Genomic DNA, 53,961 nt, shown 5'->3' with positions numbered 1-53,961 from the left:
GCTCTCTTAGGCGGTGGCGGTGAAGTTATAGCTGGGGCATAAAGCTGTCGCACTTGCATGTGCGATGAGGCGTCTTCGTGTCCAACACAAAAGTTGTGGGCTCTAAAAGTTGGGGCCATAACGTGGCACCAAGGTTTGCAGTTGGGTCACTCCTCCTGTTAACTGTTCGAAGATACAAAACGTGTGATATTGTGAAAAAAATGCGCTGTATGCTGGGAAAATTTCTGGAAGTTTGTGTTCAGATTGCCTGGGACTATCAAAAGTTGGTAAACGGGGATACAATATTTCTGTGAAGGCATGCCCATGAAACGTGGTTCCGGAACTTAGGTAGGCCACCCGACATTCAAGTGGGGAGCAATGTTACAAGTAAGTAACGCATGTTAGCAACACAGCTTGCAGGGTGCCTTAATGTGCCTACAGGGGCGTAGCAAGGCGGGGGGGGGGGGGGGGGAGAGGATGGTGCTCCGGTGCCAGAACACCCCCCCCCCCCCCCCAAAAATTTTGCCGCGACCATATTTCAATAACTCCTTTTTTCCTCACCCGAGACAGTGACCCTTATTTCTGCGTTTAAGTAGTTGTTCAGAGATGTTCTACTATATTTGCGTTCTTTTTCGTGCGTACGAGTGTTTTTGTGAAAAAATAAATGTTTTTTTTTTACGAATCCATTATGGGAGTGGTGCGTAAACACGTGTTTTTATGTGTACGTTGCAATGAACGAAAGAACTAACCGTTCGGTTTAATTACAACCAAAGAATGACTATGATAATGTTTGGGCGGAGGCTCTCTTCCTTCTCTTGTGTGTTTTACCGGTGGCGTACAAAATTCTTTTGTGTTTACATATTAGGTTGTAACATCTAATTTCTAGTGTCCTGCCATTTTGCGCTGTTTCTACAAACAAGTGTCCCCCTTAGTACTTATTCTGAACCATTGTTCCGGATAAGAATTGTTTGTGAACAGCATTGTTTCTAAGCAGGATTCTGAAGCATCGTTCATAACTATTGTTCCTACGGGACTGTCTCTTGGAGGCTCACAAAAACGGTTCAACTTAAATTGAGGGCGCCTCTGCCGGCAATGGAACGGAAGATAAAAAGGTGTAACATTAAGGGACAAGAAGAGAGCGGAGTAAGTCAGGAAAAAAACGCGTGTAAGAACATATTAGTAAAAATTAAGAAGAAACGGGCTTGGGCAGGGCATGTAATGCAAAGGCAAGATAACCGCTTGTCATTAAGGGTAACAGAGTGGATCCCTAGAGGAGGATACGTGGCAGGGGTGGCAGAAAGGTAGATGGGCAGATGAGGTCAAGAAGTTTGAGGGAATAAATTGGTCTCAGCTAGCACAGGAACAAGGTAATTGGAGATCAATCGGAGATGCCTTTGGCCTGCACTGGGCGTAGACAGGCTGGTGATGATGATGATTAGGTTATATATAACGCGAGGGAACCGGGTTCGATTCCGGCCACGAAAAGCGTTTCTTTTCTTCCACTTCACCCACGATCATTCATCATCATCGTCGGAGAAAGCTGGCTTTCCTGCGGGGGGTATTGGCGTACAGCGGCATCTGTGAGGACACTAAAGCTACGATTGGATAATTTTCAATCAAATAATTATTTTAAAGAACAACTTCAGCAGCTAGTGAGCTCTGCAGCAGCGCTGTGTCGTCGTCTCTACCGCGCTCAAAGATCAGACACGCAGGATGTGACCGCTGCTGTGTAAGCGCAAGGCGACGCTGAGGAAAACCGTCGCGATTAGCGCATATAATCTTGTACAGAGGGAAACCCGAATCCACTTGTGATTAAAGAAACGGACCGCTCTGTTAGCAGTATCCCTGATTTCTCCTTTAAACTCGGTGGTAGAGTCGGAGAGGCCTCGTTGGATGTAAACTCTGAGGGCGCCGCCTATGTCGCCGAACGAGCGCCACATTACAGACCGGGAAGCCCTGTGTACAAGGGCAACGCTAAAATACCGGAGGTGACTTCGCGGTCAGTGTGCGTATGGAGGCGCTACGGGCGTCGCATAGCACCACGGAGCAAGAAAGCTTGCATAACCCACAGGAAAGAGGGATTCGGTGTCTACGTTCTGAAGTGGCTCTCTCCGCTGACGGAGCTGCTGTTGCCGCGTTATCACGGGCCGTCCTCCTCCTCCCGTACCCTCCACTCAACCTGATGCCAGAGAGCTTGCCTCGCGGCCTTCGTTGTCTCGTGTTATTAAATCTATTTGCAGTCTTGTGCGGTGTGTTTGCTTCCTTATTTAGGCGGGCGTGCTCGCGAGTTGAAAACGAGCGAGCCTTTAGCGTGCCTCCATCTCTGAAGTGAGTCTCCGTGCGGACTACGAATTTGCACGCCGATGTCAGCGACCATTTGAACTAATTGCACGCGGGGGATCTCGAAAACAGCTGAGTTCGGTAGGCAGTGAGCCGTCGCTTGCTCGTACGTTTGTGTCCATCGTCCCGCGTAGTCAGCTCGGTGTGTGCGTGAGCCAGGGTCTGCAGCAAGGAGCGCTAATTGCTTGTGCATCCAGGAGCTACACAGGACAACTTTCCGCGATCTCTTGAAAAGGTGAGCGCGCGCGCGTGGCCATCTATTTGCATTTGCCATCCTTTCGCGGTCCATGTGTAGCGTGGTCCCCTTTGGTTCTCTTATGCCTTGGGTTGAAAGAACCGGGATGAGGCAAGTATTATGCTGGTGTCTGCGATTCACTAATGAACGTGCATGAGTATCAAACGAAGTGTGAATTTGAAGTGGAGGTGGAGTCGAACTTAGTGACGTCTTTGGTTCCTGGCGGAAGCATGATGACGCAGCGCAGAGACAAAAGCTCTGTTGACTTTTCTGGAGGTGTCAGGGCTGCATGAGTCTTGTAAACCCTCCACCCTGCTATTTAAATAGCAGGCTGGAGCGAGCAAATTCGCTCTATTTCTTTAGTAAATATCTGTACATCTCGGACGGGCCTTGATTTCCATTGAGGTCATGTTTTGTGTAGCGATCTCGATGTTCAGTTTGTACCTCCAACGTGGTTATGACGACGTCGCGATATATATATATATATATATATATATATATATATATATATATATATATATATATATATATATATATATATATATATATATATATATATATATATATATATATATATATATATATATATATATATATATACGGTGCCTGACACTCGCTTCCCTCTACTTTTTGCTCCAACTCTTCTTAAGTAGCAATCTACTTATGTGAAAAACAGAGCAGGTGATCGGAGGAAGCATGAAAACGGAAGCCACAGAGCACAGGCTCGGACGAACTGCACGCTTCATTGCGACCGGGATATGCTGGAAAAATGCGAGGAACGAATAAGCAAAACGCATTTTAGGAAAAGTTATGGGTCGACAGCGAAAACACACCATCCGCCACAGGCCGTCAGCTAGTTCTGGCAAAAATTCAATCTCTTTTTTAAGAAGCGAAGCTGATAGCTCGCTAGATCACCCATCTCGTTTCTCCATTTTAAATGTTTTAAAATTTCACCCTTTGTCTGTCCAGGCAACCGCATGAGGATTTGACATGCAAGAGTGGAGCGCAGCCGCAGGAAGCGCAATGCGTTGAAAAAATGCTACCTGCCGACTACCCGACATTGACCACGTGTTCCGTAAGGCTACCGACGATAAAGCCGTGTCATGGTCTATGTACGTAAAAAAAAAAAAAAAAAAAAAAAAAAAAAAACGGCGTGTCACGCAGTTCGGTTGGCTGAGACGAGAAATGACGTCAATCTTTAAAGTTGCGGCAACAGCTGCGGAAACAGCCTGAACCTGACCTAAGGTGGTCATTTAGGCAGTGACCGGTCTATCTGAAGCGGGAGCGGCCGCACAAGAACGGGATTTCATAGACGACATTTTCAACACAGTCAACATAGCATGTATCAAGCCCTTTGGCGCATGCGGGTGCCTTCATATTTTAGGAGTTTACAAGCTTGCATATCCGACTCAGTTTTCTGGGTGACAAAAACACAAGTTACCCACGCCCGCATTACAAAGAATGTTCCCGTGCTTTCTTCTTTCCTTCAAATTCTGATGTGACGCTTAAGCAGCAACGTTCTCTAGTCGTTTCGGTATTCCCTCACTAGAATATATTTCATTGAGAAGCAGAAAGATTCTTTCTTCGAGCGGCGACGGCCGGTAATCATGGGCGTTTGAGTGGTAGGCCCAAAAATACCCGCCTGATACCGGTGGCTACACAGACTCCGAGTATTCGCAGCAGCGACGGAGAGCGGAGACGATATTTCACCTGAGAAGGAAGCTGATAAAAAATAAGAAAAGGGCCGCCGAGATAAACAACATTTTCTGAAGTAGTACGACCGCTGGCGCTCTGCCATGCGAGTCCCCACATGATTTGAGGGCGGCGAAAAGTGATCGTCGCGGCCTCCGGAGTCTGCATGAAGGGCACTAATATGATCCTCAATGTAAATAGGAAACCAGTAATTAAAAAAATATGCGCGCCGATCCACCATGGGAAGGTGGTTGGCAAGCGAAGCTGTAAACGATGCCCACAACGATTATCCATGCCACGTCACTTGAATTCCCACACGTGGCTCTACAAAGAGTGAAACGAGAGACAAGTGAAATTCATTTAACAGCGCTCTTTATTAATTCATAGAGATATTCTTTGCTAAGGTTGAATCAATGCATGATCCTTGAATGGTGATTGGTTGAGTTGTATTGGTGAAGCACACCAGTGAACACTTTTTTTAAAATAAAAGTAAAGGAAGCTCAAACGCGGTGTTAGACGATCTCACTTCTCCCCCGTCTCTGCCACCGCCCACGGAGGCGACGAGATCGGCGGCAGAGACGCAGGACATCTGAGATGCCATGCATTGGTGTGATCTTCCTTTTTTTTTACAAACTCCTAGCGATTGCGCAACTCGCGCCCACAGCCGTTACACGTGCGGTGGGCGGAGCGCACAGCGGTGCGAGAGCTCGCGTGACGCTATAACGTGGCAATCAGCGAGAACGCAGTGGGAAAACCCGCAGATGCGCTCGGTAAGTGCACTGTGAGTAGCGGGAAATATAAACAGGGTGAGCAGGGATTAAAACGGAATATCAACCAGTACTGATCACTCAGGAGGGCACAATAATAGTTGTGCACCTAATTGTCTGTTTTAGTGCTCTTTCAACAAAAAAGAGAATACCATTTAAAAAGCTGTGCACAGGAAATTAGGAAGCTTGGGGATGGGAAAACACTATTGTAAAATGGTAGAACGATATATGTACAGTAAGGTTTAAGGAACAGAGGAAGAGGTTAGAGTGGTGCACTCGCTTGTAAATATCTGAGGTTAGTTGGCAGATATAATCGCGAAACGGGGTGCACGAGATCACGTATTACTGATAATGAGCGATAAACACGACATAAGAGCAATAGTGTAAAAGTACGTTAAAGTAGGACGTACAAATTATAAAGGGAGTATAAGTGGAGGAGTGGGAAGTTGCGGAAGTCCAACAAATTTCCGTAAAAAGCGACTTGCAACCACAATCAAGATAGCTCAGGTAGGGATATCAGTAACACAAACAAGGTGAAACCGCAATCAAGATAGTTCAGGTTGCAATATCAGTAACAGCAAGGACTAATATAAAGTAAAGGGGGGGAAAACACGGGGAAGGGGTGTTGGGAGAAGTAATCAGTTTCTGAGTTTTACAGAAGGTCTACCAGGGCACAAGGGTCAGCAGGACAGGAGAAGATGACGATCGGATTACGGCAGAGAACGAAGACGGAAGATGAAGACGGAAGATCAAGAGGAGTCAATATTGAGCATGAGATTTTACTATCGTGGAAGCACTTAAACTACATATATGTTTGTATCAAGATCACATTTATGAAGAACGACATGCTGAGTCATAGCTGAGCTTTCACATATTCGTTAAAAAGATACCGCTGATTGACTCCCCTCCCTTGGCTTGGTTTCGCGTGATTGATGTCTTCTTTCTTCTTTCTTTCTTCTTTTCCTGTCTCTTAAAAAAATTACGCCATCTTCCCACGTGGGAACAGTGGGGAGATGCAAAGCATCTCGATTTTGCACGGCTTTGCGTCTCCTCAGGGTTCCCACGTGGGAAGATGGTGTAATTTTTTTTTTGCTTTTCGCCTCCATGAGAAAAGCGGCCGCCGCGGCGGGGAATTGAACCCGCGACCTCGTGCTCAGCAGCGCAACGCCTTACCCATTGAGCCACCGCGGCGGGTCACTGCCAGAATCGTTGGCGTCCATTGTCAGCTCATCGGAGGGCGCAGACCGAAGCAGCAACTGAAGGGAGCGGCGGCGCGGACCTGGTTTATCTGAAGTGGCGAGGAGGAGGGGGGAGGAGGAACAGCGCGCACAGCTGCTGGGGAGAGGAGAGAGTGACGTTATCACAGCTGGCATGGAGAGGAGGAGAGGTGCGGACGGACGCCGGAAGGACAACGGACATAGCCCCGAGCAAGAGATTGATTGATTGATTGTAGGGTTTAACGCGCCGACGCAACCAGGCGATGAGGCGCGCCGTAGTGGAGGGCTCCGGATTAATTTTGACCTCCTGGGGATCTTTAAAGTGCGCCGAAATCTCGTACACACGGGCGTTTTTGCTTTTCGCCTCCATCAGAACCGAGCAAGAGATGCTTTGCATCTAAAACTCTCTTTGACTTCGGTGCAGTTTGTTTATTGTTAATTGGTGTCACCCGTGATACGTATGTGGTACGAGTTGGGCTTTTATTTTACTTTACGGCCCTTTAGTTTGTCTGTCTGTCAGTCTCCCCCGTGTCCGCGTGTGCTCGTAGCTCAATCGGTAAGACAACGAGCTCGGGCGCTCCGCTCGTTCCAGGTTTGATTCCTGGCGGTGTCAGTAACATCACTTTATTGTTCGCGGGAATTTTCTGTTGACACCAAAGGTCGCGACAGAACCCTTGGGGTAGAGTAAGCTTCGCTTTAAAACACATTTCATTTCGTGTGGGTTTGGAACGCGCATCTTCAGAGCAGGAGTCAAGTGCCCATTCATTGCGCTAACCCGGCACCCCGCTATAGGGGGATGGCGAATCACCCTGGTGCATACGGCGGGACAGGCGAACGCAACAGGTGCGCGCCAGCGAGGGAGAGCTCTGATTTTAAAGGAGCTGTCGCCTGAACTGCTATCAGTACGCCGGTCGAAGTATTTCGCGTCATAAGATAGAAAAAACGAAAATAGAAAGAGACTCGAAAGCTATGAAGCTGTAAAATCTGTTTATCCTTCGCCTAGGAACGGAGGAGGAGAAAAGCGAAAGGAAAGGCCGAGAGGTTATCCAGGCTTAGAGCCCGGATTGCTACTCGGCACTGGGGAAGGGGTGTTCAGGGGATAAAAGAGATGTCAGGCGAAAAAGGGGGGATAGGAGCGGGGTCGCGCACACACTTTAGTCCCTTCGTGGGCACTAGAGTCTCTCAGCTAAACCTGTGTCCTTCATAAAACGCAGAAGGGCTTTTGTTGCCTTCTGCGAAGTCGATTGTAGGGGTCTTTGTCCTAGAATAGTCTCTAGCTTGAACTGTTGATTGTCCAATCTTCTGAGCTCGGCTGCCAAAACGCGTCTTTCCGATGAATACTCGGGGCAACAACAAAGCACATGGTCGATTGTCTCTTCAACCTCGCAGGCGTAGCAGTGAGCACTACTGGCCATCCCGATGAGGAAGGAGTAGGCTTTCGTGAAGGCCACTCCCAACCACAGCCTACAAAGTAAAGTAGACTCTGATCGAGTCAGCCCACACGGAAGACGACGCTGGAGTAGAGGGTCCTGGTTGTGGAGGCGCGGGTGCACAAAGTCCGGTGTATTCCATTGAGTAATGGAGGTCCTCCGCGCGAACTGACGAAGCAGCCTAGCGGCATCAGTCCTTGCAAGCGGAAGCAAGATGGTCCTTTCACTGTCATGGCCTGTCCGGGCAGCTGCATCAGCCGAGACATTGCCGGTGATTCCACAGTGACTTGGCAGCCACTGAAATACAATATTATGGCCCTTTATGACAGCCTGGTGAAATAATTCCCGAATTTCCGTCACAAGTTGGTGCAAAGGACCGTAGCGCAGGGCTGCTCGGAAGCTTTGCAGGGCGCCTTTGGAGTCGGTAAAAATGGACCATTTTTGGGGAGAAGCTTCCATGATGTATTGAAGAGCTTCACGGATGGCTGCAAGTTCAGTAGCCGTCGAGCTCGTCACATGGGCGACACGGAATCGAATCTTGGTTGATTCTGATGGTATAACCACCGCACCTGCCGAACTCGAGGACGTCACAGAACCGTCTGTGTATACATGCTTCCGGTCATGGTGTTGTTCGTACAGTAACTGCATGGAAAACTGTCTGAGAGCCAGTGGTGGTAAGTCGGCCTTTTTTCCAATGCCCGGAACATGCAGACGAATGTCCGGTGTTGCCAGGCACCACAACGGGGAGGACGGTGTGACCGCAGTCGTGTAGTCTGACGGTACCTCAGCCCTGTGCGCTGCGACAATGGCTGCAAAGGAAGAGCGTGGTCGACTCTGAGGAAGCTGCGCAAGGTGGTGACTTGGTAGCCTCGTGAGGAGCCTGATGTGTAGGCGTAGCGTCTCAGTGGTCACATAAGTTGCTGCAGGATCGTCTTGGGCAATGTATAATGTGCCCACTGTTGAAGCGCATCGCGGCAAACCAAGACACGTGCGGAGAGCCTGCGCTTGGATGCTTTGGATCACCCGAAGGTTAGAGGAGCATGTACCGGATATCGCTGGCAAGCTGTAGCGCAAAACTCCCAAGAAGAGTGCCTGGTACAGTTGCAGCATTCCTCTGACCGATGTGCCCCACGTCTTTCCAGCGAGAAATTTGAAAATGTGGGCGATAGCGGTGAGTTTCTTTTTTAAGAAGGACACATGTGCGCTCCATGACAGGTCCCTGTCGATGATCACGCCAAGAAATTTGTGATTTCTGGAGTACGGTATCGACATTCCATTGATGGTTATGGGATATCGGGACATGGGTTTGCGGGTGAACGCAACGACCGCGCACTTTTCACTAGAAATACTGAGTCCTTGTTTTCGGAGGTATGCCGTCGTCACATTGGCCGCTTTTTGAAGCCGTGCTCGCAGCTGAGGTCGATTAACAGCCGAAGCCCAGAGGCAGATGTCATCGGCGTAAATGGATATACGGACAGTCTTCGGTAAAGCGTGGACAAGCCCGATTATCGCTAGGTTGAAGAGGGTTGGGCTTAGCACCCCACCTTGAGGAACACCACGTTTGATGATGTGCTGCGATGTTGGGCCGTCTTCTGTCATTACAAAAAACGATCTTTCGGACAAGAAGCTGTGTATCCATTTGTAAATTCTGCCACCGAGTCCAAAGTGCTGAAGGGCGTCTAGTACTGATTCGTGAAGCACGTTATCATAGGCCCCCTTGACGTCGAGAAAGAGGGCTGCTGAGAGCCGTTTGCGGCTTTTTTCTTGCTGTACAAACGTGACTAGATGTACCACACAGTCAATAGAAGAACGCCCTCGTCGAAAACCGGCCATAGCCTCCGGATATGCGTTGTGGTATTCGAGGAACCACTGTAGCCGCGTGAGGATCATTCTTTCCATGACTTTGCCAAGGCAGCTTGCCAGGGCAATAGGACGGTACGATGCCAGATCAAGGGGAGTTTTGCCAGGCTTTAGCAATGGAACGAGACGGCTTGTTTTCCACTGTGGGGGTACGACACCATCTGTCCATGTCTGGTTAAATAGGTCCAGAAGCGCTTGTCGCGCTCCAGGGCCTAGGTGGCATAAGGTGGAGTACGTTACTCCATCATGACCCGGTGAAGAACGACGCCTGCAGGATGCCAGGGCTGCCTCTAATTCCTCCATTGAAAAGAGAACATTCATACGTTCTTCACGGGAACGAGGAGCTTGGCTGTTCCTCGCAGGTCCAACGTTATCGGTTGTTGCAGCAACCCTCACGCAGAAATCCTCCGCAACTTCCAACTCCCTACGGTTTTCACTGAGTGCCAATGCCTTGAACGGGCACCGCTGCTGCACAGGCATTGCCAGTCCACGCACTCTTCTCCATATAGAGGACAGAGGCTTCCGAGGGTCGAGAGACTCACAAAATGATTTCCACCTGTGTGCCTGGACCTGCGCGATGCGTCGCTGTATTTGCTTCTGTGTGCGTCTGGCAGCCCTTAAATCGTGCACGGATTTTGTACGCCTGTACCGTCGCTCGGCGCGCCGTCGAATTGCCCGCAGGCGTTCGAGATCGATATCAAAATCCGTGACTCTTGCAGATAACGAGGTATATCTCCTGGATGATTGGGTTGCATTACTGATAGCAACCTCGAGGCTTGTTGAAAGCCCATCTCGGCAGGCGTCCTCCATCGTGGATTGGAATTTAGGCCAGTCAATATAAGCGGTTACAGTGGGCGAGAAAGACTGATGGAATCCCATAATCTTGATGTATGTGGGAATATGGTCGCTGCCGTGAGTTTCAATATCAGTGAACCAGCGTAGACGGCCAGCCAAATGAGTTGAAGCCAAGGAAAGGTCTAGAGAGCTCCCGTATGATGTGCCACGGAGAAACGTAGGGCTGTCATCATTTAGCAAGCACAGTCCATATTGAGATGCCAACGATGCGAGTCTTCGGCCCCTGTGGTTCATCTTGGAGCTTCCCCAGAGTGGGTGGTGGGCATTGAAATCTCCGGTGATGATCCAAGGGCCGGGTGCTGTTCTGAAGACATACTTCAATCTCTGGACGTCAATATTAGCTGATGGAGAAATGTACGCACCGAGAAGGGTGAAGGAGAGCTTGTGATTCTTTACAGTGAGGCACACATAGTGGTTGCTGTCATGAGGCCGTAATGAATGCACTGTATAGATGAGTTCTCGGTGGATGAATACCACTACTTATGAAGATACCTTGGCCATGTTTTCACTCGAGGCTAGCAAGTAGTGGACCCAGGGCGTCCAGGACTTCCATAGCGCACGAGGCGGTTGGCGTCTTTAGAGTATAAAGAAGCTTGCGAGTGGCGTTGATGAGCGCCCTGAGAACTGCGATGACTTGCAGATCTTCTTTCTTTGAAGAGGCATTCGAAGGCTGGTGAGACTTAGCATCCTCCCGTCGGGGCTCCGTAGGTGACAGAGACGGCAGCCTGGGCCAATCCTCCGCCGATGGGGACGACTTCCCAGTTTTGTTGGATTTCTCAGTTGAAGCTGTAGCCAAGCAGATTGTTGGCTCCGCTGGGGGTGGCGTTGCAGGTGGAGGTAGCGACTGGGGCGGGGGCGGAGGCAGTGCCTGTGACGCTGGGGGATCCTCCCGTGACACGTCGTGGACGGCCTTTGTCACGAAAGCGCTCGATGACCTACGCCGTCGCGATCGTCGGCGTTTTCGCACTTTTGCAGATGCGTCTTTATGTGACGAGTGGTCTTTTACCATCTGCTTCAGAATCTTCTGTTCCTCTTTTAGGCGAGGGCAGGTCTTTGAAGAGGCATCGTGTGCGCCTTGGCAGTTAGCACATTTAAGGACACCTACTGTGCAAGCTTTGGCATCGTGAGATCCGGAACATTTCGAGCATACAGTGGCGCGTCCACAAACGCTGCTGACATGGCCTATCTTCAGGCATTTGTGGCACTGTAATGGTTTCGGCACGAAAGGTCGAACTGCGTGCCGAAAGTGGCCAACCTTCACGTGTGCCGGGATGCAGTCACCTTGAAACACAAGCTTAACGCAGCGTGATTTTCCCAGACGAGTGACCTGCTTGATGGTCGCACCTTCCGTCGCCGGTTTTATGAGAATGGGTAAGTCGGCATCTGGAATGGAGACGTCGACATCATAGACGACGCCCACGGAAGCGCCCTTGCCTGGAGATATGTAGGCACGAACTTTCATTTCCCCCAACGTGGTTAGTTGATGCAACGTTTCAATTGCAGCTGAATGCTCAACGTCTATGGCCAAAATATTCTTTCGTGTGTTGATCCTGACCTCCTTAATTTTCCCCGGCAGAATCACTTCCAAGGAGACAGAAATCACTTGCCGGTTGAGCATCCTGAGGTTGTCGTTCGGGGACTCCGGCACGAACAAGACGGGTGGTAGCAGGCTAAAAAAATGGCCGCCATCCTGCCCTGCGAAAGTGAATGCTCAGTGAAGCTGTTGTAAACCGTTAAACATGCTGATGGGGCAGAGCACGAAATGTTCTTCGTCGTCTCGGCGGGCCTGTCGCTTGCACTCGGCTTCTCTGGCGGCAAATGCTGGGTCCTGGCTAGCCTGACGCATGCGCTCGCCTTCGAATGTAGTCAACACCCATTTTCGACAGCAACTGAAAAGCTAATCTATATCGGGAACATATTAGGGAGGGGGGTCCCTACTGTTCTCCAGCACCCCTTATCATCCAACATGCGGTTTCGATGATTGTTTTGTGCGTTCTTTGCACGAATACTGAGCATTATGTTGCACACCCAATATGCCTGATGCATGGGCTCGGCGTTTTGGGCGAGAACTGGGGCGTCCTGGCTGGATTTGTTGTTTACGACACGAAATTTTCCCACCAACGAGAGGCTAACCGCTTCGCTGTGAAAGATTGAAAACAGTTGCAGGTATCACCTTAGTTATTGCATCTGGTTTCCAACTGGCAAGTCAGATGTACATTAAATTTTTTCATGCACCGTGCTCATCTAATGGCTCGACTGCGTGGTCGGTGTCGTTTCGCATTAACAGGTTCCCTTGCAAACCAAATCCTCAACTGCGACACCAGCTGTGGGCCGGAGTGTGCTGCTGCTGGCTTTAGCTGGTGGTTCTCCAAGCCCGTTGTTAAGTGGGCGATCGTTCTGCTGGTGCTGATCATGCTGTTGGTGGTCATGCTTGAGGCCATGTTGCTTGCCAACGGAAGGCCGAGTAACAGGACCAACAGACCCTCTGTGCTAGCCCTCTTCCCGAGGACCCAGCCAGGTCAGGACCTAATATGGTGAGTGGCATTTTGTGGTAGCGCAAAATCTGTGGCTTGCAACTCACTCAGACCTTCAGTCATTCGAGGTCTAAAAACATACTGAGTAACGCAAAAAAACTACATACCACAAAAAGATCACGAAAGGCTTGTCCTTGTCCTCTTTTTTGTGTTGTTTTTTTGCGGTACTCAGTATGGTCTTATACCGTAAACGAAACGTTCTGCAAGAAGTTCTCCTGAAGTCATTCCAGGACTCACTGGCATGACGGAAAGTTGGCAGCATGGACAATCATCCGGGTTGAACTGGATTTGTGTAGTCCCAAACTTCACCTCTTTCTCTTAGTCAACTGTGATGTTGATGACAATTCAGAAGTAGTTTATGCTGGCGGGTAAAACACAGCAGTCGAGAAAACCGACGTGTTCCTCAAGCTTTTGTAAACACGGTGAGCGTCACTGGTCGTAATAATGCACAGGTAATTATACGCCTATTCTCGTAAATGCGCTCTTCACAATGCAATGCGTGGCTGACGCACTGCCTCGCCTATAGGAGGGTCGGGTTATCATTGCACTGCTATTCTACTTGATGAAGTATTACTCACCCTTGTGAAGAGGGCATTCGAATACTGAAACACAGGTGGAACAACGGCGCGTCGTTCAACTGTATTCGCCACTGAACCGGCACGGTTTCTATTAAGGGTGCGTGAGCCTGAGTTAACGACGGACGCGAGTTAGTGTGGAATGTTTCAAGCACTGGAGATTTAGGGATGACATCGTTTTATAGTGCAATTGTGAAAAGGATAAGCTCAAGCAAATAATTATTCAAGAACTGCATTAGAAGAGGTTGGCTGTTAGTTTATAGATAAACTGGCGTGCACAAACGGGGGGCCGGAAAGGGGTGCGTGAACAGCTCGTGAAATGATGATACCAAACGTACTGCGCACCTTTGAAGTACACTTTATCTTGTGTAGATGTGTGTTTTTACAACAGTGATACTTCGTTTATGCTCCCTCACACTGGCTACACTTTTGGGGGTAAATGAGCTCAGCCCCTGCCCTACCCAACGTAACTACAACTCCAGCGTACCTGAGTTGCTAAAAAGAATAATAGTATTGAACCACGTGGTGGTGACGCAGCTCTGTACATGGGAAGGGAAATCCTAGAAGACCAGCTCAATATAATAATGTTGGATAAGCTGAGCGTGCTGTTCCTAAGACCAGTAGGTGAGCCACGCGCACAATATTGACTCGAGTGTTTTTGAATACGAACTCGAAGTGCTAAGAAGTGGGTTCACTCAGCCAAAAAAGAATGTTTTTCTTGGAGGATACGTTACGGCCTTAAAGGGGGGAGGTTTGACTAAGCAGAGCTTGATATGAAACCTTAGTTGAATGAAATATGCTTTGAATGGAGGATTATAGGGGTACAAGGCGAGAAAGACACCACCACACGTTAGCAGAGGAAATCACGTTGGATTTCGTTTAGCTCCAATCAAAAGATAACAATATAGGAATTTGGTAGGTCGTGCGATGCGAGCAAAACCACAGTTTGATATCCAACATAACAGTTATACGAAGGAGCGTAATAAAAAAGGTTACAAAAGGTAATAATGAGTGGTTAGAATGCAAAGGGAGATGACTTCGCCTTGCAGTTGACAATAGTCGCGGATAAGTAAAGACCGGGTTTTGTATTGTATACGAGTAGATTTTTGTAGGCCGCTGTTCGTAGCTATGACACTCTCATGTTATTTCATACTTCACCTTCAACCGCAGGTTTCGCAACGGTGCTTACCCAAAAGAGGCACCACGATGGGAAAATCTTACCGATCAGCTAAAACCACTCGTTGAGGGCTACCAGACTGGGCGAGTTCAAGGCAGCGAAGACATTATTGTATGTGGCGACCGACGACCCGAGCACGGAAGGGTGTGCTTCTTCGACGTCAGAGCGATCGCGCCCGAGTGCACGGCGGCTCAGGACTTCGGCTACCGAAGAAGCAGTCCGTGCGTCTTCATCCAGTTCGCCAACGTGACGGGTTGGGACCCTGAGCCGCTAACGGAGCAAGAGGCCTCCCAGGTGCTACCGGAAGGGTCGCAGCCACTGGTAAAACCCAGTCTGCTGCCCCTTCACTGCGACGGAGACACGCCAGCGGACCGCGAGAACATCGGCGACTTGGTGTACTCGCCGTACCAGGGGTTTCGCACCGAGTTCTTTCCTTACACCGGGCACCCAGACTACATGCCGCCGCTGGTCGCCGTCCAGTTCCGGAGACCTCAGAGAGGCGTCGTCATTGGCGTCCGCTGCCGTCTGTTGGCACGGAACCCGCCGCCAGGGAACGCGTCTACCGAAATCTCGTTCTTCTTGTTCGTAGAGTGAAAAGAGAGACAATACGGGTTCTAGATAGCGTGCTGCTGCATTTACGACTTCGTATTTTGAAACAAAATATGCGAAATCGCAACGCCATTAGTTTTCAAAGAAACCCTGGACTGTCGAGTAGTGAATGACCCGGAACCTTGAATATGAGTTACGGCCCACCTACGGGTCGTCGCTGTTATATCTAAAGCCATGAACATCATTTCAGAATGCAGTAGGCCCAAAGCTACCGAGATTTTCAGGCATATATATGTGAATGCGGGTTGTCGAATGTAAATAAAGCGGTGCGACCAACTAAACGATTTGGTCGGGATATCAGGCAAGGAAATAAAAAAGTGGCTGTGGGTTTGCTGGGCTAGGCCTGATTATGCGAGAAGCAGAAGCCGTCGTGTTCATTCAAATAACTTCGGCACAGAACGAGTTTCCTCGCTCTCTCCTTCCATCGCACAGCGGATGAACTAAAGCACCGTCCTGGCTATAACGAGAAACGGCAAGTCGGGAGAGAGGGTGGTGCCATCTCCCTTTCAAAATATTTCTGAGGCACGTGATTAGTCACGTGGGCACAGGTGGCGAGGCGGTGGTCGGTGCAACGGCGGTGGTGGCGCGCTGCTGTAGGGGCGGTGAGTCGCGTGGTATGGCTTCTTCACTTCAAGGTCAAACTGCCAGGACGGCGAAACTCACCCGACTAGGTCAGTAGTGCTTCCGCTTTAAAATCTTTGTGTACTGGTGGTAAAAATAAAGCATTATAAGTGCGTTCGCGTTTGGGTACGTCACCTGTACGTATTTGATAGAAACTTAGAATTCGTTTCAGATACCCCGCCAGCTTCTCTAATACTATCGGGGGGCTATGACTGGTTTTACCCGTTTAGACAGAGCTATGTTTGACTACAGTGACAGGTACCTTTGAAGGACACCGGCAATGGTGCGTATAACCATGTCATCGGTAACAGCAACGGGACGAGAAAAGTGGTATTGCTCGTCGCCTAGCCCATCATAGCCTGCATTAATATTACCCGAGTCGTATTCCCCGTCGTATTGTCCCTTCCAAATACACAGTCAAAGGTACTTTATTGGTCAATACTCAGCCAAAGATCCTTTGTTGGTGTAGGCGATGTTGACACCGGCTTCTCCCAGCATTGCATTGCCGTTGCTGGATCCACTTTGATGAGCCCCAATCAGTGGGGTCCGATGTGCATGTTCGATTCTGCCCAAGTCGCACATTCTTATTACGGACTCCAAAGGTGCAGTTCTTTATGCAAATTTCTTGTATCATGTGGTCGATTAGGTAAACCTGGCACCTTCCCTGGCCTTGCACTTCTTTAGGACAAAATGACTATTCTGTTTTTTTGTTTTTCCTCTTTGGTGTACGGGAGCTGCGGTGTGGGTTCATTGTGTTCGCGTGCACGTCCGCTCTGCTTTCACCTACGTTCTCAGAGAAAACAAGAAGACCCACGATGTACCCCGACCAACAAGAGGCTGACAGCTTTCTGCAAGTCATTTTCTGGATGCCAACATGAAACTGTCCTTCGTTTGTGTAAAGAAAGTTAGACAGAGGAAACATTGCAATGAGGTCGAAAGTATGAGTACAACCTTCGTCCGGGATTCCATGTGTTGCCCTAGCCGTCTACGCCCGGGTCACCAGAAGGGCCCTATCCTCCCGTCGACAGGTGGCCAGCGGTGTCTCCAACCCCTCCCCCATCCTTCGTTATCCCTGTAGAATCATCAATCTGGAGACAAATCCCAGTGCACTCCCTTCTCAGTCGATCCATCCTCACCCACGTATAGCCAGACCTCTTTCCCACCCACGCTTGCCCACACTGCGAGGACTACGAGGATACCCCCCCGCCATCTGGCACTGCCACGCCCAGCTTCCTCTTTCCCTACCAAACCCCTCGATTCCTGGCTGTCTGCTCTCGAGCATTCGCACGCCCAGTCCTAGTGCAACCTGGTCGTCTGGGTTTGGGCCCACCCACAGAGCGGCTCTTGCCTAGACCTAGCCAAGAATTAGACGTCCCCACCCCTCTCTCTCTTTGCTATAGCTCAGGGGAGAAATGGGGGCAACGGTGCGGTAGAGCTGAGTTGGGTGGGGTTTCCCGGAGTATATGTTGTAGGCGAGTTAACTGTTGGGAAATTTTGCACCGAGCAGTGTACTGTGCGGAAAAAAGTATATGCATTCTGACTGAATGTACGATCGTGCGAGTGGTGGCTAACTCCCCCCGAGCACACCAGGAGGTATGCCAAGTTGGTTCATTTAACTAGCCCTTCTGATAATACAGTCGCGACTCATTGAAAGTACATTTTTAGGGAAGCTCATCGGGCTTTCACCAGTCGAAAGTTTCTGATGTCCGTTTATCTAGACACTTGTTCGTTGAACTTTTATTTTCACGCCAACCGACAGCACGTGTATATGTCTGTTCTTTGGAATAAAGAACCATCTTAGAGTCAGCGCCCGTCCCGTGCACCTCTCCACTCGTCACCATTGTGCGCTGTTCAACGCCAAGATGAATCAATGAGAAGTCAGCAAACGCTGAAATCCGCACACGGCTGTGCGATGGTCCCAGATGCTTTGAAAGTTTTAAGTGATGTGACCACCTTAGCGCTACAAAACTAAAAAAAAAAACAGCCTTCTCCTCGAATACCGCTCTTACAGATGGCAGGTCACTTTGCCGGCAGTGTCCGGGTCACGCCGCGACGGACATTGCACAAAATGAAAGGCTGAAGAATCCGGTTTGTTTGTAACCCCCTCTACCCTCCAATTGAGCTGGCATAGCCCGCCAATATGAGCGGTCGTCATATGCCATTATTTTCCGCAAGCTCCTTATAATATCATGCTGGCTTAGAGGGAGGGGCGTGTCGTCGTGCTTCGTTGTCTGGTGTTTTTGTACTGATCAGAGATCTTGCTCGATGTCCTTGCGTGTTTCTTGAGTGGGATGAGCGCGCGTGTGACAGACGAGTTATCCTTACGCGCTTCGCTCTCCGAAATGAGTCTGTGTGTACTAGGGTTTGACGTACCCAAGTGCGGACTCAGTGCGATCCGAATGCGAGAAGGATGCACGGGGTAGCTGGGGAGAAAAGGCAGTCTTGCTCGAATGTTTTGTTCTGCGTCACGGAAGGCACCCGCGGGGTCCAGTAAAGGCTATGCGTCAAAGAATACTTATTGCTTGTGCGTCGAGAAAACAACAAGATAAGCTCTCAGTGATCTCTTCAAAAGGTGAGCGTTTTCACTTCGCACTATCTTCGCTTTCACCGCACCGTGAGACTCAGCTGTAATGAAGCCCTGGCTGGAACCTTGTAATGAATGGGCATAATGAGAGAACCACGGCGCGGAAAGGAAGTGTTGAACTAACACCAAATATCAAATCGCCGGGAAGAACCGCCTAGGTTTAAGGATAGACGGGTGGAACATCTGTAAAGGGCGCAATTTGAATATAGGCCGCGGGAACGAGCCCACTCGTCACAATACAACTTGTCATTGGAGAATCCGTCATAAGAAAACTTGTCACACTGGCCTTGTGGTTTCCGGCTTTTAATTTTACTCACTTTGTTGTTGAAAAATCGCGAATAGGATATTTTAATTAACGTTCGAGCTGCGTAAAAGTACCCGTGTAACTGCGATTGAACGATACGTTGTAGCAGAAGCGGAGTGCACTTTGCATGTGTTAAACGGCGATGGGTGGTCAGCACAAAACTGGCCCGCTTTTTAATCTTACTATGGTGGGTAAAACTCGATGCATAAAACTAAACGGTCTCATATAAGTCAGTAACATAACGATAATGATGCTTTACAGCGTTCGCGTTTTTTATTCACACACATTAACTGGCAATTCAAAGTGTTCGTAAATGCGGATGTCGTTCGGGAACAGCCAAAATGTCACTCTCATTCTCACAATGCAGCTCTCACCAATTTCCTTTTCCTCTGGAAACATCAGATGGTGGCATCGGACATAACTGTGAAATTTGAAAGAACGGTGCACAGAGTGCCGTGTTTGCTTATCTCATGGATCGCTTTAACGCAAACATGACTGCGCCGATGATTTCAGGGATACGTCTTAAATATCTGCTGTATTGCCCTCCGTATTTAATGCTGGACCCAGCATCTGGAAAACAAGAGACGTGAACTTTAACACAAGCTTCTATACTGGCGAAGCTTGCGGTACCTGCCGCAAGCCACTACTAATGACCCAGAGCATTAGTCTTAGCAATGGCTGCGTGTGAGATAACGGATCTGAATTCCTTTTCAGCCTGTTGCGAGGTAGGCCAGACTGCGAACCGGTGACAATAAAATAGACGTTTATTCTTGGCCACATCCTAATGAACGAGGCCCCAGGCCTTTTGTCGTCCGTACGAGCGTTCCGTGGACAGCCGTTCTCTACCGCTGCCCAAAGACGACTCCCTTTTCTCCCTCCTACGGAGGTCTTGAGTCGCGCGCACCGCCATGGCTGCGCGGTTCCGAGAAGCCGGCCTTCGGTCTCCGCTGAAGCCGCGACCCGCTGTCCCCTCCATTATGTCGGGGCGCACACGTGTTCCTATTTTACGGAGCGGACACACAGCGGGCGGTCTAAATCACTTGTCTCTGTTCGGCCTTGGCTCCCCTCCCAATGTCTTCCGAAGCGACAGGGACGCGCAGGCCCGTCAGAGTTACTAATGGCCGCAGAGGTCACCCACAGTCCCGCACGCAACAAGTCGCCCTTCCCTACGGATCGATAATTGATCCGATGGGTAACGGAAGCAATGCATTTTACAATGCCAGATGTGCATAAACGCAAGCAGCACCCAGCTGTTGTCTTTGATCTAGCATACCGTGTTTTCCGTACGTGCCGTATGTTCCGTTCGTACGGGGACCAGACTCGGCACTTGCGCATTAGTTCCTGTAGGGTGGCTTCCGCTAGCCGGCCGCCCCAGCCCCACCATGCACGCCCATTCGTTCTGGTGAGGCGCTCCTTTCCTCGTCATGCCCGATTGCCTAGGCCCAGTCGGGTCCCGGTACGCACCGAACACACGGAACGTGCGGAACACATAGTACGCTAAATGTCTAATATTCTGCAGTATATGCGGTATGCGAGTCATTCCCTCTCACAGTGTCGGGAATGCGTGGCAGCCCGTCGCCTCCCTGGAGGTGGTAAGAAACATTTACTCCCACATACGTTGTTATTGTTGTACTTAAATTGAGCCAATTACAGCTGTGTTACTATTATTTCGCGTCAGTTCAACTAATTTTTCGACTAATAGCTCTACTAAGTGTGCGAGTTCTAACGATAATTCTAGGCCCAGTGATTAGAAACAACATAGGCAAATTAGTTCATTTTGACAAGCCAGGTCTCAAGCTCTGAGAATTTGGATGTGAGCCGTTTGGTTATAGCTGTGCATGATTAGTTTACACATTTGCGAGGTTGAATTGATGCTTAGTTTAAAAAAATTGCCGCGTATCGGCTCCTTTCGTAGCAAATGTCGACAAAAGACAATACATTTGCCAAGTAACTGCCTCCCTTCGCTTTCCTGCTGACCTCTCATGCTGCTCCTCTCCTGCCACGCCTCTCCCTAGGTAAGCACGCTCGAGGTTTCCTCAACTCGAATTTAAATTTACCGCGTCCCACTGCTCCAGGCCGGGTGCTTCGATGACAGCGCTACCATCCGGCCCTACTTGAGTGGACCTACCACAACGTTTATAGAACCATATTGCTCTTCTCCATGTGCGTTCCAAGCGAAACGTGGAACCTATCTTGTGGAACCGTTAATTGCTGCTGCCGTTTTATTTCTTCAATTCCACCAGGAGCTATAGTAGCGCTGGTAGCAGTATAGGCGACGAGTTTCTGCAATTGATGTAGTATTTCATTCGCTATCGCAAAAACCAAGCATCCATTAATTGTTTAATAAAGGAACACTACAAATATCACGTAAGTATTGAATTTTCGCCTTGTATTTGCGTAATGTCTTGTTCTTGTTTAACAATGTTGACAAGTATGAACATTGACACCGGACTTAGACGTTTAGATTAGGCTATCGGTATATGACTATTGCGCAGTTTGTTTCACTTTGGCCGGCTGGCTAAAGTGAGTCATAGGATTGTTGTTTTTGTGTGTTTCCCTTTTGTAATGCGTATTTGTTACCTGATTGTTACGTTACGTGACTTCTTGTTACGTGACGTGATTGTTGTTACCTGATTTTTAGTTCCATCGAGGCATAGGATGTATCAGCTTCGATGAACAAATAAATTTCTTTACAGGCAAGCAGACAGACAGAAAGACATACATACATACAGACAGACCAAAATTTCTGCGTTGAAGTAGCCCAAGAAAGACAATCATAGCGTGACTGGCGGAGTTCATAGCCAAGCGCATTCTCACTTAGTCTTAGCAAAATGTAATTCGGACGAGGGTAGGTTGACGACTTGGTCGATAATCATTTTCGCGTAAACGAATGCATTAAGCAAGCGTCTACAACTCCTGTCTCAATTAGTCTTCGTAGACCTATCCACGAGATTTGCCGGCTTCGGCCTTTTGACAGATTAATTACTACTACTCCACCTACTTCTATTACTACCACTGATAAAGGTATTATTATTGCATTATGAGTAATAGTATTACTACTACTGGCTACGGTACTGTGCCATCTTAATGCAAAAACAATTCCCACCACCCCTGTTATAGCGCGCACACACAAGTTCTCCCCTGGGTAATGATCCTGTGGCTGTTGTGGATGACGTAGGTATGATTATAATGTGCCTAAACTGCAAGGAATCGCAACCTTTGCACGACTGAAGAGGTTTAACAATGGCGGAGAACTTTTGGCCATTGCTCTGGTAATTGCAAAACTTCCTACCTCCGTCTCAAAGATATTTTGATAATAAACTGCCTGTCTGTGTACTTTATTTATTTGATGAACCTGAGAAATCTATTCAGCTCAAAATGTTCGAGCATTTTCACCCCGATCACATAATCTATGTGCGTGTTGTGTGGGGCCCTGGATAGGCGGGTTTCGTACTCAGTGATACTACAGATGCTTTATCTCGTTTCAATTTACGTGGCCCAGCATTGCCTGTGTGCCCAAATCTTACATAGGTAACTTCGCCTCCCTTACAATGCTTATATCCTGCTTAGTGGCTGACCCGACGCTTCTGTAGAGCACTTGAAATTTATTTAAGTCCAACTAATCCCGGTATTCCTGCCAATGCGAAATATCCTTCACAGCCTTAGATGCCGAGTTCCTCAATTAAGCTTGTATTTAAGTAGGTTTGGATTGGCACCAACAGACGCTTGCACGAGTTGCAATAAACCAAAATCGCTAGAACATTACTTTTTTGGATGCTTCCGCTTCTCTGAGCAGCGAAAAAAGTACCTAACTATCCAATTTAAACGCCTCGCCATTGAGCTAAACACTGGAGCGATTCTATCATTCGACGCTAATAGTCTCGCAAGCGCAAAAAAGAAACTTCTTTTTGCTTCAGAACTTTATTTCGGCCACCTGAAAACTCCTTTATTGAAACAATCTTTCTGTCCCGCCTCCCCAGCTACGAAGGTATGAATCTGATTATCTTTTAAATATTTTATTCCTATATTTACCATTTTTTTACCTTACTAAATCACCGCTCACAAGCCTTGACTAATCGCTCTACACCACAGCGAGACACTACAGCCAGAAGAAAAAGAAGAAGAAGAAGAAGAAGAAGAAGAAGAAGGAACGATGATGCGTGTCGAAATCGGCGCTCAAGCAGGTCATCAACGTCCCAGTCTGGCTGACGACCTTGACGTCACCAAGGATGAGCGTGAAGATGAACGCATCCCGTTGGGTGAGGGCCGCTGCCAGTTGAGAGTTCTGTTGAGCACAGCGATAACCGCCATCGTACGTGTTCTACCTCTCGACGCCCGTGATGAACCCCACTGCTGCGAGCGGCCGCCCGCCTTCACCAGAATGAGCGCGCAGACGTGGAAGCTAATGGCGGTACTACGCTACCCGAACGGCAGCTACAGCCGGTGCACAGTTGGCGACCCTCCAGACGGAGGACCGTCAGCAAGCGCCATTGCTTGCGATGCCTAGTAGTTCAACCTGACTCAGTTCGGCCACAACGTGATCAGCGAGTGGAGCCTTGTGTGCCACAGAGCCCACCTGAGGCACATAACGGACGCCGTGAACTACGCAGTGACGGTCGTCGTAACCCCAATAATGGGCGCGGCAGCCGACCACATCGGCCGCAAGGTTGTTACTATACTGTCCCTGACAGCTCTGCGTCTTGCCCTAATAGTCAGTAGCCTCGCTCGCAATTTCCAAACCTTCGTCGTGATGACCTCCGTCGTCGCTTCCTCGTCAAGGTTCCTTAGCGCGCTCTTTGTGCTACTCTACGAGGTCACCACCGCGTACCACAGGCTTCTGTACTGCACAACTGTTCCAACGCTTCCAACCGTTGTCGTTCAATTTCTTCAGTATCTCGTGGAGTCCTTCGAGCTCAGCTGGTACCTGTCTTATCAGATAGTCGCTGCACTTACTCTGTGCTTCTGGCCACGTTCTAGTTCTTCGAGGAGTCACCTGGGTGGCTGATGGCCGCAAAAAACCCAGAAGAAGCCGGACCGTCGTAATCAAGGTGGCAAGCGTTAACTCGGCGAGTCCGGGCAAGTGCCGCGCATCGTTCAGGAAAGCACTTCCGAGGGCCTCCTTTCAACTTTTAGCAGAGATATTGCACTTCAGACCTCAGCGTCGCAGTAGTTCACTTCTGCTCGCTTTCTCTTGGGTCGTCGTCAGCTGGGGATGCACCTACGACGCCGAGGAACGTGCAGTCAGAACCAGCGTTTACATACGATTCGGCGTCATAATCGGTGTGGTGCCGGTGTTTCTCATCATCTGGCCCTTTCTAAAAGGCTGTGTAGGTGTGAAGCGAGTCATTACGACCTTTATGCTGATGTCCAATGCATGCTCAGCCCTCCTCTTCCCCACATTCAGCGATCAGGTCACACCGATAGAAGCCATTCTTTTGGTCACCATGCCGCTTCTGGTTAGTCTATGCCTAAACTTGATCTTTTTCTTGACTGCCAGCCTCTACCCAACTACTCTTAGGTGCACGGCAGTGGTGACGGGCATGTCCATTGGTGCTTTCACTGAAAAGGCAGGATCGCAGCGGTTGCTACGGGGTACATGCCTTCGAAGGGCGTCACGACCCCCGCCGTGTGAATGTCTTCCTTTGCAACGCCCTTAGTAGACCCAGTAGAACACAGCCTGTCTTTACTTACCCAAAAAAGCAGCCAGGGGCACGTACAAGACCTCTGAGAGCATTGTCGGCCGACAGCTCCGCTGCACGAACAGAAGGCAACAAGAACGCTTCCTCGGATGCCCCGCTAATTGAGGATCACTAGGAAATGCAATGTAATGTCCTTTTGCGCTCACTGAAACAGAATGTTTCTCGTTTATCTTTACACATCCACTCTGTAGTATGGGAAACGGCGTAGCAATAATCGGCCGGACATTAGCACAACGTTTTGCGCAGCGGGTGCAGTGAATGCTAGCTAGCCTAAATGCATTAACACAAATATTGTCTTTCGAGTCAATTCGTTGTTTGAAATGAATCTAAGCACCGGTATGCGTGCGGAACAGGTGTTATTTTGCATGAAGCAACATAACACCTGTAGGAGCCTTATTTTATTCGACGTCATGGCGAATACAATGAGGCTGTAAGGAAAGCTGCTGCTGTTCCGTTGCGTACCGTTGATGAAATATGCTATACGCGCGTTCCAGGTGCTAGTATTTTACTCGTACACCATTATAGTAAGTACTGCGTTTGTCCTCACATGTCGCCGTGCTTCTGCCATATTCATCGCGATTACTAGTTTCTCAATCGATGCTGTTTTCTTCGTAACACTGCACTCTTCCGAACGTTTCCCGCAGAAGTGACGAATGCGGTGGCGCCGACTGGTGAGTTTGTTGCCTCCCGTTCCCCCTTGTGGTGTGCACTACGCTTTCTGTAGAATTGTAATTGAAATGTGTATTTCAGCAACAAAGGAGATTGCTGTGGGGTATGGCGAAAGGCGACACTTAACTTCGCCTGACTAGGTCCCTAGCCCCAGGCAGTACAAACACACGAACAGCAGTTTGATACAAGAAACAAAATTGGCATACAAGCTGTAATTCAAACCTACTACAATTTTATGTACGACTATACAATAGTATCAGGCTAGCTATCCACACTTTGCATCCATTTCTGTCGACTGCACAGTATTCACAATCCAATTTTGTAAGCATAAATGTGGGCAATAAATTAGCTCATCTCGTTACACAACGAGGAATACCGTTTTTTACAGTGAGAACAATATTTACACAGAAAAATACACACGATAACTGAAAACAAATCAAAAGTGGGGATGGAAGAAGATGTCATTATAGCTTGAGTAGTAACCATTTAATGTATTGTCGAAAGGCCAACAGGGAAAAGCAGCTGCGCATGATCGCAGGTAAAGAATGATGCGTATTTAAAAGATTTGGTCTCTGGAATTGAAGCAGTTGCATGCCGTACCCTGTCCCAGTTCAAATTTTTAAAATGCATTGTCCCGAAGACTGTAATGCGGATCTGTATTAGTATATAATGATAAAAATATTTGTTAGTTTGCTTTCAGATTCAAGGATGGTATTTTGGCTAGCCATTCATTATACATGTCCTGATATGACGAAAAAGGGACAAATCCTGGTGTGTTGGTTAGCGACTCGGCTGTTTTTAGTTCGTCTCGAATGCCAGCACCGAAAAGGTTGGAGGATAACGGCAAGGACGCAGGTATTTATTAAAGGCCTAGATTGAACTTGCAAGTGCGTATGCTTGCACAGGAAAACGACGCGTTGCGCAGTTGCATGCCGTACCCTGTCCCAGTTCGAATTTTTAAAATGCATTGTCCCGAAGACTGTAATGCGGATCTGTATTAATATATAATGAGAAAAATATTTGTTAGTTTGCTTTCAGATTCAAGGATGGTATTTTGGCTAGCCATTCATTATACATGTCCTGATATGACGAAAAAGGGACAAATCCTGGTGTGTTGGTTAGCGACTCGGCTGCTTTTAGTTCGTCTCGAATGCCAGCACCGAAAAGGTGGGAGGATAACGGCAAGGACGCAGGTATTTATTAAAGGCCTAGATTGAACTTGCAAGTGCGTATGCTTGCACAGGAAAACGACGCGTTGCGCGAATAACATGCATTGACGAGTGTAGGGTACTGGTAGGTGTGAGGGGTGAGGGCTCGTCCGTATGAACAGGAAAAGAAGCAAAGTAGGTTGGAAAGGTCGCATAGGGACTTTCCGAATTGCAAAAAAGGCGAAATGTAGGTCGAACAAGCATTACGAAATTGGAAGTAAAGAGACTAAGTGGTATCACAAGCGCCGAAAGCACCGGCGTGCCTGTGGCGGGAATCAGAGTTGCAACTTTTGGATTCCGTAGCAGGCAATGGCGTCGAACTATTTTTCTGCTGGAGGAGCAAGAATAATATGCCACCATGCACGTAATCATCATCGTTGAAGATCATCAGCATTATTAGTATTGTTAATAATATTTTTGTTGTTTTTAAATATCATTATTAACATGTACTTTCTTTAATGCCGGGATTATGAAATAGGCCACAAAAAATTATTTTTTCGTGTTTCGGCTTTGAACAGACACCGTGATTACATTTCACAGTTGTATAATCTGGGATGCAACTTTATCGCCTACTTTTAGGGTTGTCGCGAGTTCGCGACAACAGGCACTTAGGCCAATATGAGTAAGTTTTGCCGCAAGAATAAATGGGATATCTGCAGGCCTGCGAAACAACGGCGTCTGTGAAAAACATTTCACAGTTTACAAACCCTGAAATCAACAACCTTGAAAATGAAATCCTCGGCACAGGAATTGGTGAGAGCATGTTATGTACGGCTGGTGAAAGTCGTGGAAGCAGTTCGCATTCTTGATGAGGCCCAGGTGAACGTTGTTGCACTTTGTGCATTTGAAAACAGTTTGTCCTTCGCACCCAGGCCGCTTGCACCGCTGGCATGTGTTTTCCATAGCTGGCCAGTGACCTTAACTGTCCGTACGGATGCAGCGACTGGCACGGGTATCATCGGCCCTCTTTTTTTCTTGCATTCAAGCTTAGCTTCCACTGATGAAGATGACGGTCTTCACCTTTTCTTCACTGTAATGTCCTTGCCCTCTTTCAACAGACATATGGCGATGTAAAATTTGAACTTGAGGTGGTCCATTCGCTGCTTGACAAAAACACCCAGTGAAGCACAGTCCCGTCTATAAACCAGCCAGCTGACAACGACGACCATGTCCACAAAGTGAAAGAAAATCTCGAGATAAAACTTTCGTCACCTTGTGTGGATTCTGTAACATGCAATGAGAGCATCAAGTTGGTCGACGCCGCCCATCGACTTGTTCTAGATGCTAACAGCACTTGGGAAGTCAACCTGCACGGTCTTCTTTTGCGTGCGTTTCCACCTGTCTACGGACGCCACTGGCTGTACACCTGCAAACGTGCTTAATGTTGTCACCGCTCGGTTGTCGTACCACTTGAGTGGAATTATTTTTGAGGCATCAATAACTGTCTCGAATTCTTCAAATGAACCGCGGCCCTTCTTTTTCAAACTGGCATCGCTAGGAAGAGGGCAACCTTGTAGGCGGTTGGCGCGTGCTGTTCCAAGACAGTGTACATCCTTCTTTGCCAAGGCAGTAAAAAAGCTTCAGTGATGAAAACCAATTATCACAGAAAACAAGGTGGTCCAATCCTGGCTGGATGACTTGGCACAGCTTGAGGGCTATATTCCCACAGGCAGCAATGTCAGGCTCTCCCGGAACAGCCTCTATCTTCCCCTTGTATATTGGAAATGAATGTACCGTTCTCTGCGAGTCGCACAGAAGAAATATTTTGTAACCCCTCTTATGAGGTTTGCTGGGAATATGCTGCTTCAAGTTACTGCGACCCTGGAATGGAACTGTTTGCTCGCCAAAATAGGGTTTGCATTTTCAGAATAGACGGAAATTTTGGAAGGAGTGAATCAATCGGTCTCACCTTGAAAAGCCGATCCTTGTGTGGATCGTCGGGCGAGGGCATGTCTTAATTGTTACTGAAATGCAAGCTCGACTCGATTGCCTCGCAACGATCACGTGACATCGTATCAGCCACCGTGGGGACCCAGCACTCTGCCATCCAGTATAGCTACTTCTTCGGAGCCTACAGAGCGACATGAATGTGAACGCGCCGAGAAACTGTTCCAGCGCCTTACGAGCAGGGCCAGCCCTTTATTTGGGTTTTTTTGCGTTGAAAAAAGATTGGTCTGCTGGACGATTTGATCCAGTAAGCTGTCATCAAAAAACTCTTCGTAATATTCAATAGATGCTCGCACAGTGTCATTTTCAGGAAGAGTGGTATTCCAGGATGGACTAAGATTTAATTATGCTCCAACCAATACATAGACAAAACCCGACGTTTCGAAGCCGGCTCGGCTTCTTTTTCAGGGGTGACTGGGGCCACGCTGCAGCTGCGTCTTATAGTCTTTCACTTTTGCTGTCCTCGCACAAAGCCCTTCGCTGCGGCACGTAATCCGTGTGTTACACGGAAGGGAGAGTGCCAAGCGAGCGATTAAGGTTCCCAAGGGTTCGTTGGATATGCCACGACTCAAGGAAAAGCCGCTTCCTCCAGTTCGTCTCCCTTTCGAGGATGGCCATTCCGGAGATGTCAATTTTTTGGTCGGAGACTTCGCAGTGTTCGGCGACTGCGCTGCGTTCTCTATTCTGTTTCCGTACGTCGTTTTTGTGTTGCCTAATTCTCTGCGGTAGGGTTTTGCTTTCACAGACGTACGAGGCGTTGCACTCAGCGCACGGAATGCGGTAAACGACCCCAAGCGCTTTCTCTATTGTCGGCCGGTCTTTGGGGCGGGGGATTAGGCGGCCTATGGTTGTCAAAGGCTTGTGGGCGATGGGCACTCCTACTCCTCTGAAAATGCGGGCCAAGGCCTCGCTCGTTCCTGGGATATACGGCACCGGCACGCGTTTCAGATTTACGACCGTTGATGTCCTTGGAGAGTTTGTCACCCTGTTCTGCTCTTTTCGGCGGGTTACGGAGTGAATGAACTTTTTCGGGCAGCCGTTTTTCTCGAGGTCCGCAATTACTCGGCTTACTTCTTTTTTACGTTCGCATTCGGACGAGCAAATTGCATCAGCTCTGTTAAATAAAGAGGACACAACAGAGGCTTTGTGGTTAGCGGGGTGGGCCGAATTAAAATGAAGGTAGCGGCCGGTGTGAATCGGCTTCTTGTAAACGGAGAACACCAGGCTCTTTTCTCCTCTTGTCACTTGGGCGTCAAGAAAGGGAATGGCGCCGTCTCGTTCACGTTCAACAGTGAACTGGATGGAGGGGTGAACGGAATTTAGGCGTTTTTCCAGGCTGTCAACTGCGGAGGTCTTCACTATGCAGAAACAGTCGTCTACATACCGAAGAAAAAAATTGGCCGCGTATCTGCTCCTTTCGTTGCAAATGCGTTAAAAGACGATAGCCTTTATCGGCTTTTCCGAAGTAAATGCCTCCCTTCGCCTTCCCGCTCACCTCTCATGTTGTTCCTCTTGCGTCGCGCTCCTCCCAAGGTAAAGACGCGAAATGTTTGCTTAAATCATTTTAAATTTCCCGCGTTCCACTGCTCCAAACTGGGTGTCTCGATGCGAACGCTGCCGTACGGCGAAGACGAGCGTGAATCGAGGCGCGCTACTTCAACGTTTATAGAACCGCGTTTCTGTACTCCACGTGCGTTGCAAGAAGAACGTGGAACCTATCTAGTGGAACCTTTCGTAACTGTTGCTGGTTGATTTCTTAAAATAGCGCCAGAAGCTATAGTGGCGCGGGCGACAGCTGGCGACGGCGGAGTGATTTTTTTTTTGCAGTTGATGAAGTATTTAATTTCGCAAAAGACAAGCATGTTTGATTTTTTATAAAGGAACACTGCAAATATCACTTCTGTATTGATTTGTTATCTCATATTTGCGTAATGTCTTGTTCTTCTTCAACAATGTTGACAAGTATGAACATTACACCGGGCATAGACGGGTAGATTTAGCTGTGACTATATAAGACTATTGCGCAGGCATTGTTTTGCTTGGCCGGGTGGCTGAATCGAGTCACAGACAGACAGACGGACAGACAGACAGACAGACAGACAGATACAGACAGACCAAAATTTCTGGGTTTAAGTAGCCCAAGAAAGACTATCGTCTTTAAAAGTTTAGGTTGCGGCAGGAAGGAGCTCAAAGCCTTCCCTTCCACGTGCTCCATCGTCAAGTTAGTATTGTTACAGAGATAGCGGCCCCCATTGTGGTTCCAGTTTCTTGTTTGAAAATTTGCCCATTGCGCGAAAAATATGTGCTGGCCAAGCAGAACTCCAGTAGGCGGCATAGCTCTTCAGCAGTGAGCGGCGTCCTTTCTTTTAGGGTTGCGTTATTTTCGAGGGCAGTTCGGGCCGCGGGTACAGCCAAAGGTACAGGAACACTAGTGAAAAATGACACGACGTCGAACGAGACCAGGCTCTCGTCTTCGTCAATGCACACCTGTGATGCAAGTGGCACGATGTGGCTGGAGTTGCGCACATGAGTCGATGTCTTCCCGGCGAGGGGGGCGAGGATGCAGTGCAGGAAATTTGAGACGGCTCGGCACGGGGATGATGTGAAGTCCACGATCGGGTGAAGGGGGACGCCAGGTTTGTGGATCTTCGGTAATCCGCAGAAACTAGGTGAGGAGCCGTTTCGGCAGATCAAACGAAGGTATTGTATTTTTTGTTCCGGGTAGTTCTTAAAAATCGCCGAGAGTAACTTGTTCAGCTGCGTCTGCGTTTAATTTGTAGGATGCCTTGTTAGCTTCGTATACGCGTTTCCACCCAAGAGAGCCGAAACCTTCCGGTCGTAGTCCTGGCGGTCTAACACCACCGTCGAGTTGCCCTTGTCGTCAGGTAGGATGACAATGCTTTCGTGTTTCCGAAGTTCCTGAAGTGCATGGTTTTCCTCTGCGGTCACATTTTTTCCCATTTTCGAGGGCAATTTCGATGGAAGGCCAATCGATTTAACTCTTATTTCGTCTCGGGCGTGCGGATGTACTTGTTTAACGGCTTCCTCTACGTCAGCAACGATCTTTTCAAGGGGCAACGATCTTTTCAAGCCACATTGTAGCTATGTCGTTTGGCCAAAACAGAAGTTTGCTCTTGAGTGAGAGTGCGGGATGACAGGTTGGTCACAAAACCTTGATCTTGGGCAATTTGGGGCAAGCGCGTAATCGACAAACAAGAGAGGTTCTTATCTTGCGTGATCCGGTGCTTGTCCGCAGTCGATGCCGCCACGCTGTCAGCAAATTCGTCGACGGAGGCCATCAGTACGGTGATGCGGTGCTCCAGTTGGCGCTTGGCAAAGAACAGGTCCAGTTCTTTCTTCCGGAGGGCGGCGTTGCATTCGTGGAGGCGGGCAATGACGAGTCGATATTCGGCTTTAGTGATGATATTTATGCCTTCGGCGCAGGCTCAGGCTCAGGCGCAGGCGCAGGCTCTGAGGGACGACTTTCCTTTCTTTACAGGTACGATTGAAGTCAAGATGAGTTTTGAAGACGGAGATGCCTTCTTGATGCGTATGTAGCGCTTGACGAGCTGCATGGTGTCGTGGCCAAAGCCTTGGCTGATAGACTTGAAGGTGAACATTTTTACAGACTTCTGTCGGGTTGGGAAGTTACTGAACTGAGAGTTAATTATGCTCCAACCAATACATAGAGAAAACCCGACGTTACGAAGCCGGCTCGGCTTCTTTTTCAGGGGTGACTGGGACGACGCTGCAGCTGTGTCTTATAGTCACACTTTTGCTGGCCTCGCACAAAGCCCTTCGCTGCGGCACGTAATCCGTGTGTGTACACCGAAGGGAGAGTGCCAAGCGAGTGATTAAGGTTCCCAAGAGAGAGAGAAAGACTTTATTGGTGTCCTGCGAACGGGGAGAGGTAAGGGCCATGCAGGGCCTTCCTCCCCCCGCGACTTAGGTCGTCCTCAAAGCAAGGGCCCGCTGGCTTCCGCGCGGTCGGTTCCCGCGGGCTCTCGGGGTGGAAGCCCCAAGAGCACGCGCCGGGACCTCCCTGCGCCTCTGCCGAGCAAGGGCGGCCTTGAGCCGCTGGGATCGTTGGATATGCCACGACTCAAGGAAAAGCCGCTTCCTCCAGTTCGTCTCCCTTTCGAGGATGGCCTTTCCGGATAAGTCAATTTTGTGGTCGGCCACTTCACAGTGTTCGGCGACTGCGCTGCGTTCTCTATTCTGTTTCCGTACGTCGTTTTTGTGTTGCCTAATTCTCTCCGGTAGGTTTTGGCTTTCACCGATGTACAAGGCGTTGCACTCAGCGCACGGAATGCGGTATACGATCCCCAGCGGTTTCTCTATTGTCGGCCGGTCTTTGGGGCGGGGGATTAGGCGGCCTATGGTTGTCGAAGGCTTGTGGGCGATGCGCACTACTACTCCTCTGAAAATGCGGGACAATGCCTCGCTCGTTCCTGGGATATACGGCACCGGCACGCGTTTCAGGGTTCCGACGGTTGATGTCCTTGGTGAGTTTGTCACCCTCTTCTGCTCTTTGCGCCGGGTTACGGAGTGAATGAACTTTTTCGGGTAGCCGTTTTTCTGGAGGTCCGTAAGTGTTCCTGTACCTCTAGCTGCATCCGCGGCCCGAACTGCCCTCGAAAATAACGCAACCCTAAAAGAAAGGACGCCGCTCACTGCTGACGAGCTATGCCGCCTTCTCGAGTTCTGCTTGGCCAGCTCATATTTTTCGCACAATGGGCAAATTTTCAAACAAGAAAGTGGAACCGCAATGGAGGCCGCCATCTATGTAACAATGGCGAACTTGACGATGGAGCACGTGGAAGGGAAGGCTTTGAGCTCCTTCCTGCCGCAACCTAAACTTTTTCTTCAGTATGTAGACGACTGTTTCTGCATAGTGAAGACCTCCGCAGTTGACGGCCTGGAAAAACGCCTAAATTTCGTTAACCCCGTGTAAGCCGGACACGTTGGACCTGCGGGCGGCTAGTTAAAGTTGCGCGTTCCGTTCGTTCATTATGCTTCTTCGATTTGCTTCTTCTTCGACGTTACAGCAGCAAAAATGAAGTAAATGTCGTTGCGGCAGCGAAGAAGAATCAAATCGGCTGCAATCGTGGACAAATGCGCCCCTGCCCCACTGGGCCATTTAAATGTTAATAAAAGTATTCTCTGTATATGTCTCTGTCTGTCTTCATCGTGTTCACGTTTGCGACGTTAAGCTTCAATTTTGCGACGGACTAAGTTTTCGTCCGCCTGCGGCATAAACGTGAGCATCCCAAACTTGGATGACATTCCCTTGGCGTCATGATAGTGGTTGGAATTGTGGGTTTAAATGTGGTGAGCGCCTACCTTTTCGCTCGCATGAGGCATGCATTGTCGTGTTCGCCCACTTCTTCTATGGCGAAATACTTTCCTCGGCACTTACGTTTCAGGTTAATGATGGGGTAAGAAAAGTAGGACGAAAAAAGAAGCCCCCACGAAGGCGTCATGCCGATACTGTTTTCTGGACCGTTCTTATACGTGTTTCTTTTCCGTGCTCTTTTTTGCAGCGTCATTACCCTCACAAGTCATGGGCCAACCAGCTAACATGAAGCGTTTACCTTCCCCCCGTGCCGCCGAGTCAGATGCTAGAGTCCATAACCCACAAAATGCGAAGTGAGACGCCAAAGGCAGCGCGCGTTTTTAAGACGATAGTCTTTCTTGGGCTACTTAATCCCAGAAATTTTGGTCTGTCTGTCTGTCTGTCTGTAACTCTATTCAGCCACCCGGACCAAGTAAAATGCTTACTGCGCAATAGTCTTATATACCCACAGCCAAATGTAAACGTCTGAGTCCGGTTTGTATGTTCATACCTGTCAACATTGTTGAACAAGAACAAGACATTACGCAAATATAAGACAGGAAATTAGTACACAGGGGATATTTACAGCGTTTCTTTATTATTATAGCGTTCATTTATGCTTGGTTTTTCGAGAGCAAATGATATTTTACATCTACTGTAGAAAACCGGCGCCTGCTGTTGCCCGCGCCACCTCCTGGCGTTATACAAAAAATGACGCCACCTTCCCGCGAGGGAACCCTGAGTTGATGCAAAGCATGTCGGAGTTCCGTCATTTTCCGTTATTTGGATACCCACTCTCGTGAACATTTCGGAACTCCGAGATGCTTCGCATCAACTCAGGGTTCCCTCGCGGAAAGCTGGTGTCATTTATTTGAAGGAGAGTGACGAGGCGCGTAACGTGCGTTTAATGTGTTCTTTATTTAAGTAGCGAGCACCGTTTCGAGTTTAGTATAACGGCTTTATGTTCCGTGAAGGGCACCGTCAACGGATGTCGAAGTAAAGGTTCCATCTTTAGTAAAGGTTCCATTCGCCGTACTATAGCGCTGGCATCGAGGAACCCGACCTGTAACACTGGAACGCGGCAAATTCAAATCGCTTTCAGCTAACCTTTAGTGTGTTTACCTTGGGATGAGCGCGACCGAACAGGAACAGCATTAGGGAGCGGGAAAACAAAGAAGGGGCATTTCCTTGGCAAATGACTACAAAGACTATTGTCTTTTGACATTTGCAACGAAAGAAGCAGATACGCGGCCAATTTTATGATGATGGCTCGTATGTTAACGTCACAGCCCAATGGTTAAAGATTAGCCGGGTGTGAGCTTCTTGTGGCAGTCATCGTTGTGACCGACTAATCTCCTGCAGTTCCTATGTGGGTATTGGGGGGAGGGAGGGGGGCATGTAGACGTCTCGGGTAAATGGGGTTGCGGTGCAATCGTGGTACGCGAACACCGGATTTGTGTGCAACGGGCCACATTGAGGCAAGGAATAAGGTGATAAATGTCTTAATAATGAAGTCTCGATAAGGACACCACCGCCCGTGCAAACGGCCCGAAGGAGGTGGCCATATGCAGATTAAGAGTAGTATATGCACTACTACGCACGCACTATGCACGCACTACGCACGCATGCACTAATATGCATACGCACACACGCACTCAAAGGAAGACAAATGTTTCCCACGAGGACATTGTGACCCAGTATAAGTCTTTAATCGCATCGTCCACCTTACCCAACTTTTCCAAGTACCACTGGAACCAAATTAGTTCGTCAGGTAGTACGTAATGAACTTATCCTCGTCAACAGGGCCACGTGCTTTGACCTCCCAATGGAGAAAACGGAGGTCCTGTCGAGAACGAAATCTTTCAGTGGAAAGAAATCCGCCTCCCTGACAAAAGTAAAAATCATGCATGCGAATAATCGACATTCTCCTCCAATATTTTCGGCGCGGTAACAGAGTTCAGTCTAGGCGCTCATACACAATAATCATGAACATGTATTATAAAACGCAGTGCCTGGGTTAGACTTGGAATGGCAGTTAAGACATTACAGAAATGAACACAATGGGGCTCAGTGCAATCTGCGGCTGCAACATCTCCCTTCGAGGCAGCCACTTAAGATTCGTACTTCAGTCTTCAAAATAAAGTTTTTCGTTCTCTCACAGTGCGATGTCCGATGGAATATCGTGAGGCACATGTTAACACTCTGATAGTTTGGACATGGTACCATGCGTGTGGATTTGGGCACTGATCTATAAGAGAGAAGTCTCGTTCCTTTTTACAGTGTGCCTTTTCATAGTCTCTGCTTGTGTCACGCTGTCTCGTGAGCAGGTTTCTCCACCATGCAAACAAAATGGTTGCAAATATAGCAAGATTCCTTAAAACTAAAGGAAGGTCCTAGGACCTTTATACTTTGATATAATATTGTTTATATTGCCCGTGAAAGAATGGCTTCCCAGCAATGCATTTGTGTAGAGAGGTAACGCCGACTTTGAGGGCATCGTTGTACGGTTGGTTTTTTTTTTTTTTTTATTCGAAAGTTTGCCCTCCGGCATAACGGTGCACGATTCACAGGTACACGAACAAGTTTGCTTCTCGTATAAAGTCTAGAAGGTGCCTATGAAATGGTCCATGAACCCAGCGCTGCAGGTCTGGAGGGCAGCCAGGGTGGAGGCCGGTTGCACGAAGGTGCCGTAATCGCATCTGATGCAGTCCGGGGCAGGTCCACAGCAGATGCTGCACATTCACATTCTGTACGGCGGAGTCGCAGAATGGGCAGGTAGAGTCGTATGGGCCGCGGTACTGCGATGGCCAAGAGGCAGTCACAGACGGCGTAAGGGCCATCCCAACGCGTATTCTCCGCAGCGCAACCTCCTCTCGGCGAGTTAAGTCGCCAGGGAGGTTTGAACCACACGGAGGTTTTCAACATTGTACAGGTTGCTTTTCCACATTGTGTATTGCACAGTGAAGCACGGGAATCTACGGAGGGAGTACGGTTACAGAAAACGGCTGTCTGTCGTTTTAAAGGAATTATCCGGTGTGGGCATTACGAGTGCGCCTTTCTGATATTTATGCGTGCGTTCGACATCATCATTGCCACATGCACTGCGGAAGCTAAGGGGCCAATATTCCTGTTACTGTTACTTGTCTAAACGCTCGCTGTCATCATGTGTGAATCATCACCATCATCTCCGTGGTTTTGTTCCTTTGGAACCCAGGGTCGCAGCCTTGCAAAAGTACTCTCTCGGCATCTCGGAAGGCCTAATCTCACCGGAAGCGAATTATATGACAATTAACCGCTGAGAGTATACTCAACATTTATACAAAAGCCAGTGGGAAAGCCAGTGGAAAAGCGTGCTTCGTAGCCTTCGTAGACTATGAGAAAGCATTTGACTCGTTGGAAACCTCAGCAATCATGCAGGCATTGCGGAATCCGGGTGTAGATGAGCATTACGTAAGAATACTAGAGGATATCTACAATGGATCCACAGCTATAATAGTCCATCATAACAAGAGCAGTGAAATACCCATAAGGAAGGGTATTCAGAGAAGGAGACACAACCTCTCCAATTTTATTCGCAACTGTTTTACAAGAGGTAATCATAACATTGGATTGGGAACACGTGGGCGTAAGGGTTAATAGAGAATACCTCGCCTGTCCCATACGCACCCTTTGATGACCATAAAATGCCGGACGGCGGCGATGAGCCGCTCATTTTTCCCCCATGCCATAACAGTTTGGAATGCACTACCAGATAACATTGTTTCTTGCAGAGGCCGCAAAATATTTCGCGATAAACTAACCCGTTTTCAAAATACAAAGGATACGTCCTAACAGCACATTTACCTGTTGCATTTATAGTTGTGTCTTTACTGTGCTCGCAGAATTTATCGCCTATAATATATTTTCATGTGTTGTTATGCGTGTTATTTCGTTTTTTTCTTTCTTTATTTCTTGTAATCAGTGTGTACCTTCATATTGTTACCTTGCTATGAAACTTCAAACTTCGATGTACGCCCCCCCCCTTATGTAATGCCTTCGGGCCCTTAAGGTTGAATAAATGAAATGAATGAAATAAAATGAAATACCTCAGTAACCCCAGATTTGCTGATGACGTTGCCTTGCTAAGTAATTTGGGGGAATGAATTGCAGGGCATGATTACGACACTGGAGAAGCAGGGTCGAATCGGAAGCCTGAAAATGATTATACAGAAAACTAAAGTAATTCTCAATAGCCTCGGGAGAACACACCAGTTTGAAATAGGTGGCGAGGCAGTGAAAGTAGAAAGCGAATATATCAACTTAAACAAGTAGTTACCCCGTATTCCAACCATGAGGCCGAGATAATTAGAAAGATAAGAACGGGGTGGAGTGAATTTGGGAAGCCTTCTCAGATAATGAATGGCAGCCTACCATTGTCCCCGAAGAAGAAAGTGTATGACAGCTGCATCTTACCGGTACTCACCGACGGGGCAGAAAATTGGAGGCACACTAAGAGGTTCAACTTAAATTGAGGACGACTGAGCGAGCAATGCAGCGGGAGATGATAGGCGTAACATTAAGGGACAAGAAGAGAGCGGAGTAGGTCAGGGAACAAACGCGTGTTAAGGACATATTACTAGAATAATAAGAAGAAATGGTCGTGGGCAGGACACGTAATGCGCAGGGAACCATTACCTAGAGAAGGCAAGTGTGGCTGGGGGCGGCAGGAAGGTAGATGGGCAGATGAGATCACGAAATTTGCGGGGATAAATTCGTAACAGTTAGGACAGGACCGCGATAATTAGAGATGTAGGGGAGAGGTCTTTGCCCTGCAGTCGACGTAGAGAGGCTGATGAATGATGATGATGATAATCAGCCGCTGAGACTGCTCTAACATTGCGCACGAGAGCTTCGCTGGTCATCCTTCTTCACATTGTGGAAAGGAATTGCATTTTTTTCTGCTTTCGTAGGTCTTCCGAAGCTCGAGTGGGACCTGTGCCCGCAGAGGAGCTCCCGTCCGGCACTCTGGGAAGCTCTGCAGTGGTGCGGCCATGATCTTACCCGAACCTACATCACAGGATTCTGCAGAAAGGGTTTGCGCCTCTCTTTTTGAGCGTGCGCGCAAACGGAAGCACAGGCCAGTAGCTTGAGTGTTTTTCAGAACTGGAAATAATTATTTTCTAGATATTACAAAAAATTAATGAAGAAGGCGCGCCCACGTTGGGGGCCAAACACATGAACTTCGGTTTGCATAACTTGTCTTATGCGTAACCGATGCGGCTACATGGCCAGAAGTTGTCCGCTTTCATTCCTAACGCTTCAAGAAATGGCTACGTTTAATCAACAAAGAAACTTCGCCTATGTGTGCCTTAGCATTTTAGACAGCTGGATTTGCTATCTGTAATACTTCAACAAGCCCTTGCTTCTTTTTTACAAATAGATTTTATATTTTAACACATAGCTTGGGTTGTTAAAGAAGTTTGAAATACCCCCAACTTCAGCTTTATACCAACAGACCAGATTATAAAAAGAGCTTTACATTAATTCAAAGACAGCGAGCATCTCTTTGCTTGGAGCATCCCTACAACTGAATGCTCCATAAATTTGCACACCTCATTCCTAGACCTCACTTTAGGCCTGCACTGAACCCACTTATGAATCAAAGCCAAAGCCTCACGCTACACCACGGATAAACAGGCGTCACGCAAAGCTGGAAGGGGTGATAAAGTCTCTCACATGGGCAACAGAACGGGCTTTCGCACGGGCTGTACGCAACTTCGACTTGAGCGGGGGAGTTTGGTGCCAGCTCCTTTATTTCACCCTGCGCAGCCGATTCCCGTTCGAAGCCTGAAGGGACGGCTACATAGGCTTATGTGACCTCTCTGGCAGTTATACCTTCGGCACCATGCATACCTTCATCAGACTACCTATACGCGACAACTGCGTCCAACAAGTTGAGTGCCCACACCAGAAGAAGAAAGGGTTTTCTTCATAGTTCGTATCGTTCGCATCTTGGTGGGACGAAACATGTGGGTGGTAGCAGTGCCAGCAACTGAAAACAATCCAAGGACGTGTACTTATATATGATTTTCCCTAACGGTCCTTTAGCATCGACCATGCGGGTAGAATGCGTTTAGTCCTCGTGTACTTTTGGGAAATGATGTTTGGGCGTTGTGGTCGGCGTTGTTTTGCTTCAACAGGTCGAGCTGCAAATGGTTTCGGTGCCTGGAGCGCCATCCACAGTGACACCGCGCGCTCCTGCGAAGTCCAGATGCTGCTGTTTCAAGCTCCCTGTCAGGTGGCTTGTCTTTGGACTGGTTTTCGTCACCCTGCTGGTGGTCGTGGTCGTGGGCTCCCAGCTCTCCACAGGAAGGGCGACCAGCCGGACCATCAGCACCTCTACCGGAAAAACGACCATGGGGACTGACAAGCCCTCTGCCCTAACCTTCTTTCCGCGGTCCAAGCCAGGTCAAGATCTCATCTGGTGAGGACCAGTTATTATTTGTCGCGTTTCTGAAAAATTGAGCGCGTAAGCCTTCCTTCACTGCAGTTGTTACAGAAGCACGATAGCCTCCTGCTACCCCTGCCACGTAACTTCCTTTCCTCTCTCCTCCTCGCAGCCTTCACACTCTTCCACCTCCCCTGAACTTGTAGTGGAGGTTTGTTGAATGCAGTCGAATTACCCTGATTTAGCGCTGCTCGCGCGACATCAGTTGGGAAAGCGCGTGTCTTTTTCCGCATCGTTTGATTTAAAAGCAGGGCTTTAATACTTTCGTCCAGCGGTTTCATGGAGGATGCGCAAATGACCTTTTGACCGGAGACACACCCCCGGCGACACACCCATCGAAGCGCATCGCGTGATTCGCCGGGCCCGCTGTTGGCGCCTGCGGCCGCCGACAGTGGTCGCCACCGTCGCTGCTGCCGTGATTCGTCGACTCGTCTCGTCTCGCGCCAGGCGAAGAGGAATGGTGCGTTCGCCATGAATTAACGTCGCGTTCGCCCGGCCTCCTTCTGTGAGCGTTGAAGGTAACCGAACGGCTTTAAGACGTGGTCGGCAATACAGCTAAATCAAGCGAAACCAAGACTCAACCAGGCTAAGCCAAGCTTTGCATATCCGAGGTCAGCGGAGCTAAGGCACAGCCATTTCTGTTCTGCTTAGGATATAATACGAGACAACATCTTCGTTTTCGCTTTTGCTTTTATCTCCCTTCTCTGCGATACAGTTCTAACGCATGGTTTTTCCTTTCGCCTTAGAAGAATCGATCGAGAATGCATCTTAATTACAGCAACTCTGGTGCTCTTGCTTATGTACACGTGCTCTGCCTTAGATATACCTGAGGCTTCGTTTGTGCTTTATAATGTGGACACGTATCAGCCGTGCGAGACGATTTAGCTGTTTGGAACGGTCCCGCGTATATGTACTTCGTATTCAAACACGGGTTCTCCACGTCCGTGTAGCTGAAATGAGTGGAAGACATGCAGCAAACAAACAAACCAACAATCGAACACACAATTTTCCCGTTTATGGGGAATGAGTATCTCCCTTAATAGTAGCACGTGGCGTATATTGTTGTTTCTGGCCGCCTGAAGGGTTTTCTCGCTTGTCGTAGATGTTTTACGTAGAATAAGGAGGCTGTAGCGAAGCACTCCATCCACATCGCTCTCGTGCAACATAACCACTGAATGGAAATCACTGCCCCAGCGCGAACTCGCTGGTAATTTAAAAAACTTAGCGCCCTCAAAAATTTGTTCAACATCGGGTGATCAGGTCATGTTGCCATCTAATAAAATTCGTAGAAGTTTATATACTTTTGCATATGAAAGGATGCGGCCGCCTAAAATCAATGGAAGCGATCCATAGTGTTCCGTGTAAAGGCCATGGCCCCGGCTTTATCTGGTGAAAGTTGAAAGCCGCGGGCTCCGAGGTATCTAGAGATGTTGTGGAGGGCTTTCTGCAAGTGCTCCTGTCTATTTTGTCGTAAACGGGGAGCCCACCAGACAGAGATCATCTGCGTACAGCGTGATCTTCACTCCACGCAGCAGGGTTCTCGATGAAAATGAGGTCCAGGATGAACAGTAACGGGCTTAGTACGGCACTTTGCACGTGGCGCACCCATTTTGTACGGCGCAATGAGAAGATGGGCCGTCTGGAGCATACAAGAAAAGATGTCGCCCATCAAGGTAGTCTGCCATCCATGTATATAACCTGCCCCCGAAGCCATGATCTTGAAGAGCGACAAGAATAGCTGTTTGAAGGACTGAATTGAAAGCGCGCTTTACCTCCAGGAGGATTGCGGATAATGTGCAGCCAGGACTGAGTGGTTCTTCGAGTGAGGACACTAGATTAATGATGTTGTCTATCACCGATCGGTTCTGACGGAAGCCATTTATTTCATAGGGATGAACCATCCTGCTCTCTTAAACATGTCATTCTGGAATCTATCATCTTTTCTATGGCTTTCGTATGCAGCTGAGCAAGGCAATAAGCCAAAAGGACGCGTAACTGGTTGCTGGTTTCCTTAATAGCGATATAGAGTAAGTGAAAAAACAAAAGTTGCAGGATTGGTATAGGTGAACCGCTCTGAAGAATTAATGTCAAATAATGAGGAATACGTTATGAATGCCAATAAAACAAATGGGTACTTCAGAGGCTACACTATGGGTAGAAACGGGGAGCTTCTTACTAAGCAGTCTGAAACGAAATTTGGGTCAGTTCAAAAGTGTTTCGAAAAGAGGAGAACAGGCAGAAGACATTGGAATATGAAACGAGCGTCATAGATTGCAAAGGAATGTGTTATACATCATGAGAAACACTCACTTCATGTTAAGAGAAAGAATAAAATTGGAATAGTCATGGAATGCGGAATATGACAGTAGGGCGACCTCCAGAGTAATATAACGGCTACCAAAGGGTGGAGCTACAAGAGAGAAGAGAAAACACGTTTCTCAGATCACACTGGAAAATTAGGCGTTGTGTCACTGACCCAGGTCTTCAGAGTTCGGAATCCCTTAGCACAGCAAGTCGCTTGCAACGCAAAGCTTTTGGTGATCAGGAATTAGCCAGCATTTTGTTCCAGGCTTACAGAAAGTTCATTTTGTTAGCGAGGGTTCATGGAGCTGTAGAGTAAGGGAGAACAGAATTCTTCAATCTAAGAAATTGAGGAGCGCACAATGATTGCCCTCATATTTTTTGTCTTCTTATCTTTGCACACCCTCAACTGCAGGTTCAGCGCCGATGGCCCCCGGGACGAGATTCCTGGATGGATCAATCTCTACGCTCAGCTAAGGCAGCTGGTTGCGGGCTACCACTATGGCCCATTCGGAGACAAGAAAAACATGACTGTGTGCTCCACCCGACAAAACAAGTATGGAAAGGCGTGCTTTTTCGATGTAAATACTATCGCGCCCCAGTGCACGGCTGCTCAGAACTTCGGCTACAAGAGACAAAGTCCGTGCGTCTTCATCCAGTTCGCCAACGTGACGGGTTGGAACCCTGAGCCAATATTGCCGCGAGAGGTCTCCCGCACGCTACCGGCGGCGTTGCGGCCAATGGTGGCACCTGGACTTCTGCTCCTTCACTGCGACGGAGACACGCCAGCGGACCGCGAATACATCGGTCCAGTGGCCTACTCGCCTTACCAGGGTTTCCGAACCGAGTTCTTTCCTTACTCCGGGCACCCGGAATACATGCCGCCGATGGTGGCCGTCCAGTTCCTTAGACCTGAGAGAGGCGTCGTCATTGGCGTCCGCTGCCGCCTTTGGGTGCGGAACCCGCCCCCTGGCAACGCTTCTGCAGAAATTTCGTTCTTCTTGCTTGTCGACTGAAAAGAGTGACAATATGGACGGCACCTGTGGGTGAGGCGCTTCTGGAGCACGCCTTTGGTATCTTGAGACTTAGAACATAAGGCTTAGAAATGCCACAAAAACCTAAAAGAGAAGACTTAACCTGTTTGTAAACATGAAATCTGTTTCGAAAGCGCAATGAGCGACAAAAATACGTTGGATTTCATTAAACTAGTATGCATGAGACCCGGAGAGTCTGCAGGAAACTGATCCGTGCCAATCCGGCCCGGTACGTGGTCTGGTGGCGGTGGTGGTACCTATGGCCGCGTAACCGAGCAAGAAAACAAGACACCGAAGGCAGAAAGAAACCGGAAGAGGAGCGTCTGGCGAAAGTGTGACGGGGAGCGCGGCACGCGCTGTTATGGCGTCATCTCTACACTGCCTCCCCCTCACACCAGAGAGTGGACCCCTGTACACCAGAACAACGCAGGTAACAAGGCCGCTCATGAACTCGAATCAACACCCGAGCCCTTTCCCAAAAGCACATGTCCTTTTAGCGGCCCGTTGACTACTCTGGATGTCAACGATGGCGCCCTAACGAGGAGAGCTCGTCGTAAAATTAGGCAACGGACACCGAAGGAAAGCAGCCCACGACCCGACAAAGCCTTTCACTTGGACATTGCGTGCGTCCTGAAAGTCTTAGTTTGTAAAGCACGGACTGGCTATGCGATCAAGTCAAACATTAAAATTAAGTGGGAATGAATCCTACTATTTGGCAACAAAAAACCGATGGCACTATATCCACACCGGAAACTTTATGCCCGAGCAACGTATGCCCGGCATCCCATCCGACGTTAAACGCCTCATTTGGGAATGCGAGAAGCTGGACTAGGAAAGGATGAGACAGAAGCCATACTGTGTTCGCACATACGAAGACTAGAGTAAGCCACTGCAAAACCAAAAGGAAACCTACATGTCCCTCTGATCTTGAGGAAACGGTGCCAATGTCTACAGATGACTTGAAATCGCACGCGTGCGGGGCGGATATGAAGATACCATCAAGAGACCCGTTAGCCTTCTTGGAAAGTTTCAGATCACCTGAACTATGTCCTCCGTTTGCGGTGCGGAAGTGGGAAGTGATTCTACACCACCAGCGAAGTTTTCTTTTTTTTCATCCTCCTCCTCTTTTCAAACATGAGGCGCTGAACATCTTGTATCAGAATAAATTCATTCATTCATTCATTCATTCATTCATTCATTCATTCATTCATTCCCTCATTCATTGATTCATTCAATCAAGACGAACAGTAGTATTTTGGCTGAAGGGTCCTGGTTTTTGTCACAAAAATGCGTGTTGTCGAAAAAATTGGCGCAGTTTGTACTAGTGGCACAAGACTGGAGAAACAGCAGAGCTGGCGGCGTCTCTGCCTTCGTCGGACACCCAGCTGTTGCACCTCACATGGATTTAAGAACTTAATGAGAGTCAGGCCTGGATCGTTTTGTCCGCAGGCTTTGGCATCTTTCCCAAAATGGAAGCACGCAGGTAGAACAAGCGGCAACCGGATTCGCGTCGTCGGCGTCTTTCCGAGCGCAGGGGAACTGGCGAGGAAAACAGCACGCGAGAGATCCCGCCACGAAGGCAGGGCAGAGCGTTCTCGAAGGCCGAGCTGGATGACGCCATGCGCTACTGATGAGGCTCACGCTCACGTGCGCACGGTATTTGTTTCTGCTAATTTTTTCTCGCAACGTTCGACAGCGCAACAAAAAGATTAAACAGCTGTGCTATTAAAGTTGAAAGACTGTTGTCAATGGTTATAATAGGCTTCGGGATCATCAAGTACGAAGACGAAGAATCGAACAGCGTTGGAGGTAGGAAGAAGGCATCACGAGTACGCAACGGGACTGGGTTTGATCTAGGATGGACGGTACTCACATTGAAGCAAATATTTGTCTCTGCTCCCGTATTTTCAGGAGTGCTGCTGCTTCTTCTGTGGTCTTTGTCAAACGCCCCACTGGATTTCGCACAACACCAGATGTCACTGCGGTGTCGGTGCGGTGTGGACAAAAACGGTTATCCGCGAGTCGGTACAGGAAAAACTGTGCGCAGGCTGGGGCAGGGAGCCAGAAACCATGCGACATATTGTAACGGAGTGCAAAAATGTCCGCTCAGTCCTCGGCGAGGGAGCCATCCAGCTTCCCGAAGTCCTTGGCTCTAAGGTTAACGGAAAAGTGGATTAGACAGCATTGAGGTTAGCAAAAGAAGGTCAAAATGTTGGTAGGAAAAGAGCAGAGAGAACAATCTGGGAAGACATGCTATCAAATAAGACAGACTAGCACAAAAATTTCATAAAGGTATTTTTTTTTACAGCACAGCTGTCTATGGCTAGGATCCAGCAGATCGTCTCCGGAAACAGAGCGACGTAGTCAACAATCGCAAGCGAGCGTAGCGCCACGTTGCGTCGCCCACTGTGGTCTCCGGGATCGTAAAACTATGCGCCACTCCATCAGCGTACGGGAAAACACAAAGAAAAATGAAAACAACGTCCTAGGGCGTTCACATTTTAGGACGGCTGGTATTCCCCATGAATAAAATGTCCACCCAGAAAAGCATATTTTAAAGGTGAAGCCGACTTTAAAGGGGCCATGAAGACAAATACGAGTTTGGTTTAGTCGAAAGATTTCGCGTTCTATAGTGCCCCAGCGCTTGTCGGGAAGCGAACGATGCTTTATTCACTGCGAAATTAATCAATTTAAGCTAAAATTTTAATTGTCGCCCAAAACGTGTGTTTGAACGACATTTGCAATGACATCATAAGAACAGGTCTTTCAGCTAAACTTGGTGTGGAGCGGAGACTTGCTTATTGTTAGTCAACCTAGATGGCGCCACCACACATGCGGCAAACCGTTTTCTGCATTTGGTTTGTTTGCGACCGTATTTAAATCTGGCTGGTTTTTGTTCACGAAGAAAGTACTCGCTCCGTGAAACATGGTTCTCGCTCGACAAATATGGTCATGTAAGACACCGTCGCTTGTGGCAATCGGCCAGTGTCGTCTGAGACAACCCTAAAGCCCCGCAGTGCTGTGCATCTAAACGAATCATAGTGCACGCAGTACCAACATCAGTGCGCATCGGTACTTCTATGGTTACGTGTGCTTTCATGACTTCCACTGTTTTTCCCGCCATTCTTACTGATATAGAAGAATGTGCCCTAAATTTGAGCGCAAAATAGCTCGTTCGGCAAACTTATAAGTTCTGCATAATTTGCGTTTGCTTCTTCCGGCCGCCGCGAATCGCAGAGCTGGCTAGTATGACATCATAGGTTCTGCTGCGGGAAACAAGCTAGCGGGTCGCATGGCCATCCCCTTTTTTCCTAATTATACAGCTTATTTGAGCGCACTTTACGTTAAAATTGGTGTCAGCATGATTTTAAAGAGGCAATCTTTTGAATGAACCAAGCTTGCATTTTGTCTTCATGTCCCCTTTAAGAGGATCGTCTTAATCTTAGTTTTCGAAAGACGGCTTTTCCACATTGCCTGTTACGCAGTGAAGCAAGCCCATCTTCGGAGGGGGTATCATTACGGAATGCGGCTCTTGTTTTATTGAAACTTTCCCGAAACAAGTTGTGTGACAGCTAGCCGCGAAGACCACTGTAACATCACCCGGCAGCGTGATTCCAAACGCTTCGGTGCACAGAGCACCCACGTGACACGTGTGATGTCACTGCGCGCGCTATTCTTTTGAGCGCCTGCTAAAGGAAACCCGCTGTTCTGGCTCTTTAGCCTTGACGTAGAGCACTGAGTATTGGCGCTGGAGGCTTGGGTTCGAGCCCCAGCAAGTCGATCTGTTTCTTTTTTTTCTTCATTGCCTATTTTATTTCTACATTTCATTTTTTTCTTCTAAACTGAAATCTACGGGTCGTTTTTGGTAATAATGGTGGTTTGGTATGTTTTAGGTCGCTTTAGGCTTGAGGCGCAGCCAATGACCACGTTGAAATACGGTTCTCCATCGCGCGTACAGACATGTCACGTGGGTGCTCTGTGCAGCGAAGCGTTTGGAAATACGCCACCCGGCAGCTGCCGATACGTGGGCTTCTACGAGAGGGAAACGGACAGCCCCATGTTTGTCCACTGGATTAAAGCGAAATTTCATTCAGGTTATTAAGGAGGAACTATGCTGAATCACAAATTACAAACAATCGTGTTTTGCTTCGTCTACGCCTTGGTCTACGGCCAGGTAAAAGCATATTGTCGCTCACGTTGATGCTCACCACCACAGCTTTGCTGGTCATCCTTCTTCACAGAGTGGAATGGCACTGATTGTTTACATTTATTTTTTATTGTTTATTTCTTTTTGTATTTTTTGCGAGGTGATTGTACAGTGACGTTACCACTAAAGCCGCTCTGAAACGCCACCCCGTTACAAAGGGGAAGCCGCTAAGCATCATTATAAAGTATCATCATCTGAAGTGCGGTATATTGGAAACAGTTCATTCCAGCAAACTATTTCGCTGTTTTCGGTGGTGACTGCTTGAAATTATTTGATAAAATTCACTTAGTTGTTTATTTTCTTTCATATATTTAGCGCATGCACTCTTTCTGTGCCATATGTAAGCGGGAAAACACTTAGGTTTATGCAGTTTAGTTAAAATCACCGGTTAAAAATAAATTTAAATTATTCAACTTTGGAGTAATGTGTAAATTGGTATATGAAGGAAAGTTATTTGCGAGGTGAGTGCGTCGTGCTCATTTTTTAGTGAAAGACACGAGAAAATTGGAGGATAATATTTTAAATGCGTGTCTTAGCGTTCCACAGCTTCGTGCGAAGGTTGGGTGTACAAATGGCTCGCCAGTGTCCCTGTATAACGCCATTGGCCAGCCTACGCGTTCTAATATTGCTCGCTTGTTGTGCCTAACGATGTTGCCTTGTCAGCCGACATCGCCTTCCGTTGCTTCCTTGTTGATTGGGCCGGGGTTACAAGCTTTGTCCATGTCGCGCATAAGTAAGGCAGTCGGTTTGTGCGGCACTCGCGCACGCGCATTGGTTGCTTGCTTTGCGTGCCAATGTTTTGTTTCACTTTACAATATTACCACTCCGCTGCAATGTGCGGTTCTCTCGAAAGCACGCTGCTTGCTCGGCTACTTGCCCACTTTGCATAGCGGCGGGCCAGTAGCCTAGGTAATAGCCCTACGGCTTTGCGCAACTCCTCGGCAAGAAGCTTTGATCGTTGGCGGGATTATTATCCTTGCGTATCTTGGTGCAGCGCTTCTGAAGGCAAATAAGGAGGAGGAGGAGATAGCCTTTATTACATCAGGAAGACGCTAGGTCAAGTGGGGGAAGTGGGAGTAGAGGGTGGGATATTCGTAGCTTGGGGCATCTTGAAAATAAACCGTTCAAGTTGAAGCTGGTTGGCTCCTTACGAAGGCGGAAGAGGCCACGTGGGGCTAGGAGAGCAGGCTCACGGCTCTAAACTGCTCGCGCTAGACCGCTTTCTAGAGAGTAGTGCGCAATTAAAGTCAGCATGGAGGGTTCCAGTGTTCGAGGGTTGATGTATGAGGTGGAGGCATTTGAAGGAGGGTTGAAGTTTCTGTAACGGGCAAATAAAAATCTAATTTATGCATGGGTCTTAAGTAATACGCAACGTTGGTATTTTTATGATGATTTTTTTGACGCTTTGAAAACACGGCGCTCTCAATTGCCACAGGGAGTCGGAAATGAAGAGAAATGTGTGAAGGAAAACACTTACTTCGGCACATTTTCCGCCTTTTCTGCCTTGTTGTGGCAATTGATGAGGCAACTGCTTCTTTTTGCATTTTGAGATACCTTTCTGTATTTTTCTGTCCACATGTCAGACAGCCTCACGAAGAATCACGGCCAGAGTGCACAGACAAATCCTTGCCCCCGCGCACTTGTCTCCCCACTGCTGTCTGCGTCGTACCTGCGTCTAGCCTTGTGATGTCAGTCTGCATCCTACTTTGTTGAAGTCAAGCCAACCGTAAGTTGTAGTGTTATGGATTTTCAGGTTTGTGCAACCGACTTTGCAAGGACTGATGCCACGTATTAAGTTAGTGATATCCCAATTAGGACCTTCGCTTCTTCTTTATCTTTTAGGATCTTATTTTTACCTCTGCCTTGCTTACGTAATGTACGAAGTGGGCACGCAGCGCGGCCGTGGGAGCATGTTCCTCTGCTTAGTGTGTTTTGTCCGGAGACCACGCATGTAAAGGGTTCGCCGAAGATAGCTTTGTCACTGCATCAGCGAGGTCTGTCGCGATTGTGTCTTTAAAGACGATGTTTTCAGTTTTTTTCTTATTTATTTATTTATTTTCGATCATGCTAGCCTCATATGAGACCAAAAAAGGAGGGCAACAGTTCGTAAATATATATAGCTCAATTTACATTATTAGAGGCGGCATATATCTCACCTCTTGTAATAGACAAAGTAAAGCTAATTAAACACAAACAGTGAGCAGTTACATTTTTACAGGCAGCATATAAAACAGTGCTGCATATTAACCGTTAAATACACCATATTGCATAGGGAATAAATGTTATAGGAAAAATATTCATAGCGCTTATATATCGCCATAGGGAACTTCAACACGTACACGTCCCGGCTGGGTGTGAGAGGGGAGGCCGCGAGGTATGCTAGAGGGGTGATTTCCCGAGAAAGTGCACGTTGCGTATAAAATGGAAACACCGGCGTTGTGCCTGGGATGCTTGCACAACAAAACTAGGCAGCTGCACATGAAGTGATCACGCGTCTAATGGCCTAGCTTAGTCGTCTGGGACGTGCCGTCGCGGGGCGACCATTCTGTGGGGGCTCACGCCCATGGCAGCTGACGAGAACTGGTGACACCATTTTTCTTAGTTTCCAACACCCTAATTTGTATCTTTGCACCCTTTTGCGAAAAAGAGTGTTCAAATAATGAACACCATTCTTGAAGGGTATTGGAAATGGCGGGGAATATTTGTTCGCTATTTAATAAAATCGTATGACCCATTGAACATAATCTCTACCTTACGATAAAAACGTTTTTGCAAATCCGCATGCTGATTTGTATATGCTCACATTAAAATGCATAATTCCACTATTAGCGCTAAAATATCTAGTTTTTGCGACAAGCTCATTGACTCAATCGGAGGGCTTTACTTTGCTGGCTATAAAAGGAAGAAGACCAGATGTGTTTCGAAGTAAGTTAGTATGCACTCGTTGTACCAATGCAACCCATTGGTGTTCTTGCTCAATTAATTTGTCGTCCAAGTGTGACTTGTGCTTGTTAAATGTGTCCGCATGTCGTGCTGTGCTCTCGGCCCATCCAAGCTGTCACCCGTAGCTCCGCTGCCCACACCCTCATCTTGGGGCGTTGAGCAATCTGATACCCTTTTTCAGGGTGTTCACACGAACACCCTTTTTTAATCCTAACACCATTTTTAGCCAAAACACCTTTTCAAGGTGTTCGCCATGGGACATGATTCTTACACCCTTTTCGTCCAAAAAAGGTGCAGAAAGTTTAATATGTAAATAACAGCGGGTGATTGGCGTGGCCGGTCCCAGTTCAGATACTTCCGTGGACTTGTGCGGAGATTGGTTATGCTAGTTTACCGCCTCAAGAACACTCCCTAAGGAAATGCATGCACAAACCGCGTATCTGCTCACTTCTTTGCAAATATCGTATTATGCCGCCGTATTAGATGCTAGTATTATGCCGCCCCTGGCATGGAAATGCCTCTCTTCTTTCGCCCGCCTATCTCTCATGCTGTTCCACGAAATTTCGATCCTCGCACGATAAACACGGAGGAGGTTTGCTAATGTCAATTCAAGTTTCCCGTGTTCCACTGCTCGCGCGATCTACTGAATTTTTTAAGAGCGGAGCTGTTTTAGCTCCGTCATGTGGGGCGCGTAGCCCGTAAAGCGTTAAAAAGACCAAGAAAATCCTGAGTGCTCGTGAGCGCCTGCATCGCGGCGACCACCAAGCGTCCCCGGCACGCGCCGTGATTTTAGAAAATAAATAAATAAATAAATAAATAAATAAATAAATAAATAAATAAATAAAGTCACGAAAACCCCGAGGAGCGAGAAAGTGCCGAGCCCACGTTAGCACGTGGCTCACTGCGACCGCCAAGCGTCCACGGCTCGCGCAGTGGTGATGTGTCCTTCAGTGCTCAACGTAGACAGAAATCCTGCAGCTTAGCTACTGTGCAAGCCTTGCGCGACTCAGTGCAAGCTTCCCCCGTTTTTAGGGCGCAGCCCTTTGGCGCACGTTCGTGGGCTGAGGGGCGTAGCCGGTGGTGTCATCGAGCGAACGATGGCGAGTCCGAAGAGTGAAAGAAAGCAGGGGAGAACACTGTCGAGAAATTGTGAGGGGAGGACGGTTCGCCGTGGCAGCGCGAGACGCTTCTGTGAAAGTGTGCGGGAGGGGACGGGGGCAGTACGCTGTGCCCGCACGAGACGCTCGACTGCGCGACGGTTGCCGAAAACGTGAGGGCGCGAAAAACGTGCGCGTGACGATGATGTGCGCTCGCTTCCTAAGAAGCAGTTCGCGGTCCCTTCCTGAGACGCAGTTCGCACCGCCGACGCAGAGGCTCACCATAGCTGCCGTCGAGAGAACCCACGAGTGAGTGCTGCCTGAGCGCACTGCAGCCATCAGGAGTGAGTGCTGAACTACGAGTGAGACAACCTGTCGTGCGATTCGTCAGCCGCTGCAGCTAAACGAGCTGGTAGAGCGGAGGCTCCGTACCGCCATCGCCAGAACCCCGAGTGAGGTCTGAACAATGAGCGAGGCAACCGGTGCATGTTCTGCGTCAGCTACTGCAAATACAATTTTTCTGTAACCATACAAATATGCTCGTGTGAAGATTTTTGCTTCAACATATTTTGCACAGTCAAAACAGCTAGACAGTTGCGCCCAACTATCGCATCAAGGAGTATCGTAATCGCCACAATTTATTTCTTACACCGGAACTTGTAACACTGCCACGAGGGTCCGGGCTCGCGCCAGCTCTGTGTATTTTGGGGCCAAAATATTGTTTTAACGCTAATTTTTATGCTTTAGCAACTATCAAGCACACTTTCACTTTCAAGTAAAAGAACACTGCCCAGTAGCACTTATGTATTGACGTTTTGACTGAACTATGACCAGTTTTCTCGTTTTGCTCAACAAGGCTCACAATGCTCACTGGAAACAAGTATGATACCAGATTTCGGGGCTCGGAAAGGTTTAGGTTATACAGATTTTGTGCACAAAAATTCTTTTAGGTTTTGGCCGGACGACTGAATCGAGCGAGAGACAGACAGACACAAAAACCAAAAAATTTTGGGTTAGTAGCCGCAGCAAGGCTATCGTCTTTAAAACGGACAAGTGGCGGGCGCAACGCAGTTTAAGGTAACAGAGACGCCACCGCGAACACCGCTTGACCGCGGTCCCAAAAACAGCGGGGTTGTTGACCTCTTCTCAAACCAACAAGAAGTCGTCATTTGCAACCGGTGCCACTTCAGCAGAGGGCACGTGCAGTCTTTCGGCGGGGTCAAAAGGCTCGCTTCAAGCCGGCGCGTACTCGGCCGTCTCGAAAGTTATCTCCTGGTAGATTAAAAATCGCGACTGAGTCGGCGGATGTCTAGGGACGTTTTCTCGGGTGGCTTCACATCGGCGAGAGCGACTGCGGTGAGGAAACGGCGGGCAAACTCTGCCAAGTGCGACACAAATACGGAGACAGAAGCACTGCCCTGATAGGGTTTCTCAGAACGTGAAAGAAGCAACATGAGAGCGGCTTCTGTTGAGATGTTTGTGTCGGCGACAGCTCCTAGAAACCTGTGATATAAAAACTCGGCTCGGCCACCACAACAAACAACAAAGAAGGAAACACTAGGCTACTCTTGAAAACAGCTTGTAACCATTATACCCGAAGGATTCGCCCGGGAGAAAGTGTAGGGGATGATCAAATCGTAAGAAATGAATAAAGTTGGCCCAGCCGTCAAATGCATGTATTTGATGCAACGTTATAATTTTGTATTACAATATTACAACGTTATTACATTATTATTAGGCAGCCACCTAATGCAGCCAAGGCAATCATTCGTGAAGAATAGGGAAGGAGAATGACCAAACCAGGGCTAAAGAAAGGAAGAACGTAAGAAAGCACCAAGATGCACAATAAAATAAATCATGTTCAGTTTTTATAGGATGCTCCACAATTAAAAACCGTGGACAGTGCAAATGCGTGAGAAAATGTGAGGCGTGAGAAGAAAGTGAGGCGGAAGAAAAATCTAATCGGCCAGTTAAAAGGAACACAAACACTCTGGTAAATATTATGGTAATTGAAATGTCACTTGTTTTTCCGCAATTCAATGAACTGCCGGTGGCCGCAGGCAATACATCTATTATGTTCTTCCCATTACGCTAACAAGTTTTTGAATAAATATGCTTCGGAGGGTCTAAGAATTATCTACTACTGCATATGAGCTACTTTCTGGCCCTATGCGGCCAGAAAATAGCTCTTCGGAAAGCACTGATCGCGTCTGAAATCGGCTTCAGTACTTGCCACATATTGAATAGTGGCAGAC

At 48.3% G+C, this 53,961-nt stretch overlaps 1 protein-coding gene across 2 annotated transcripts; it reads left to right on the top strand.

The window, feature by feature from the left end:
* The first annotated feature begins 2,147 nt into the window (after window positions 1-2,147).
* LOC144138844 (sodium/potassium-transporting ATPase subunit beta-2-like) lies at window positions 2,148-44,641 on the top strand. 2 transcript variants are annotated; one of them, XM_077671333.1, is made up of 4 exons: window positions 2,148-2,554; window positions 38,587-38,709; window positions 39,817-40,100; window positions 42,841-44,641. In XM_077671333.1, the coding sequence occupies exons 2-4, from the start codon at window positions 38,668-38,670 to the stop codon at window positions 43,439-43,441; spliced, it is 927 nt and encodes a 308-aa protein (XP_077527459.1). In that variant the 5' UTR covers window positions 2,148-2,554; window positions 38,587-38,667; the 3' UTR covers window positions 43,442-44,641. The 2 variants fall into 2 exon arrangements, with proteins under 2 accessions (XP_077527459.1, XP_077527460.1); XM_077671334.1 differs by lacking the exons at window positions 38,587-38,709; window positions 39,817-40,100; window positions 42,841-44,641 and adding exons at window positions 12,663-12,909; window positions 14,655-17,698 and having other exon boundaries at window positions 2,172-2,554.
* Window positions 44,642-53,961: the final 9,320 nt, after the last annotated feature.

The sequence above is a fragment of the Haemaphysalis longicornis genome, unplaced genomic scaffold, assembly GCF_048455015.1.
Source record: "Haemaphysalis longicornis isolate Haplotype H1 unplaced genomic scaffold, Haemaphysalis longicornis Haplotype H1 scaffold_5, whole genome shotgun sequence".
In the NCBI taxonomy this organism is placed as follows: Eukaryota; Metazoa; Arthropoda; class Arachnida; order Ixodida; family Ixodidae; genus Haemaphysalis; species Haemaphysalis longicornis.
Note: the sequence above shows the minus strand (reverse complement) of the source record. Positions and strands in the feature narration are given on the sequence as shown.

Coding starts and splice junctions, on each gene's coding strand:
- LOC144138844 (XM_077671333.1), top strand. CDS start 38,668: ATGATCTTACCCGAACCTACATCACAGGATTCTGCAGAAAGG. Junction 38,710..39,816: donor CACAGGATTCTGCAGAAAGG/GTTTGCGCCTCT, acceptor TTGCTTCAACAG/GTCGAGCTGCAAATGGTTTC. Junction 40,101..42,840: donor CCAGGTCAAGATCTCATCTG/GTGAGGACCAGT, acceptor CCTCAACTGCAG/GTTCAGCGCCGATGGCCCCC.